Source organism: Rhipicephalus sanguineus, chromosome 5 (genome assembly GCF_013339695.2).
Source record: "Rhipicephalus sanguineus isolate Rsan-2018 chromosome 5, BIME_Rsan_1.4, whole genome shotgun sequence".
NCBI classification, from domain to species: Eukaryota; Metazoa; Arthropoda; class Arachnida; order Ixodida; family Ixodidae; genus Rhipicephalus; species Rhipicephalus sanguineus.
Window position 1 is genome coordinate 177028796 of NC_051180.1, and position 72089 is coordinate 177100884.

The 72089-nt window shown below is 46.5% G+C and overlaps 1 protein-coding gene across 1 annotated transcript; it reads right to left on the reverse strand.

The window, feature by feature from the left end:
* Window positions 1-19552: 19552 nt before the first annotated feature.
* LOC119395117 (uncharacterized) lies at window positions 19553-53020 on the reverse strand. Its single transcript, XM_049416093.1, has 9 exons — window positions 53005-53020; window positions 48561-48719; window positions 41548-41777; window positions 35396-35538; window positions 30371-30525; window positions 27343-27421; window positions 23309-23477; window positions 22062-22212; window positions 19553-20174 (listed from the first exon to the last, which is right to left on the reverse strand). The coding sequence occupies exons 1-9, from the start codon at window positions 53018-53020 to the stop codon at window positions 19996-19998; spliced, it is 1281 nt and encodes a 426-aa protein (XP_049272050.1). The 3' UTR covers window positions 19553-19995.
* Between the last annotated feature and the right edge of the window lie 19069 nt (window positions 53021-72089).

The following is a 72089-nucleotide window of genomic DNA, read 5'->3' on the forward strand; positions in this document are numbered from 1 at the left end:
AGATTCGTTCATTGCTTCTCCAGCGCGTACTTTCATCCTGCGCTCCGATAGAAAATCACGCACAAAATGTAGCAGACGACCTGAAATTCCCGCAGTCATAAGTGCACAAATAATCGCCCTATGTAGTACCGAGTCAAACGCTTGCTGTATGTCGAGGAATAGAACATACGCAGAGTGCCTGTTTGCTGGAGCAGATTCAAGCGATGATACAAGATCTGCGATGCTGTCGAGGGCTGAACGGTGACGACGAAATCCACTCATGACATCAGGGAAGAAAGCGAGCTCCTGTAATCTGCCGTCCAGACGAAACAGTACCATTCGTTCCATCGGCTTCATAACATTAGTTGTTAGCGATATTGGCCGGTATAACTTCAGATGTTGTGCAGGGCGCCCAGGCTTTAAAATTGGCTTCACTACAGATGATTTCCACTCAGTAGAAATCATACACGTTCTCCACACTTCGTTGTATTCGTCCAGAATACCCTGATGAAAGGCCTCATCGATGTTTCGCAAGGCTTGGTACGTAACACCATCTTCGCCTGGGGCAGTGCGACGATGTGAAAGGCTGAGCGCATGGCGCAGCTCGACGAGAGTAAAGTCTGATTCATCCATCTCACAGGGAGGACCATAGAAAATTGTTACCTAACTATCACTTGTCAACGAATTCATGTAGCCGTTTGCGTTGTCTCTTGACATAGGAGAGGCGAAAAGATCGGCAAATTCTTCCGGAAGAATTTGCGGATATCGTCCAGTCGTTATGCATGAAGCTACCGTTGGATTCTTGCAGACCTCAGGACTTCGGAGGGCCTTCAATATGCGCCATACACTTCCAAAACCGTTCGCCGTATGCAATGAGCTACACAATGCGGCCCAGCTCCTTCGACGAAGTTGTTTTGTGTGCCGCTTTATGGCTGCATTTAAGCGGTTATATAGCGTCCCCTCAGAGCTCCTTTTAGAACGCTGCGCCCGAACTTAATCATGCAGCCTGACTGATTTAGCGCTCTCATACAACAACACCGAGTATTCGCCTCATTCCAGTATTTTATTTTACTACGTCGATGCCATTTTCTCCACGCTCGGGAAACGACTACGGGAGCTTCTGCCTAAAGCACACGATGAAATTATCGCGACATCACTGTGAGCTTCTGTTCAACAAATAAAAAAAAAAGAACAGCAATGAGACTCCGATTTACATAGCCCGCGAACTGCTCTGGGAATTTGTGAACTGATATTATATTCACGAAGCATACGCGTTAAAGCAGATCGTGTTGATAGGTTCCTGGAAATTAGGTACATGTAATACAATACAATCGGGAGGGGTCATCCAGCAGTACATGTCCACCCCTCTTTACAATCCTTGATTGTGCAACTTCTGATGCAACCTACGTCGTGGGCATGCGCAGTGGGGCAGAACGTGGATTAGACCATGAATAAGTTACACTGCGCTAAATTGATTGTTCTGCCCCCGGTCCTGTAATCTTCCTTTGTTTTAAGGTCTGATTAGTCACCCTATCCCGCACTACGGCTTCACATATAGGTCGGCAACAGTTCTTTTGTAGCGCAATGCTCTCCTCGGGCAAAACGAGTGAGCCATCGGGGACTCCCCACTCGGCTTATCTACGATCACCGGAATACAGCTCTTACCGCGGCCTTGCACAGTTCCGCGGGCACGTTTCATCGGCCGCCTTTCATAGACCTACCTTCTTGGAAAGGGTCAGTGTACGTACGTCAGCCACGGAGTTATTAACGTTGCGAGCTCGCGCGCAACGACAAAGGAAAGTGGTGCGCCTGTACGCGATGCAAAGGATACGCGAGCCAACAGGTTCGTTCCCCTTGAACGGCGCTTCCGTGATCATTCGCAGCAATTCAGACGAACCGCTTGACCGAGAAACGCTGGAATTTATGCCGCGCTGGAAGAAGCCCGCAGCTGACCCAGTACTACAGGGAAAGCGAGTCAGTGTCCAGCTGTACGCTAGCCGTGTTTACAAACATACACGGGCTTCCACAATGATGCGTGTCGGGACTTCATGCGGAGGGGTACAGCACAAGGATTCCGAGAATCACTGCGCTCGTTGAAAAGAGGCGGATATGGTAGTCGGGCATGACCATCACGATCGATCTATAGAGTAGCAGCTGTGCTCACTTCATTAAGCTTCTCATAACAATACCTACAAGGAAAATATGCAAGGTACGCCTGAAAAGTTCAGTGAATGGCCCGACGTGCTAAGAACCACGCTGCTTAGGATGCGCCCTTGCATATGCATTTATGATGATGATGATGATGATGATGATGATGATGATGATGAATTGTGATCCTGCCCTTTGTAACGGGTAGGAAGCTGTCAAGTGCCTTAACCAAAAAAGAAAGAAAAGAAAAAGCGCCCCCTATCGTACAACTCATCGAAGTTTGAATCAGTGATGCATTCACGCTGTGACCCAACCCAGCTAACGGAATCAGTGTGCAAATTCGTGTCATTGCTAAACGGAACGGAAAATGCAGCAACACCATAAGATGAAGTTTTTGCTTCAAATTAGGCAAAGAGGTAACGGAGACTCTTGGCATGTTAGCGCAAGCTTACGGTTTTGAAGCAGTAAGTAAAAGTACGTGTTTGAGTGGTGTTTGAACGCTCTAGAGGCAGAAAGGAAGGTTTCAAATATCCAACAACGCGAGACCACGGTGCTTCGAGCAATTCCACGAGAAGCGTTTGCTGACAGTTTCCGGCAGCTTTATAATCGATGTCAAAAGAGTATTTTAGCTAACCCTGATTGCACTGAAGGGTGGTTGAGGTACTTTGCTTGTAACTCTTGTTCCCCTTATTTTCTAAGGCCGTTCACAGAACTTTGCACGAGAAGGGGAGAATGTTGCTGCATGAGTAACTAGTAAAAAATACCAAGAATGGGAGCAAGGGCAGAATGTAGTGGAAAGGTAGCGAATGCTGTTGTCCCTGCCTGGCTGATGCGTCGAGTTGGTGCGTCTAGTTGGCTATATAGAGTATGTGGCTGGAGAAACCAGACATAAACATAAAGCAGGACACATAAACGGCCCAGTTTTATACAACTTTTATGTATGATTTCAGTTAAATTACTATTGAAGATTGACGAATGTGCTTCGCGTGCCTTCTCTTAAGCGTTTTTCTTGAATACTACGTCTTCGCTGTGTCTTCTTCGTGCCCCCTGTGATCTGTCTTCGCGATGTTTCTTTCTTTCTCTTTGTCGAGATAAAAGTCTTGCCTTACAGAGTGTCGATACCGGAACCGTTGGGCCACTTTTATTTTGCAAATACTTTGAGTTGTCTTACAACGCCATCGAGCCGTATTTATTTGCACGTTACGCCATGACTAGGTGAACTCTGCTGAGAACACGTTTTCTTAACGCCTTGCTGCAGGCAACCGCGATCGTTGCACGTCACCGAAGGATAAGCAGAGGGAAGCGACAGTGGTAACTGGTAAGGACAATGTAAAGATAAAAGGCAACGTTAGCCATTTATAGACTCGGGAGCGAAAGTGCAGTATAACGAATATTCCAGCTGACCAGGGTTGCCACTGACTTTCGAGTAAATGTCGCCAAACGACGAGCAGAAAGTCGCCAAAAGTCGCCATTTTTTTTACAAATTTCGCCAAAAAAGTCGCCATTCTAGATATGTGCGGCATATCCTAGTAATAAGAACTTCCACTGATGTATAGCCCCGTAGAATACAATGCCATTCAAAGCCCTTAAAGTATATTGACATTTCTCAATGCCATGCGCATCGCCCCTTCACCATGGGAGTACTTGGTGCACCTGGTTCTCCGACTAGCCGCAAGATGTGCGCGGAGGCGCAAGTATGAAAGGATAAAACGCTCATGATATCCTTCCGTCCCTGTCCGCTCGTTTCAAAGGTAAAAGTGTGGTAAACCTTAGGCGAAAGCCGCGAAGGCGTTGTTTGTAGACAGCTTTACATCCCCTCATATGAAAAAAAAAAAGGATTAACAGGTTTATTGAAAGTAGTAAGACAGAATTCTTACAGGTATCGTTCATTAGTAAGTCTTATACCTTTCAGTGTGAACTAATATGATACCGGACGCCACTGTCCCTTTTATATATAATCACTTATATCCACCCGCGACTCCCGCGTCAATCCAGTGCGTTATAATTGAACAGGTAGACATTGTAAAATGTTATATAGCAATTGTTTTCAATGCACACGCTCACCGAGAACTGTAGAAAATGCCTCAATAAATAATTTTTTTATTGTACGAACACCCGCGTCTCCGCCCATCTTCGCTATACGAGCTTGATTAGGGGATACTGCAGCAGTGAATAGGTCGCCAAGCTATTCAGAATAGTTGGAGCTTTGGCGGAACAAATGGCCGGAACACACGACCAACCCGTCATCTAGCCCCTTCAGAAGCGAAACTTTAGCGAAGCTCTGTAGCATCTAGATGAATCTAGATGAATTGAGTTAGAAGCATCTAGATGAATTGAGGAGATACACACGAGTTACACGACGGACATACAGAACGGCGCGTAATGTGCACCTCAAAACCCAGAAAAATACAGAGAATAGTGCCGCTCATTCGTTGGGAAGGCACTGAGCTTAGGATGCATAACTCAGTGGAGACCTAAGCTGAAAATCGCCAAAAATTCGCCATGTCGCCATTCATAAATTTAGGTCGCCACGGGCCTCTCAAATTCGCCAATTTGGCGAAAAGTAGCCACTATTGGCAACCCTGCAGCTGACACTAAGATGACGAAGAGGAGGGCGAAGGTCATTCATTACTTAAAGGGGTACTGACACCTTTTTTCAAAGGCGAGTTTACTCTGCCATACAAATGTCCTCTATGCAGAGACGGCTCTGAGCAAATGTGAGGCTCAGCAAATGCTGATAAGATGTTTTATTTTGATATTAAAGTCAATTTTTCCATGGCGCACCTACTGACATCGACACTAGCTTGACGTCAGGCTACAGTACAAATCCTGGTGACTTCACGCAGCAGTCTGGCTAGTTGTGATGACGTTGCGTACCAAAACTTCCAAGATGGCCGCTTGTGCGTCACCAAAACTTCTAAAATGGCCGCTTGTGCGTCACCAACGGAGCCACGATGCGGAGTGGCCGTCGAAACGTCACTATACCCCCCCCCCCCCCCGCCACGGTGGTCTAGTGGTTATGGCGCTCGACTGCTGACCCGAAGGTCGCGGGATCGAATCCCGGCTGCGGCGGCTGCATTTTCATTGGAGACGAAAATGTTTGAGGCCCGTGTACTTAGATTTAGGTGCACGTTAAAGAACCCCAGGTGGTCGAAATTTCCAGAGCCCTCCACTACGGCGTCTCTCATAATCATATCGTGGTTTTGGGACGTTAAGCCCCAGATATTATTATTATTATTATTATTATTATTATTATTATTAAACGTCACTATATATATATTGTGTGAGCACATGACCAGAAGCTCATACCATGTTGTGACGTCAGGGTACAGTAGGAACCGAAACTAGCTTATAAAAACATACTGTAATTACTTTTTCAGGGCGTACTCGCGCTTACCACTACCTTTTCTAGGCTCTCGAGGGCTTGACCTTTCATTTGACGCAAAAAAACGACAACTGAAAATACTCGTGTCAGTACCCCTTTAAAGCACTGGCCGTCCGATTTATGGCCAATCCCCCGGGGTGGGTGGCGTCAAGTATCTGAAGCGAAACCAACCAACCATCGACTGTGTGGAAAATTCACGCGACTTGTTTGCCTTACGATATTTTCAGTAGTCAATGCACATAAGTAAATGCCGTGCACGGGAAGCGATAGTGAGTATTATTGTGATAGAAATTATATGGACACTCACGGTGGGTTTTTGCCATCGCCGTCACGCTCCGTAGAAAATCCACCGCGCATCGTATGTTCTACGCGCGAGCGCTGGGCGCATGCAAGCAATGGGGACGAACGCGGCTGGAGCAAAGATAAAACGAGCCGGCCATCTCCGTAGCACGAAGGGGGAATGCGATAACATCGCCCCGGGGTTGAGGCATGCAGTTGGTGGCTCCTCAAGCAGAGAGGAAACGCCCCGGCCGTCTTTCACAAGGCGAAGGAGCGTGGGGAGGGGGGGGGCGGCGTCGCTCGAGCAGCGACTGCGAACTTTGTTAATGAGAGCGTGGTCGCGAGCGCTGGCGCACGCGCTATCCCGACAAACATCAGGAGACGGCTTGTAAACTTGCTGTGCGCTCAAAACTTCGCGTTTAGATGGCTCAAAGCACGAAAACCGCTTTGTTCTCTTGTAGAAAAGAATGACAGCCTATGTTTCCTTTCTTCCTCTCTGTTGGCCGGCGGTCAGAAAAGAGACGATACAAATGTAGCGTGGCAAGCAGAAAATTTTTTTATTCTTTCAACTTAATTTTTCAACTTGCTAATAAGGCGGCAATGGGGGCTAGTTGGTACGTCTTCATGCTTGTGATGCGCTGCAGGCAGCCACGGACCAGAAAAACCGATCACCCTGTGTTGGTTCTCGTTTTTACAGCGAAAGCTGTTATGAGATCATTTCACCGGCCGTTTTTTGGCGCCGTAGTTGTCCGCCGCCGCCCGCCGCCGGTGTCCGTAACCAGTATCGCTTGAAATAAAAAAAAAAACGAAATAAGAAAAAAATTCCAGGATGGAACGAGGTTCGAATCTGGGCTCTCTGCGTGGGAGCCCAGTATTCAACCTCTGAGCCATGCCGGTGCTTGAAACTGCTTTGCAAAAAGGTCCTATACAGGCTTCATGTCGGGAAGGAACCACATTAGCATATGCAATATAGCGTGGTAGAAGAGTAAAATAAGCACCAAGCGTTGCACAACGCGAATTCCAATACCAGGCGTCACACAATGCGAATTGCGCAACGAGTAGGTTGTTGAATGCTTCCAACCCATTACAAAGGGCTCTGCCATAATTCGTCATCGTCGTCAGGCACAGCATCAACAAAGTGCGCATAATGGCTTACATGCGTTTAGCAGGTACCAACGCTCTCTGTAGAATGACGAAAAATGGCACAGTGCATGCTGCCCTACTTCTCAAAAATTACAATGATTTATAGCGTAGTGGGTTCCTCGCAAGTGCACTTGTATTGGTTGCCAAGGAAGCCCATAAGCGCATGATCCATTTCCTCGGGGTCTCAGTAAAATTACAATGATTTATAGCGTAGTGGGTTCCTCGCAAGTGCACTTGTATTGGTTGCCAAGGAAGCCCATAAGAACATGACCCACTTCCTCGGGGTCTCAGTAAAATTACAATGATTTGTAGCGTAGTGGGGTCCTCGCAAGTGCACTTGTATTGGTTGCTAAGGAAGCCCATAAGCGCATGATCCATTTCCTCGGGGTCTCAGTAAAATTACAATGATTTATAGCGTAGTGGGTTCCTCGCAAGTGCAATTGTATTGGTTGCCAAGGAAGCCCATAAGCGCATGATCCACTTCCTCGGGGTCTCAGTAAAGTTATTCGCCCCCCCCCCCCCCCACCCCGTCTCTCTCCCACGTCAACGTATGTTATACAGCATGACGGGAGAGGGAAATGGCGACCGGGCGTCACCCAATGCAAATTACATAACTGGTGGGCCGTTTAAAGATTCCAACCCATTACAAAGGGCTGAGCCATAATTCTTCATCGTCATCAGTCGTCGCGTCAACAAAGTCCACATAATGCCTTACAGACGTGTAGCTGGTGCCTCGCTTCTCCGTAGAATGACGAATATTGGCTTAGTAGGCGCTTCCCAACTTCACAAAAATTGTGATTTATGGCGTAGTGGGTACCTTTCTAGTGTACTTGTATTGTAGCCTCAAGAGAGCTTACAACGGGCTCTAGAAACGCCACTCTTCCAGCTTTCGCTGTGGCTGTGCTGCGGTTTCAGCGCAGGCCTGGCGTTTTTTCCGGTCCGTGTCTGCCTGCACCGCATCACAAGCATGAATCATAATATTCAACGTGATTTTTTCAACTTGATGACTATATAAAATACAACTAGCATTGCCAAATATCATAAAAGAGGAAGATATAAGAAAAGATAAGGCTGTTGGTTGCTTATTCTTTAGTTACCTTGGACTGAATAAAGGTTGCCATGTGCTTCTTTGTGCTGTCGAATGAGATTAACCAAAATCAATATAGAAGTGAAAAATTAGGCTGCTTTCAATACACAAATGTGGACAACTGGGTACGAAACTAAACTGTGGGCTCCCACTTTCAGAAACGATAAGCTGAGATACTTGCCGCATTGTGAAGGACTCCTGCTTCATTTTGAGCACCGGAAGCTCTTAAGTGTGCAACTACATCGAAATAAATGAACATTTCTGCATCAGACTGGCGTGCATTGCAGGCGGCCACCTCTCCTTGGAATCGCAATTGCCACCTGGCGCACAGAGACAAGAACGCTTTCTTGACACCGTGCCAGAGATCGCTGTAGACGGGTGCCTGCGCATCTGGTCTCAAGACGCGTAAAAAGACGCCAAAGTTCTATTAAGTGAACGTATCAGATGCCCCACAAAACGCGAAAATTGACCGTCGGCGTCCCGCGCCGTCGGCGTCAACACGAGCAATGAAAAAATCGGCATCACGTGGTGACCTCATAGATTGCCATATTCTGTGACGCCATGATGACGTCACTATGACGCCCATACCGTGACGTTAACTGCTGACGTCATCACATGACACCGTCGCTTGGTCAAAGATGGGCCGATCACGGAGGCAGTGCAAGACCAGATGAGGTGCAGAAAGCTTTCAATGCCTCCAATCCTGAGGCAGCGCAAAAACACGTTAGTTGCAGAGAGCTTTCTGAGGGGGGAGGAATAATACATCTACTGAGACGAAAAAGAAGCCTTCGAGTCGCCTTCTGCGAATGCATAAGGGCGCTGTGAGTGTTTCTATTCTCTAAACTTACGGTCGAAGACTACCGGTTTAGCTTTAATGTATGCGCTAAATTAGGACGAAGGCAAACTCGGAGGCACAACGTCGCTTGAGTTACTAATCACCGTACAATTGGCTCTGGAAAGAAACACGTGCGCAGTCCTAACACGTGCGGTCGTTTGCCCCCCCCCCCCCCCCCCACCCGGCATATCATGCCAGCCATCCTCCGAAGATATCTTCCGTGCTTGGCATAAATTATTAAAGCAAGAAGAGGAAGGAAGTTGTGGCCACTGCAACAGAAGCCAAGCTACGCACTGTCACATTACGAGCAACAGCGGTGTCCAGTAGCTCAGGGAGGGGTGCGGGGAAGCCAAGTGACGTAGGTCATCAACACTGCGTGTATAGTTAGTCGTATCACGTGCGCGCAATTTGCATGCAGCCATCTCGGCGCCCACATTGTCCACGCTCCGGAACGACGGCACGCGCCAAAGGCCACGCGTAGGGGCGGCTGACTCGCGTGGCGCTTCGAGCGCGACGCCTGTCTCGAGTCTCTCGAGTACGCGGTCGCACAATGAACGCACCGGACCTCGAAGACGCGTTGCTTACGTGGAGGCCCGTCGCCTTGTTTGGTGTGATGCATTAATACTATGGTGCACAGAGGGAGACACGACAAGCCCGTGTACTCGTGTGACGGTTTATGCGTACTTTCGCCTTTCAGTTCGAATGAAATGCAGGAACTAGACCAGCACCATGTCTGCTCGTATCTATTCACTTGAGTTTCTGTTCTATAGCTGCTTTAAAAGATATGGCGATTACCATGATTTAGCTTTTACGTGAAATTCATCAATAAGGCAGTATCTTTTTTTGTCGGGACAACTTAGCGAAGCACTTGCGTTGCCCAGTTCTTTCAAAAGAGAAATAAAAAAATTACACCATCTCCCGCTAAAGGGAACCATGTGTGGATGCGAAGCAGCGGGGAGATGGTTAGCTTGAGCCTCTCTGCAGTCCATGCCATTGGTGTCGTCGTGGTATTCTTCAGCGAGGGAAGGAGAGCATGAGCGCCCCGCGTCTAGAGCCACAGAAGCAGAGGCGGCCATCGGCCGCTCGTGCCAGGTCAAGACGCCGGAGGCGTCGCTGCTGCCTACTCGTCGCAGGAGAGAACGAGGCGCGCGAGAGGGGGAGTGAGAGGGGGAGTGGAGAGGAGGTGTGTGGAGAGGGTTTGCGCATGCGCAGTAAGGATGGTCACACCGAACACCACCACCACCACCACCACCGGATTGAACACCGCCATAAGATGCTTCTCATCTAAAAGAAAAATCGACCATTTTATGCTAAGGTGCACGGAGGTCTGTAGCTACGTGCACTGCCTTCGCTGCCTCGCGACAACTAAACGTCCATCGAAGATCGGGTTCCGGAAAGGCTATCACTGGGAAATCGCAATGAAAATAATTCAGTGGCTCAAGCACAATGTTTGCGCTTCACATGCTCATTGTCACTATAGCTAACATTGTCACGTCATCATCATCACCATTCCTTTATTAACGCGAACGGCTTTCTTTGGCTAGCAAACCCACGTTTTGTCCCTTGTCGAGCAGCTTTCACCACTTCTTATTGGACGCGCCCTGTCGCGTATCAGTCGCTACTTCATGATACCAGCCGCTCCAATCCTATCAACATTATCATATGGCGATGTGTTTCAAGATTGGTGGTAGCATGGTGACATCGAAACCAAGGTTACCCTACCGTGAAGCACAGAAAGCTAAGCTGTGACATACGAAGTTTTTGCGAATGATAATTTTCGAACTTTTGAGTTCAAACAGTTCGAAAATTTCTTAAAATGTAAACTTGCACTTCGCCTGTTCTGCTACTAAATTTTTAGCTTACAATACAATAGCCCGCTCTAAACTTGAATATGTTTCACAGACCTGGAGCCCTCAGCAGACATACCTCATAAATACACTTGTATCTCTTCAGAACAAAAATACCCGTTTGATAACAACTAATTACTAGCCGACATCCAGCATTACTCAAATAAGAATTTCACTGGAGTTGCGATTGCGCAGATTGCTGTCACTTCCATCCCTCTTTCACAATATGTATCATAACGGTACCCAGCTCTCTGCACTTATCAATCCTGCCCATTGAATATTTGCTCGTCTGGACCCCGAATTGAAATTGGAACTTTTCTTCGCCCGAACTTACGTGTCTTTATGCTCACCTTTAGTCCTTGATGTTAATCATTGGAATATACTACCAAAAGATAGTACCTGTATTACAAAGCACGACGAATTTACTCACAAATTATCGCTTCATCTTGTTGTCTGAGTGACTTCGTATATCTGTCTTAGATGCACATGTGCCTAGACTGATTTATTTAGCACACTGTGTTACATGCGCAAGTTCGTTCACTTGGCTACTCTTTCATAATGTAAACGTTCATCCTCGTTAGCCCTTTCTGTTATGCTCTCTTTTTAATTAGTGAAACTTGTCCTCATTGTAGGTTCCCCACGTTTTTAAAATTTTTTCACATCTATTTTTCTACTTGATTGTTGTATACTACTCCCCACCTATGTAATGCCCTCGGGCCTTTAGGGTACGTGAATAAAAGAGGTGACAATATATAAGTAGGTAAATGACACGAATTGTTCGAATTAAGACGAAATTTTTTTAACTAGCTACCAACTGAATGCTTCGAAAGGATAGACCTTTTATTTTAAGAAGATATGATGCCAAGGCGTTCAAGGTTAACGTTGTGACCTAATGTGCTCTGCGGGAATGGTCAATCCTTGTCACCAATTTTGGTGCCTTGACTGGTCCTCGTCCGTGGAGGTAGAATTGATAAGAACATGCCAGTAGCCATGATGAAAAGGTGAACTTCCGCATGATACTCATAGGGTAAAATTTGAATAGGCTTGGAAAATAATAATGCGAACGCAGGAAAAACGAATAACTAAGTGATCATGACATGTGTGGCAGATTATGGCGTGTTGAAACAAAGTTATTTGTATTTGTAAAGTGTAAGGTACTTTTTTTGTGCATAGAAACACGAAAGGAGGACTCTTTTTAAAAAAAAAAAGTGTTGTAGAAGGAGAAGCATGGTGACATTCAGAGAGGTTGGATGAGGTGAAAGCAAAGACTGAGGCAAGCAATGAAGATGTATTTATGAGTTTATGAAATATAGATATGCTGGCTTGAGAAAGGCGATGAGTGAGAGGGCAGTCATTGCAATGATAGTCAGCGTTGCTACAGACTGTTCCGCAATTACAAAAGTTAGTAGAAGTTATGTTAATGTGACGTAAATAGTGCAGGTATTTTCCATGACCTGATAACAGATGGGTCAAATGGTTATTAGTTGGCAACCATACTGAAATTATGAAGATGCTAGGAATTCAACCGTATAAACTGTGGTTCCATGCCCTTCTCTCTGCCAGTAGCTGAAAAAAACTCACAATGTCTCTTATCCAGTCTCCTAAGACGACTCGAAGGGGAAAGCCATCTTATTTTTCTTCTCAATCAACACGTTGATTCTGCCCCGCCCCTCTACAAAAGCCTTCTGCACCTAACTTTGTTTTGCACAGCCTCCAAGATGGGAGGCATTGCAAGTTTTCTGCACCTCACCTTGTTTTGCGCTGCCTCCATGATCGGCCGCATTTGATCAAGTGACCGTGTGGTGTCACGTTATGTGACGTCATGATGACGTCACAAATTTTGATGATCTGTGACGTCATGATGACGCCACATGGTGATGTCATCACGTGATGATGATTTTTTGCATCACGCGTGTTGATGCCACCGACGCGGGACGCCGTCGCCGCCGATGGTCAATTTTCGTGTTTGATGAGGCATCTAAGGCCCTCGCCTTAATAAAAATTCGTTTTGCACCACCATTTATTGAGAAACTAATGCGGGGCTCAATACAAATGCAGCTGGGTTTTTCAAAATTATGTAAACCTCGCATGGTTTTCCTTTATAATTTGTTGGTATTTAGACGGATTGATGACAAGTTTCGTTATCATGAAGCTTCATCTACACTGCATGCTTGTTCACAACATATTTACATATTCGTGGAGGAAAATGTCGACGCAATAGCCGGAGCCATGCAATACGTCCCATTTTTCAGCGTTGGACATTCTGAAGCTGCCGGAAAATACCTCGGAGGCACCAAAAGTGTGAAGAGCCCTGATGTATGTTCAGAAATGAGTTGAATAGCTGCGGGTTGAGAGAAAGTTGCCTGTGGGCATGGAAATAATAGCGACAGGACACACCCAGCGGCGTTTTATTTTAAACTTACCTCCAAGACCTTCGCGTTTCAAGCAGTCAATAAAAACGTCTATACCATGCGGAGCAGTCTGAGAAAAGAACGAAGAAGGCGTGTTTGCGAGAAGAGCTATCTGGCAGGCGCCGGACGCGTGTTCCTATAAACGAACTACTCCATCCACAGGTTGAGCCGGCGCTGTCCGAGGGTCGTCGCTTGACCTTTCCTGTTGACCCCGAACCTACCGCACTTCGCAGCGTGACCCGGTCATCCGTCCCGGCCGCCAAGTCTATTCGGGCAGCAGTCGTTATTTTCAGGGTGGTCGTGTCCGCGGGCGGCAACAACTGCAATAAGCGCGTGCCGGGGCCACTCGTTCGTAGGCGGAACCCATTAAGGCCCGTGAAGCTCAAGAAGGCAGAGGGGAGGGCGAAGTGTTCTGACCCACATCCACCGCCGAATCACCCGCTGCCACCTCGCAGGAAAGCACTTCTGTCACATCAGTTAGTCGTTCCCACCTTTCGCCGGCAGTCTATAGCCGCAGTATATCCCAGCTGGGCCAAAAGAAGCCTCGCCGTCAGCCTGACAGTGTTATACGTACCGGATGATACGGGCGGCGCGCGTGCCTCCTCGAGAAAACGTCACTCAACTGTTGTCAGTATGCACGCGACGCAAGTAGCCTCGAGTGCGTGCGTGCGCGGGCGTGTGTGCCTTCGGGTTCCGGCATTGCCTATGTCGTCCTTATAAGAGCGGTTACTAAATCGAGCGGGCGGAGGCAGCAGACGTGTCGGCGCGCTTGACGACGGAAGCCAGGTGCCGCGTCGCTCTCCTAGAGCGGCCCACTTCCCGAAGACGTGTGTCCTCTCCCACACCGATGGAGCAGGAAGGGGTTCGAGAGAACCTCCTCTCCCACCCGCTCGTTCTTTCAGAGTGTTGCGTCTCTCGTCATTTCCTTTCGCCATTCTCTTTCGCACCTTTTCTTTCTCACTCGACCATTTTCCTTTTCTTCGTTTCTGTCGTCTCGCGTGTCCTTCCACCGTTTTCTGGCGATCGTCGCACGTGATTGGGCTACGCCGCCGGCTGCGGCCACGTGTGATTTGGAACAACTACGGTCGGCTCTCCGCGTAGTCTCCGAACGTGCCGACTATAATTACAGCTTTTATTTCAGTTGCATTTCCTAAGAATGCATCGCGGCTCACTGGGTGAGAAGAAATGAATAAAGAAGGGAAGAAGAAAGAAAGGCAACCCTAATATAAGTGGCGGATCACGTTTGCGGGCCTGGAACATCTTTATTGAGTGCGCGTGCGCTGAAAGCCTAATGGGCTGATGTCTATCTACCTGCCGGTATTTAGCGAGTCGTTGCTGTAGTGGGAGAAATACCCGAGCGTCGTAAACGATAGGGAAAGCACGAGGAAATCATATCTTAGAGTGTGGATATGTTGTGACACTACGCACTTCGTCGCCCAGGCGAACGAAGTGCACAGGCTGTGACTCTGCACTTTTTTTTTATACAGCGGAGCATGTTTGCGCTACTATTGGCGCTAAAAACATTACGCTATACGTGTTTAACTGATCGCCTCGGGGCAACTGAATAAAAGTAATGCTTGGGACCTAAGTGTAGAAGTAGTGAGAAGAATGTTAGGGAGATTCGTTTTGGGAAAGAGAGCGAATGCGCTGATTATCTCGCGCTAAGTGAAAACTGCTGAACACTTGTTTACTGCTTCGTTAGCTGATTTTATACTGAGAGTGAACAGGCATACTCTTAAGGGCGATATGCACCGAATGCTTTAGAGTATAGACTAATTAGGAGACTTGCAGGTAATCGTTAGACATTATTTATCACTCTAGTTTCAGGCCTAAACTAAGCTCGTAAGATGTTTTCCAGAGTTTTTCTTCGCCGAACAACATATGTGCTACCAAGTTTGCTAGTTGTTGAAAGTAGAAGATATGTTACGGATTATGTGTGCTCGTTAATAAATGTATTAGCACTGAAACATGCAATACGGTGCTATAAGGCGTTATCTAGCTGTTTCGCATAATGTGAAAGTCTGTCGACGATTCAAGTGGGCACGAAATTTTAACTGCCAGCCTCAATGAGATTCGCGCCCTATTTGGCGTATGTGGGCAAAATTTGGAGATGTGTACTTCAATTACGGACGCCTTATAATTTTAATAGTCCTGCCCAAATGAAATAGTTTCGTTGGAAACAAAGCAGGGATACTGTAATTGAGCACAAATACCTAACGTTTCTTTTTTTTTCTGTTGTGATACACGTTTGCTGTTGTCACCGTTAGCACGTTGCAGCACACCTGTCAGCTGGAGGCGAGTAGGGAAACTGGTCGCAGCGAGATATCAATGACGAGGCGATGTTTTCACGTAGGAGCGTGCTGTAGGGGCAGTAGCGAAGCTAAAATAGTCGTTGCTTGCACATCACGCCACTCACAGCCGAGACAGCTTATTTGGAACATCCTCTCAACCATGACATTTGATGTTAAGTAGTTAGTCAGCTGCGTTTTTAGCCCCAGCTGGTAAACTTGATAGTGCATTCGAGTGATATTGTTTGGCACGCACCTACTCCTCTACTGATAAATACTTCGACTGGGTATGCTTCAAAGACGTCGTCTTTAGATATAGCCAGAATGCCTGTCGTCATTTGGTCGCGTGTCCTGTAAGTGAGCCCCATTGTCTCCAATTCGACGTTTACTGAAAGGGACATTAACGATCACTGTTAATGTCTCTTTGTAAATTATCTTCACCCAGCTAATCGCGATATCACAATATTTGCATAGCGCCTCCTCGAAACTGGGTAATAGGTTCTCGGCGATGAACATTGAAATTGAGTATAGATATGTTAAACACTACACCTAAGCAGGTTAGATATTGTGTTCACGGGAAACCAAAACCACAACGTGCGAGAATGCTTTGGTATCCGTGTCGGCAGCTACGGACGACGACTGATGATACGGCCTCCGCTGCAGGATTCAATGAGTGCCACGTGCGTTTTTTTCTTTGCTGCCACACCTGCGACGAACCAGCCCGTTATCACCGATAAAAAAAAAAAGGATGACCTTATTTTTAGGTCTGGTGGTCCCATGCCGCCCATTTCCCACACGAGTGGGTACCCTCTCAAGCGACTATGTACTTCGTTCTGCCGGGCACCAGTCCAGGAGTGCGCTTGTACCCATTTCACCGGTATGTATGCGGCGGCAGCAGTTCTCTGCCTCCCACAGCAGCGGCGGATGCTCGACTATTTCACCAAGGCTTTGGGATTAAGGTGGTCCCAGGGGCCTTTACAGAACCTTATGGCGCCACCTTTCGAGATGAGTACCCCAAAACAACCGATCGCTAGGTCAGTGTACTCTTCTACCCTTTAAGAAAGAACCGGTTGGTTTCTGGTTGGCACTGGGAATCGAACCCGATACCTACCGCATTGGAAGCGGATGCTCTACCATGTAGCCAAGCGCTGCTGCGGTACCACCAACGGCCAACGGACACCGCCTTACAAGCATTATTTGTCAGTGAGCAGGGCAGGAGCCGATCGCTGCACACGGGGCTAAAGGTCTTAACCCTTTTTGGGCATCTGTTCGCCTGACACGCCTGACACGCCTGGCATCGTGTAATCAGTTTGAGTCAGCTCGTTAACGGCAGATATTACGGTCACCAAGGAGGAATGAAAGAAGGCAGGGATTTTGAGGACTCGTTTCTTTGTTTTACACAACATTAATTAAAACCAGCAGATAATGAGGCCAAGGAAGGTATAGGCTAATTGTACTGTTTTAAGTGTAGAGTAATAATTTTGACATAGATGTGAAGAAAGTAAAGTGGACGAAAAGACAACTTTCCGCCGCCAGGAACCGAGCCTGCAACCTTCGAATCCGAAGGCGGCAAGTTGCCTTTTCGTCGATTTTACTTGCTTCGCATGCATGTCACAATTACTGCAATACACTTAAAACAGTACAATTAATCTATACCTTCCTTGGCTTGATTATGTGCTGGTTTTAATTAAGGTTTTGTCACCCAGGAGGACATTGTAAAGGTAGTCTTAAATATGAACGAAAAAAAAAGCAATTGGCACTGACAACATTCCTATTGTCTTTTTGCGGCAGTGCGCGGAATGAGTTTTGCAGTGATTAAGTGTTATATTCAACGCGTCGTTACTGCAATGTCTCGTACTAGTTGACTGGAGAAGTTCTTGAATTAGGCGTATGCCTAAGCCTAATGAATATTCAAACATTTGAAATTACCATCCTACTTCATTGAATTTAACCTTCTGGAAAAAGCTAAAAAATCGGGTCTACAAGAATCTAAAACAATACATATAGAGGGCAGATATTTGCTCTCTGAACTTTACATGGTTTTAGGCAAGGTCCGAAGATCGCCCCCCAGCTCATTACCACAACATCATGACTTCGCACTAGCGCTAAATCACAGGGAGTATAATGATGCAATGTGCTGAGGCTACGCCAAAGCCTTTGGTAAAATGCATCGCAATAAATTTCTGTCAAAGTGTCACCCAATTGGAGTAAATACTAAGCATGTAGAATTCATTAGAGCTCACATTTGAAACATTGTTCAGTATGTTGAAGTTAACAATTGTCTTTCTGAGGCGCTTCCTGTGACGTAAGGTACCCCACAGGGTCAGTCTTGGCGCCGATTTTGTTCTTGATCTATGTCGTTGATCAACACTTTTTGCGCAAAATTTTCTCAGACAACGGACGAAACAGACACGGACGGGCGCAAACTTCCAACTGATTTTATTATCAACAAGTGACATATATATGCTAACGCGAAATCGACAAGGACTAAGAAGGAGCACTGATGTACAGGACAGGCGCTACTCGCAACTAAGCTTTATTCAGAAAAGTCTTCCTACATATATAGACAGCCGAGTGGCGCGCGCAGGCGCAATGTACATCACAGTCGACAATGCTAATCAGGATCGGGATAGCAAAACATATTCGCATCACAACCAAGTTTCTAAGAATAGTCTTTCCTTACTGCGCAGAACAACAGAAGTGTCACTGATACATTCACGGTCTTTCTTTTTAATGTGATAAGCCTCCATTAGTTCTCTCTCCAGCGCATTCCCACTTCTGCCCAGAATTCGAATGCTAGACAGCACTGGCTCACAGGCGCAGGTCCTACAATGCATAGGCAGATGAAAAGTCAAACTATTTTTAATCGGTCGTTGCGTCAACGATCGAGCAAGGGAACACGAGCGATCTGTTAAAAATAATTCGACTTTTCATCTGCCTATGCATTGTAGGACCTGTGCCTGTGAGCCAGTGCTGTCTAGCATTCGAATTCTGGGCAGAAGTGGGAATGCGCTGGAGAGAGAACTAATGGAGGCTTATCACATTAAAAAGAAAGACCGTGAATGTATCAGTGACACTTCTGTTGTTCTGCGCAGTAAGGAAAGACTATTCTTAGAAACTTGGTTGTGATGCGAATATGTTTTGCTATCCCGATCCTGGTTAGCATTGTCGACTGTGATGTGCATTGCGCCTGCGCGCGCCACTCGGCTGTGTATATATGTAGGAAGACTTTTCTGAATAAAGCTTAGTTGCGAGTAGCGCCTGTTCTGTACATCAGTGTTCCTTCTTAGTCCTTGTCGATTTCGCGCTAGCCAATTTTGAAGAATGGGGAAGGACGCTTAACACAATAATAAGTGCTGCTTGATAAAAATAAGTAATCGTCAGATAGTCTTATACTTTCTCTATTCTAGCGAGTGTGCTGTGCTCAGTAATGTTTCTGTCTATAAATACGTAGCTGTAACGCTAACAGAACATATGAAGTGGGACGAGCACATTGAAAATATTACATGCGAAGCATTTCTTAGCGAACATCTGCCACTTTTTGTGCTACCGCTCTTTGTACATCATGGGGTCCTCGCTGTAAACTATGACAGGTGAAACTTGCAGCTTACACCGCATTAGTCAGAACACGTCTCGAATATGCTTCGGCTCTGTGGGATCCACATACAAAACAGATCATTGCAAAATTAGAATGAGCACAACGGGTGGCAGTTAGGTTATTCGGTAATCGCTAGAGGCGAACTGTTAGCGTGTTACATATGCTAACTTCTCCTAATTTCGCATCCTTTCAGTCGAGGCGGGAAGAACAGGCTAAGTTTATGTATTGAAAACACATCGATAAACTGAAGATAGATAAATTAGATATCTGTGTCTAGTGTCTTGCGCCAACACTCGCCAGAACTGCGAAAAAGAGATCGAGCATTTACGCGCATCGAACGCTACTACAAATATTCATTTTTCGCTCGGAGCATTAATCAAGGGAATTCATTGCCGAAAAGCATTGTTCACACTGCATATGGCGATATATTTACGAAAATGTTAGAGCTTGTTAACGAAAATATTGCCTATACAGGTTGATTCTGTTGATATATGCATCTTTGTGTCTGTTATTGCAGGCCTCACACGTGTATATATTTTTTTGTATGAACGCCCACGCTTGGACTCAAAGGTGTGTGCCGTATCTATAAAAAGAAATGCCACAGCATTACGGGCGTGAAATTCAAAACTATTATCGTGAAATTTATTTCCTCCCGACATTGGTCAAAACTTTCCTGGCATACAATACAGAATAAGTCTTGAAAAAGGCCTTGAAGACGCTAAACCTAATGCTGCACTCTAGCGTCCTTGGAGGCCCTACACAAAACACAGCGTATTTACACAATTTGCTAACTTCTTGCCTCACCAACACCGTTAGCCATTGATTCGCTTTCCGTTTTCAAGGTTTAATTTTTAAGGCCCCATACGATTAAAATTGCGAGCTTACTACATGGCAACTGCTCCCTATCACACGTTTATTGCTAACGGAAGCTTGAGATACGCCCGAGGGCTCTCGTTATCATTGTCGTCAATTTGTTCTTGGTTTGAATTAAGAGCTCAGTAGTCGGGAGGCTGGTTGTCGTCTTCGAGTGGATCGGCTTTCGTTGGCTTCTTTCCCTTGAGTTTAATGATTGTGCAGGCGGACAGTCCAAAACATAGGGACATCATCAAGAATATCAGAGCCACTCCGGCTGCAAAGCCCGTCGCCTTCAGGCAGACCAGGCTGCCACTGGGATCTGCAGAAACGTGAAAGGAAAAAAAAAGCACGCTTTCATTTCTAAATGAATGCCCCTCTAGCATTCATTTCCATGAATGTTACGCGCCCTTCACGCTTGACATAACATAATGCCTCATATTTAGTGCGGCTTAAAATGATATTTAAAGCGGCACGTGGACACACATTGCAGCTGTGTCGCCTAATAGATAGATAAATGGACAAATAAATAAATAAATAAATAAATAAATAAATAAATAAATAAATAAATAAATAAATAAATAAATAAATATTGTGATCACGTCAGGCACGAAAAAAAAAAGAAGAGCTGAAACGCAGACGTTTTCCGGTTGTTCGCAACGTCATTACGTAATAATGAGGAGCGTACAGTTGTGTTTATCTGCTAAGGACTATTTACTGACACCACACAAATTTGAAATGTGAAAAGTGGCAGCAATTTTTTTCGTGTATGGAGCTGATTTTTCATGCATTAAGTGTTTTAGGGAGGTGAGGTGCAGTGTTCGCAATGGTGGACGCAGCATAACCCGATGAAAATTGTTTGCTCTCGGTTGGCGCTGCATATATTTAATGACATTGCCGATGTTATACCCGTAAATTAAGTGTTTGTGCAGTTGTATGAAAACAATTGAGTCGTGGGGAATACAGTGGGATAAGGCAATGGTAAGCTCACGTCTGTGGTTATTGCACTGCCATAAGGAAATCTGATGATTCCGTCGCACACGCATGCGATACGATGGTGCGCCTCACCTGCCAATGCTAATGTCGTAAGTCGCTCTGCTTAAATTGTAACTTAGTGCTAGGCTAATCTCCCGGTACCGTGTGCAAGTTACTGAGTTGTCAACTTGGTACGAACGAACGTGTGCAAAAGCGTGGACTCATACAAAGTGGATTTTTTGCTCTGTCGCAGTGCACATATTCCAGCATAAGTATTTAGTGCTTAGTCAGCTGCATGCATCAACTTCATAATCTGAGGATGGGTGCTGCTGTTTCTATGATACTGGGGCAAGACGTGACAAATTATGAAAATGCGACGCAAAAAAAAAAATTAAATTCTGGGGTCTTACTTGCTATAACTATGATATTATTGGAAAGCACGCCATATGGGTGACTGCGTATAAAATTGTACCACCCGAGATCTTTGGTGCGAACCCCTGTATAGAAACGTGAGTGGTTTTCCATTGAACAGAAATGCGTAGGACGCAATACGGCTCGAAACTGCAACCTCTAGCTTAGTACTGCGGCACTAGTCCCGCTGGCTTTCGTGATCGCAGCCAAAGAAATGTCCAAGCATAGCGTCACGAGATCGACCGGGGAATACCTAACTGTGCATGATCCTGCCTCAATTCTTTCGGGCTTGTCTGCGGCTGTGCAGTGAATCTATCATAAATAATATTAAGCTACTATTCCTGCAAAAAGTTCTATTATTCTTTTAGGAACTTGCTGGTATCGCTTCTGGTGGGACTAGCAGTGTCAGAGTCGAGTTCGAACATAAACACGTTTTTGTCGAGCTTGCGAAGCGATCTTATCTCAGTGATTTACGCGCCAGTTTGCTAGGTCACTCGCAGCGGACACAATCTAGGGTGAGATAACTAACGATCTCTGTTCGTGTCAGTGAGCGTTTCTTGAGGCCGAGGGAAGATAGAAAGGGTAAACCGGAAGAGCGGCAGGCGTGACCACGAATGAATACCCACCCCACCCGACGCTGTCTTGAAGCAGTTGATGATGGGTGTGGTTTCATGCGTGGAAGAGGGTTAGGGGCGAACGGAACACAATGGTTCAGAGAGCTTTAAGTACAAAGCAATTATTTCGCCGCCTCATTTCTCTGCCTCTTAAACCATTCCGAATTGTAGGCAATGGTTCAGTCGCAGGAGAGGAGGTGGCAACTAACCGGAATAAGGAAGGCTTTGCTGGGCGTCGGCGTCAGTGTGGAGAACCTCCAGGGCCTGGAACAAGTTGAGCGTCTCGAATGGCGTCGCTGTGTCGTTGCCTTCGAGAGCTGCCGATCTCTTACGGCGCTGGCGCCACGAGCATTGCTGCGTCTGCAGCGAAGCAAATGCATGCGGGTCAAAGACGGTCGACGGGCAAGTATCTTAATACAACGTTTCAAGGAAGGTTAGGCTTGTAAGTGTATCAACATGATGGTTGAGAGGACACTATGTAAGTTACACCGAGTACGCTTACACTGGACACGATAATTTGCTGATTTGCGATAAATAATGTGTGTGTGTGCGTATCAGGGAGATAATATACAAATTTCTTAAGCTTACATCATGAGACAATGATTTGAAGGTCGAGGCAGAGCTGCGAAGGAGACACAGGGAAAAAAAAAATGCCTAGAAAACGGATAATATTGTACGCCGACGCGGATGTTGCGTGTTTTTTTATTTTTGACTCGCCTCTAAGCGCCGTATTGTGAATACAACGCTTCGTTCAATGAGCCATCTGGCTACAAGATCGTACAATTTGGGCGTCATTACTCCAGTAGATTTCATTGTTCCATCAATGCGCTCGAAGTTTGACGAAATTCCTAAAGACGAATACAAATAACAGGCTTTTTTCTGACCGCAACGTTCGGTCCGACGATGACTGACCACATATGGTATTCTAACAGTACTGTGTCATCATGGGAGCATAAAAATTGACTTCATAATGATTCTGATAAATTCTCGAGACATTCTGGAATAAAGACAACCTCGTGACACCGTTTTCTCGCATAAATATGACAAATTAGTTCAGCGGACACCGGCAAGGAGGAACACAAGTAGGTACCTCAAAAATGGATTATGGCAGTTGATGAAGAATTCGCCCTGGTTTGAGATCAAACACCGCAGCAACAAAACTGCGGGGTGGACGCGCTTTACAGCCTGAGCTAGCTTAGCGAGGCATAAATATTCGACAAATGAAAGCGCAGGAACATTGGATAAGGTAGACCATTCCTTCAACACCGGTTCTGCGGGCTTTCGTAGAACTTTCGTTTAAAACTTTGAAGGCTTTACTTGCAGCTTCGTGGTACAGTTGGGTGGGTGGCGTGACTTCGTTTTACGTTCCATCACGTGTAAGACTGCAATCGGGTCTACTTCGCTGGTTGAATAACACAAGCCCAAAAGTTCGTAAGGCAAGCATGTGCGCGCTTACCGGGCAGGAACTGTGGCACATGTGGACGTCGCACTCGATGTACAGAGCCCTGCTGCCGGTGAAGCGGAAGGCCTTGAGGAAGGCAAACAGCGCCACCTCTTGACCCCCTTCCGCACGAGTGGAATGCGAACCTCGGAAGGCACTCAGAAGACGCTCCTGCAGGGTGCACCTGTGGGGGCAAGGAGCCAGAAATAAAGTGTATATGTATAAGCGTACACGTACGTCCAGGGCTCTTCAAAAAGAGCTTACCTGGTCCAAATATTGATAAGTTTACACGCGCGCTGGGCACGTAACATGGATGTTCCGGCTAAATAATACATGTTAGGTAAAATAAGGAGCTCCTCACGAGGTATTTAGCGCTATTTATAACTTCGGGCCAGCTCTTACAATTCCCAAGTACGCTCTAAGAGAGAGAGAGAGAGAGAGAGAGAAAAGATGACTTATTGCTCTCAATGGGGAGTCCTGGCTTGCCACATATACCTGTAACTCTCTTTACAGATACACGGTAACTCTCTATTGGAGAATATTAGACTCCTTTTGGAGAGTCATTGGAGGCACGACCCTGCAACAGTTTTTCTCGTAGAGCATAATGAAGAACTTCGCGCACCGTTTCATGCTAACGCAGAGAGAATTGTGAGCTTTATTTGCTGAGTCTATCCTATTTACGAGGAACTCGAACAGTTTCGTGAACTGAATTGAACAATATGAAATGAAATGAACGACAACAAACTGAACAAAATGAAATTGAGCAGTTTCGTGAAATGAATGAATTCGCCTTTTTGGACGCGGCAGGTTTTCATGTGCGGTGATTGGGCCTTTTCCCGTGCACGGATCTACTTATACTGTTGCTTCTGACAATAAACATTCAGTTAGCGCTCGTCCCGTTGTGTCTTCCTCGTGCGTGTCTGCTAGTGCTATGGCACCTTTTGATGCATTTAACCAACTAGCCCCAAAAGCCACGTTGACATCGCGCACCAATATTTTTGCTAAAGTATGCCGGTACTTTTTTGTTCCAGTTCGACGCGAGCTGACGCGTCTTTCAATCACTTATTGGCTATTATAGTTATTGTGATCCGAAGTGAACAAACATAGCAGTTCTTATAGGTGGTAACTTGCCTTAAAAATAAAAAAAACTAAAGCGTGCTGCAGTTAACGTGGTTATGTCCTTAAGCACAATCAATGGAGTGACCTATTCTTAAGATTTGATAAAAGCTTTGCCCTTCAGCAATGCAGTAATTACAGTTAGCATCGAGTTTAAGTTGCAACTGCAGCCAATGAATATACAGCGTGATTACCTCAATTTCCCCAGTCAGTCGTGACTGAACAAGACCAACTAAGACACCTTATGTTATTTTGGCAGAAGCTGATTCGCAGGCACAAATGCATTCAGCTCTGATAAATTTGCTATTAGTTATTCATCATAATCAGCGTCATTTCTGTGTGAAACGCCTACGGTTCACATGTAATTACATTTATAAGAGATTATTCGGTACCAGCGATATATCTCTTGCACTTTATTCGTCTGCTAAATTATTATTATTATCATTATTATTATTATTATTATTATTATTATTATTATTATTATCATTATCATTATTATTATTATTCTTATTATCATCATCATCATCATCATCATCATCATCATCATCATCATTATTATTATTATTATTATTATTATTATTATTATTATTATTATTATTATTATTATTATTATTATTATTATTATTATTATTATTATTATTTTAAGGGTCGGTATTAGGCCCACTCCTATTTTTAATTTACGTTAATGATGTTTCTTTTGCCATTCGTAATTCTTCTTCCCTCTTGTATGCCGATGACATCAAGATATTTAAGGAAATTCATTCAGTTAACGACTGTCGCTTGCTGCAGTCAGATTTGTGTTCTTTTTCCGAATGGTGCAACGGCAGTAACCTTTCTCTAAATACCTCAAAGACAAAATTCATGTCTATCACTCGCAAAACATCTAGCGTGTCATTTCAATACTTTGTCAATTCTGTGCCGTTATGCAAGGTTTATGAAATCAGTGATCTTGGTGTTGTTGTTGACAGCGCGTTAAACTTTTCTTCTTACGTTAAGCGTGCTGCTATGCGGGGCCTTCGTTCTCTCGGATGTGTTTGTAGAATATCTCGAGAATTCAGGTCTCCCATGGCCCTACACAAATTGTACACGGCAATATGTCTTCCGCAACTTGAGTATGCGTCCGTGATATGGAATGGCATTGCTCAATCCAGCGGTAACACCATTGAACGAGTCCAGAAAAAATTCCTCAGCATATATAAACATCGCTTTGCTAAAAATGACTCTGGATCTCGTTCAAGTACTGCTGAATCATTATCACTGCCATCACTTCACTGCCGACGAAATCGTTCTGATCTCTTATTTCTCTACAAGCTAGTCCACGGTATCATGTCCTGCCCTGTACTTCTCAATTGTGTTAATTTTCGAATTCCGCGTAAGCTAACCAGAGAGAACAGACCATTTCATGTACCCGCCTGCTTCTTCCAACACTCTACCGTTCACAGAATACAAAGTCTTTATAATATTAATTTTCTTGATCTTGACGTTTTTCATAGTCCACAATCATTGTTTTTATCCGAGCTTTGCACTGTTTTGACATAGTATGGCACAATGTACAAAGTCTTCCCTTCTCCGTCTTTCCGCATAGTTGTATATGTTCAATCTAATTTTTTATTCCCCTTCAATATTTCTCATATTGTCTTATTTTACTCCTCCCCTTTTGTGTTCATTTCTCTTTGTCTACGTGTTTTTGCTCTTTTTATTTCTGAAGACTGTCTGTATTGTATTGTTTATTTTTATTGATTTTTTTTTGCGTGCGCCTGCACAAAGACCTCACGCTTGTTCCTGGGCACGTTAAATAAATGATTGATTGATTGATTGATTATTATTATTATTATTAAATACACCTAAAATAGCAAGACTTTGACAGTATAGGCATGATCAGTACATGCTTGTGCCAGGAAAATGAGGTTAAAGGCAGTATGTCGACGTACTAGACATTATTTTCGTGCATAAAAAAAAAGTAGTTAACAACAGTTCTGCAATATTTGAAGTCAATGAATAAGTAAACGAATTAGTTTGGGGATTTCGGTAATGAATATAATCACATAAATCAAACAAATATCACATAAACATAGATAATCACAATAATGAAGATAATCACATGAACGACACGAGTTATTCAGTTTAAACGAAAACAACACCGGGAACTGGGTTGCAAACTTACTCGTGGCATAAGGTGATGCATTAAGCAGAGTACACGGCAGCTCAATTATATCGCAACTGTACCACGTGCGTGGACGATAACGCAGCAGTGGTAGGGCTATGCGTGCTACAAATTCAGTGACCCTTTCTCAACTGGCATGGACGAAAGGCTCTAGTTAGTCGTAACGGCATATGCTTGTGTACGTTGCTTGCGTGTGCGTAAATACGTAATTTACCTCATCACTTCCGTCATCTTCAGTATCACACAATAGGCCTATGGCCCATAAAAAATATCTATATCACCCATTACAGAATGCGTCACACTGTACTATTTGATGAGTTACATTATGCGTTCATTTTGTGTTGCAACTGCATAGCAGTGGCATCATTTTCAAGTCAGTGGATTTTTATATGGTGAATCCTCTATAGGCCTTTTGAGATTAGATTATGCCGATTACGAAAGCAAAGTGCCGACCAAGTACTGCAAATGCACTTCATTCAAGCGACACCGATACGAGCGAGCTGACGGGATAGCGACACTGGCCGAAGCTCGCACAAAGAGCTGCAGTGAATCTAAGAATAGTCGCAATTTTGAGTTTTGCTTGCAAAGCCCTTTTTAACGAGGTGTGTATATCATAATGGTGAATGTCGCACTTTGATCTTTCGACTGCGAAAACGAAGATTTAATGGGGTTTGAAATGTTAACTTAAAAGAGCGCCTATGGGCACACCTTACTGCACCATTTCCAGTACTCGGTCGCATTATACAGTGCATTGCATTAAATCGCTCACCCGTGGACATCAACGAGTTGCAGCTTCTGGTCGGCTCCGTTGTGAGCCACGCAGTTGCTCACGAGGATGTCGACATCACCTGCAAGTGAGGTAGACGAAGTCGAGAATGCCATGACGCGCATCAAAAGTTTTTCACACGAAATCATAAAGCATTTCAAATCTAAGCGTGGCATAAAAAGAAAAAAAAAGACCTGTGTCAGTTTGTAATCCATTGACCACGCGACCTACTGAGTGCGAAGAAATACAAATAAAACACTGAGATAAATACAGATCTGCTAATATTTTGCTGCATCACGTAAGGGCTCGTGTAATATTCTGGAGACAAAAATACAGCTTGAGATAAGGCGTGCACGTTTGTTTGCCAACTTTCGCCTCTGCCCTATTTTTGCGCTGCTTCTTTAAAATTCCAGAATGAATCTACCGGTACAATCCAATACCGTGCTAAAGAAAAACTGAGCTAGGATACTAGAACTGACTTTAAAGAAGATTGCATAATTGGATCGGTAAGAGGCGCTTTTGCAATGTTATAAAAGCCGTTCTTACTGCAGCAATGGAGTTGGCAAATCATCACCACCACCAGCACGTTAGTGTAATTACACCAATTGTGTTCAACATACTTTCAAACGACAAAGAACGAGTCAGCAAACGTTGATTTATTACCGTAGGGATTAAAATATGCTGCAGAAAAAGAGAGAAAAACTCCGCACAACCTACCAATATTTCATATCACCGTCGTGCATCAACCTCTGACACGTCCTCTCAACCTTTTTATTTCTTGTTTAAATTGAAGTACTAATACGCGCTTACACGGTGGCTGCTGAAAATTTGAATTTAATGAAAGGTTGTTGCCTGTGAAGACCACTTAATTTATTTGAATAACATCACACGTCGTTTGTCATGCTTTTAAAACTCCTAACAAAGGAATTGAATAAAAGGAGCAGGCTTGGCAACCGAACGCGCTCAGCACGTGGTATACGTATATTGCGCTTTAACGCATACACGGAAGCCAAAGCCCGAACGCTGAAGTAAGTGATCGAAAATGGGCCGCAAGGTCATTTTGAGTGCGCCACGGCCATAGAACAGTCGCGAAAAGAAATCGTCGCCATACTTGCAGATGTACACATTGATGGCTAGCAGACGACACCAGGAGCAATCGACACTGAACGTGTTCCTGACGGCAACTCCGCTCGATTTCGCTGGGCATATTGCTTGAACATTCAGTGCAAATTGCTTTATGAACTTGCCCACTAATGTTTCCATAACCCGAGCAGGAGAGACCGGCCGGCAGCGTCGAGCAGCTTTCACATCGAGCGCGCGCGCGAAGAGCGGCACCCGAGTCCTCTCTCTGACGTCACACGCGAGAGGGTGCCACTCAAAGACCTCGAAGCGAATACCCGCAAACTACTTAATATCAACTGCCCACCAAACTTTCTGTCTCCCCCTCAAGTGTCTGCCTTCTCTTGGAAGCCAGTCAGTTGCTCCTAATGAGCAGCGGTTACCTTGCCTACGCGCTACATGCCCTGCCAATGCCCATCTCTTCTTCTTGATTTCGACTAAGATGTCCTTAACATCCGTTTGCTCCCTGACCCACCCTGCTCTCTTCTTTTCCCTTAAGAAAATCACGGAAGGCGCTGAAACAAAGGACATAGTCGAGGTTTCCAATCCAGCTTGACGTCACAGAATTTGCACAGGGCCTCCTCAGTACTTGTTTAGTGATCACCAAATATTACATTGCATTCCGCAAAAATAAATAAATAGACAGTTCAATAAGCTCTCACAGATTTCAATAATGAAAACTTCAGAAAGTAGGGTAGCTGCTTTGAAATTTGTGAAGTCATACCAACGGTGCACACTAATGCGCTAGAACGGTAGTTCGAGTGCAGAATTCAAGGCTGAAAACGTTGCTCTTCATTTCACCTTATTAATAACTGTGGTCATAGGACCCAATGCAAATATAAATGGAATGCGGAAAACTACCGTAGCATGTAGACAAAACACAGAGAGGTCCTCTATTGTTACCATAAAAATATTTGGCATGCCCTACAACTTTGTATCGCTCACTGTAATCATATTGCATGAAACCGTGCTATAAGGACACGAAAGCATTAACGGCGTCGAACAATTTTTTTTGGCCTATTTGCGACGGGAAAAGATTTTTTTTTGTTCTGTTGACTGTGGATATCAACTGTGGTTGGCATGTACAAACCTCTTTGTCTACTGTTTGTTGTTACTGTTCTTTGGTGCTTTGTGCGTAGTTCACTAAGGCTTTCTCAACTTCATGCTGCGACTTTCCCTGAGCAAGGGGTTACTCTCTCAACCCTCTCGCAGCAGCGATAAGCGAAAATGAGACACTGTGTGCGCATTGTCCATTGGAAAACACTGCGATGCGCACTGTTTGCATTTCCTAAAACCATCTAGTTTTACCGCGTTCTATTAAAAATTTCGTCTTTGAAACAAATAAACAGAGAATTATCGAGTTCCACAGAAATCTTCAGGTTGGTACATACATCCCATCTCTCTTGTCTTATATACTCGCTACATCGTACGGGGAATCTTCACTCCTGCTAACTTCTATCTTAACGTGGCTAGCTAAATTCGATAGTGATGACAGCGTGCGAGAAAAGGACACGGGCGTGTTTCAGTGTTGCGATTGTTTTCCTTGACTGGGTGTAAAGACGATGCTCACGATGCCTGCTATGGCATACACTCCTTGTACGGTCATCGCATGGATGTTGATTTATATGGATGGACTTTATTCTTGCATAGGGTAATTTACGGACTGCAAATTTATCTGCACTCTTACATTGCTGTCTATTATTTCTGCAGAGGGGGTGCAGAACCACCAAGAGATTTACATTCGGTTCGTTGCGTATAAACATAACCTACGTGCTAATGTTGGAAAAAAGTACGCTGCCGTTATCTAGTCGTCTTGCTGACTCACTGCCATTCAAGCATGGAAAATAACGAACTAGTAACCAAAAGAAGCCGCCATTTCGCTGCCATCGACAGCATACCACGTGACACTTACGCAGCACGCTGGTCATGGTGATGACGAGAGTGAGCGGATCGCCGACCGTGACTGGCCCCTGTGCCCGGGGTCCGGACAGGCCGTAGCCCAGGCGCACCTCCATGCTGCACTGTGGAGGTGGCAGAGTGAACACCACCGCTGTGCCAGTGTTAACCCTGCACGTAGGAGGAGGGAGGCAATTGCAGCACGTGCAACTGCTGACGCTCGAACTCTCCCCCGCACATATTCCTGCATAGTCTTTTGTTGACTCCGTGACTCGTGTGAGAACGACTGAATACGCAGAAGGACGTTCTCTTCTGCTAGCTGGCCAGTCAGAGTATTCCCTATCGTAGGAATGCAAATGAAAAATTCAAATAAATTCTTGCTGTAGCGTACATACAGAACTTGCCACGAGTGCGTGTAAAGTGGGCAACGCACGAATATCTTGTCACGTCCTCGGCTGTGCGCTTGTAATCTACGTCTCATAATTCACTTGATGCCACTCTTGCACACTAACGCCCAAGAAGCACTGATACGCTACTCTACATAGGTGAATCCTCTTCCTGAAATAGGATGCGAAAGCGGCACCTTAAAGACTAAGGCCACACAAAGCATGCATGCGATTGTCAAAAGTTACAAAGCTACTCATCGGATACTAACGTCCGCAATTCTGCCCGGCTGCAATGCTCAAAAAGCTTGGCCAATTCCACGAAGACGAAAAGCCTAGGATAACCATTATTCTTCTTTTCCGCAATATGCAAGCAGCTCATCAATAATGAAAAATATAGTTCTGAGTTCTCCAACGAACCTAGTGCCATTTCGATCTCTGAAGGTGGATGACCAGCGTAGCACGAATGACTGGCAACGACTTAGAAGCAACCTATGAACAACTGTCATCACCTAGCTAAGGCCTAGAAACAACCCAGAAGCAACCAGATTAGTCTTGAGAATCGTCCAGTTTCGCTGTTTCAAGGCTTGTGCGGCTTAGTGCAAGCTTCGGATTTTTTTTTTACTCAAGTCAATATGCATGCGTGGTTCCGTCACTATTCTATGCTTATTTCATCCGTATCGCTACAGCATCATTCGAAGCGCATTTACGTATTTCACGCCTCCTGCACAATCAAACGTATAAATGGTCAAGCTCAAGCTTTCAATCCATCAGCAACTTCACGTGCCATCGTTGTTTGGGAAGATCTTCCCGGCATTACTGCATCCACCCGTAACCGATCTCTTCAAGATGAGTAGCGGATGGGCGGAGTAACGTCGCGCGAAGATTTTGGTGAAATGACATAATGATATCATAAAGGTTTTTTTTTTCACGAACTTCTTTTTTGCCTATAGACAGATACGTAGCCTGTGCCTCCCATCATTCCGATTGTGTTTGAGGCACCGATAAAGTAGATTGCCCTCAAGCTTCTTTAGTATGAAACTCTGTGGTTTGGACCCAACGGGACTCCGAGATAAGTGGTGGCCTACGGCGCCGCCAAAGTTCTCAGTGGCAACGGGACTTGTGTGAAGTGCACTTAGAAAAATGCTGGCTTCGTCTGCTGCAACCCTTTTCGAAGGCCGTCAATAAGAAAATGAGACACGAAGTCTGGAACTTTGCCAGAATTTTATATAGCACAATTATAACCAATACATAGTCCGAAGCTCAGTTTTACTGCAGCTTACATATAATGAAAAGCTTACGTTTACGAGTGACACCAACGCCAATGTCGTCGACTTCGGACAAATTGGTGAAAAATCAAAAGCGCAGTAGAGGTGGCGTTGTAAAATGTCATTTCACAGTGGAAGTCTGCCATGAAACGTTCTTGACATAACAGCGGAAAAAAGGACAAAGATTACTGCTCGTTCACGTTTCGCTCCCACTGGCACGAAAAGTAGCTGAAGACGTGAAGCGGCTTTGGTTCATATTCAAGACGCGTGCGAACGCCTCGAGCAATGCCGAGCGTTCCTTATGAAAAGGCGATAGCGCGACAAATACGGCACTTTCCTTTTCCTCTGCGTTGCAGACAAATACAAAACTCTAGCGCAAGGAAGCGTGTGGCCGTTGACGTGTCATGTAATGATATCCGGAAGAGGACGACACGAGGAAGAGATCGTGGCGAGAAAGAAGAGAGATAAAAAAAGGGAAAAACTCTGTCCTACGATGCGAGTTTCCCGGAGTCGGCAGCGTGAAGGGCATTAAAGAAGACGGTACGGCAAAACTGCTGTTGCTAATGCTCGCCGCACGATTTGCGCAGGAAGCACGAATAGCGCACGTGCCCTCCGTGTTGCGTAAGGATGCGCAAGTGGGGACAGTCGTTGAGTAAGCGTTCCGTTAACCTCTGCTCGGGTGTTTGGGGGCGCTTTGCCCGACGGGGAAACCCCTTTAAAACGAGGACGCTGGCAAGGAAGCCATTCCTTCTATCATTCATGCGATCTTTGTTGCCAAAGTAAGCGCTCGAGTAGGAGTCGGCGCTGTTCCCGGATGTAAATAGATGTTGCGCAAGACTTACTGCGGGAGACACGTCCTGCCACCACGTGAAAGGCGGCGCTGGCGAAATGAGGTTCAGGTGATTCAGCTGGTGGAGAACGACATGCACGTGAAATGTATGATTAATTGAATGGTCGACATGAATGCCCCTGGAGAGAGAAAAAAAGAAAGAACAGGAAAGGAACCAGGCGAGCATCCGGTTTGCTACCCTGCCTAGGGGATAAGAAAATGGAGACTAGACAGAAAAAAAAGGAGAACGAAGGCGAATACTTCACGCGCAGAGATGTACGATCATACCGTTAGGCTGAAGTTTATCTGACACATGAATTTAGAGCTTGGGTATTCGATTATGGAATCGTGACCGTTAAGAGTGCAATGGGAGAGCCATGGTGATTACTGAAGCGCTGGAAACACTATTAAGAACCCCTAGCAGTTGCAAAGATGTTCGGGCTGCCGGATTATTCAGACACTGGTTTAAGAGGGACTCAATAGCGGAGTCCGCGGATTAGATATGGTTGGTGAGCAGTATGCACGCCAATAACGACGTAAGCGAGAGTTTTAGCATTTCTCCTCCATTGAAATGCAGTTTCTGCAATGCCTCTCGTCAGCCTCTCGTCGGCAGGAAATCTGTGGCAATTTATCACTACCTGCGAGAGAAACGGATGAGCATTACGTCGGGAGGTGGACTATCGGTTGAGTCGAACAACTTTAGGCTATACCAATGATCTTTAGGCTATACCAGTGGTAGTGCAGTCATTCGGCGCTGGATGGCGTATGCACATGATGAGATCAAAGACAGATTTTTAGCGTGGTCCTCAGATCCACTCAACGGACGATTTTTCTGAGCTGACTCTCCTAGTTTTAACGCAATGGAAATGTGGCAGCTGAATCAAAAGCCCTGAATAGAACCAGCGAGCTGATGGTACTCGGCGGCCGAAAAAAAATGTTTATCGCTAATCCCTGCTGATATGATTGGCCAGCTATGCTTCTGAGCACCATGGCAAACGGTATTACCAAATGAAGTGAGCGTCTTCGCGGCGTTGGTGCTACGCTCTCGGCTTCTTGGGCGAGGTATGCTAGGTCTCGCCTAGCTCGATGCGTGCCCTTGGCAACGTCAGAAAGCGGAGACTATCCAAAATATGCGTAGCATGATGCTTTCGTGGCTGTTGTCTGTTTTTTACACGTGTTGTGGGAATAGGGATGTTTGCACGTGGCAGATGAGTTCTGCGGAATCCCGCAAGGTGGTGGAAGGGTTATGAAAGGTGTGATTGCTCCAGGACTTACATATGGGAAATCAGTGAAGTCAGAGGTGCAATCAGGACTGGACGTGAATCAAAGGACTTTGGAACGCCTTGCGTAGGGTGCTCACAGGAAGATGAAAAATGGGGTTCTAAGGCGATATGGGATGGACAAGTTTTGAGCTAAGAGAACCTCGAAGCAAAATGAGGTTCGAAGAGAGGCTAACGAATATAAATGAGAGTAGATGGGCAGCGAAAGTATTCCGACAATTCGCGGTCAAGCGCAAAAAATTCGGGTGTGAATATTTCCTTTCTTTTGTAGAAAGATAACTTTACATCAGGTAGACGAGACATTAGGCAGAAATTAAGTAATAATAATAATAATAATAATAATAATAATAATAATAATAATAATAATAATAATAATAATAATAATAATAATAATAATAATAATAATAATACATTTCGATCTTGGTGGCGCGCAGGTCACCAGACCGTTTTAACGGGGTGGTGATAGCGTGCATCAGTTCATCTGGAAAATTAACGTCCATCATTTCGTGACACAAATGTTCAAGGAAGTCCATACGAATTTCTGAGAAAGCTTCCTTTTTACGAAAAATTCGTCATGATTCGGACATTAAGCGTGGGACCAACGCCTGTATGGGACGTTCGCTGTACCAGTTGAGTTAACCAGGAGGCAGAAAATTGGCTGCGCGAGGCAGAATTGATTCACATCTCAAAGTACCTGGATTAGTGAAGCGCCTTTGGAGGGCGAATTCATCGACGAATTTCGATCAGTTCGCCTTCGCGCTGCCGATTACTATAGCTTCCTTGCTAGCTCAGTTGGTAGAGCGACCACCCCGGAAATGCGTTGGTCCCGCGTTTGATCCCCGGACCAGGGCGAATTTGTCGGCAACTGAGAAGTTTTCTTTCTGAGAAATCCGTATAGATTTCCTTGTGGCTTCGTGTTACAAACGGGTGGTTGTCAGTTTCCATTTCTCATGTTCATGTTTCAACTGACAGCATAATACAAAAAGAACGGTCAGAGAGGTGGACAGCGCTGAACTTTCAACAATTTATTTTCTTTTCAGAAAGCCTCGCTGTGTCCTTCTCGGTCTACCTTATTGTTATTACGCTCTCAATTGAAACGTAAATCATGTTCTACCAACAGTTTACACAGTTTCACAGTTGCCTACAAGACTGCAGTTTGTCGTAAATACTGCACGGCTTAATAACTGCGCTGCTCTACGGTAAGTTTAACAGGGCCGGGTGGGCCACGGTAGCTTGTCCCTCTCAATCACTTTCCCAGTGAAGTTCAATGAGCGTACTTACTCGACGTTTAGTAGCGGGAAGGAGACCGTCTTCCAGTAGTCGAATGCGTACTCGCACGTCACGCGAAACCTTTCGTCGGCCGAGTCCTCGATCTGCCGGTCGTACTGCACCGTTAGTGAGTTCCACAGCTGGTGGCCACGGACCTGCACGCGAGAGTATCCTGAATAAGGGATGCGGTCGAGGCGACGTATCCGTTGCTTCAAAAAAAAAAAAGGAAAAAAGAAACCCAGATATTCGCGGGAAGGAAGGAAGGAAGGAAACAAAGAAGGAAGAAAGGAAGGAAACAGAAGGGGGGAATACAGGGAAGTTAATCAGAAAAACTTCCTGTTGGCTACCCTATAATGGAGGATTATGGAAGACGAATAGAAGGAAGAGAAAGGGAGATGAGAGAAGAGATGAAGGAAAAATAAAGGAGAGAGTCACGAACAGATGACGCATGGAACCGTCAAACTTCACCACCACGTAATAGAACAGGGCCACGATATTGACATTCAGTGGTTACCTGGACAGTGTGGTATCAGTGGCAATGATTTCGCAGATAACGCTGCTCGCGCATCACATCAGGAAGCAAACATCGTTCCAATTCCGCTTTCAAGGACAGACGCTGCCAGGCCGATTCAACAACTGGCCCGCAGTATCACAATGACGGAGTAGAATGCGCCAAATATAAGGCATACCCGACTGCATCAACTCAACCCTTCAGAGATTCGCCGAACTGGCTAAGAAAATAACGCGATAGCAGCACACGGGAACACTACGTGATACTAGCAGCTTTAGGCGCGATGTGCTTCCGCTTTGTGATCCTCAACTGCAGGATCTGGTCAACGAGCCTCCAGCTTTAAGCTGCAGCATGTCTCCCACACAGCTGCACGTTGTTTCCGCCTGCTGGCAGGCATGCCAGCGCGCCTTTTCTCCAGCGCGACTAGCCTTTCGCTGAATCTTTTCGGCCGGCGTTGCGACGACACATGATGCGCGCCCATTGCGTGCTGCTAACGCGAACGGTGCAAAGAAGACGTGGACGAAGCGGACGCGCTGCTCGCGCGCTCACCTGCTTCTTTATTTTTGCACTCACTCGACGCCTCACAGACTAACAGCACGAAGTACACGCTCTCGCGTGACCTTGCCTTAACTTGTAGATCAGATCCACACAACGAGCCGTTTTAGGGGCGAAGCTCCTTAAGGCGGCACCCGTTCGTCCCTCGTCGTGCTCGTAGTAGTGAGTAACAAGTCTTACCCTTTGACCTCCAAGGTGGTGCCGGTGGGAGATTTCTCCTGTGCGTTGTTGAACAATAAAAAATTCGCAGCGTGCGCGTTAACTAAAAGCCGAATTCTTCTGTCTCTGTAGAAGTGTAAGTGTTAGCTAAAAGCCGACTTCTTCTGTCTCTCATTCCCATTAGCAGCCATTGTTTACCTCCAAGGTAGTGCCTGGTGAGATTTCTCCTGTGCGTGATTAAACAATAAAAATTTTGTTCAAAACGCCGTTGATTGATGAAATAAACCAACGAAAGACGCCAGATGTTTTGTAAAAACAAAACGAAAGAACGCCAGATGGTTCTAAAGCAAAACGAAAAAGACGCCAGCTGCTTAACGAAAGACGCAAGGTGTTTTCTAAAGCAATGGTTTTCTAAACAATGAAAATTCACAGCGTACATGTAAAATTAAAGTGAGCTGCAAGTCGTCATAACTCATCGAACCTTTAGTATAAACGCGCCCGATCTCACGTCGGTGATGATGTACTGGGCAGAATTCACGGAAGATTCACGGTTTTTACGCATAGGGGCGGGGGGGGGGGGGTCCCCCCGCCCCTATCTTGCCTCGCGGCTCTGCGGCGCCGACGCAGGCAGCGTCGCGGCAGCGTCTTGACTGAAAAAACCGACCGCTCGCGCTGCACAACCGTTCACTGACCACCCCGCATAAATAGGCACTGGATTTTGACCTCCAAGGTAGTGCGTGTGTGCGATTGCTCCTGTGCGTGATTAAACAATGAAAATTCACAGCGTACATGTAAAATTAAAGTGAGCTGCAAATAGTCATAATTCTCATCGAACCTTTAGTATAAACGCGCCCGATCTCACGTCGGTGATGATGTACTGGGCAGAATTCACGGAAGATTCACGGTTTACCGATGAACCTCCGCAGCTTCGCCCACTCATCATAATTCACTCCGTGGATATGCTGTGATTTTTTTTTTGTTATGTACCTGGAGTTAGAGCTATTGCTCTAATAACCTCGAAAGCAGCCGCACGCCTTTATTTTGCAAGACTGCATCAGTTGTATTAGTACGAGTACAGTCCTTGAATATGCCCCATGTCCACTTGAAGTCGAGCACAAGGAAATCTGTTAGGACGGGTGCGTTGTTCGCTGTCATTGTCCTTTGAATCCGTTGCTAAAACAGCGAAAAAATAAAGCACGGACGAGTAGACACAGGACTATAGTGCTGTCTCACGGGAAGTGGGAAGGCGCACTATCCTGAGCGGCATGTCAGCGTTAGTCCTGTGTCCACTTGTCCGTGTTTCATTTTGCGCTGTTTTAGCTCCGGATACGTACCAACTGGCTCGCATTCAGACGCTATTAAGTCCTTTGGGTGTTGCTTGTTCAGATGAGCATTGGATGGCGAAATAAGGAGCGACATTCATGAGTTAGTCTTACGACTGACCGTTTCTTCACCGTACCTTCACTACAACATTACAGTGCAGTGCGGTAAGAAACATTGAACGAGTATCGAGAGGTGGCGTTCCGGCAAGAATATCTGGCAGTAGTTATGAAAACGAAATGAAAACACACACACACACACACACACACACACACACACACACACACACACACACACACACACACCTTCACCCAACCAATTTTGTTTCACGCACGGCAAAAGGCACTATATACGCTTCCAAATAGGCTGGCTTAGTATAAATCTCTAAAGCTTCCTACAGTATGAATTTCAATAAATTTCGTTGGCGCTTTTGGTAGCGTGTCGTATACCAGGATGAACATTTTTCCGAAGCGCGCGACTGGCGATTCGAGCCTACGACCCTTGCTCCGCAGCGGGACGCGTTAAACGACTCAGCCACGAATGCATGCATCCTCAAGCGTACTAACGGCGAGCTATTTATATACACCATTTACTCGTACGCAGATCCCCGAGGTGCTTCAGCTTGGCAAAGCTTGTTCACTATCACCCGCAAGATGGCGCAGAGCGTCTCAGTGCGCGCTTTAAATGGCCTCACTTCGCCTGTGTTTCGCCGTAGTTGGGCTGCGTGTCTTCGGTCCTGTACTTTGACATACAGGGCGTAGTCGCCTGTGCTCGGGCGCTTATTTCTTCAGGGGGTTCATTACATGACTCCTAGCTTCGTTTGTGTTGTGATTTGATTGCAAAGTTTGCGTTGTAGCCATAAAACACACCAAGGTCACTTCGCTCGCTGCAGCAGCCGTGTTTGATAAAGAAGTGAACTGCTAATCTTTCTTAGCATGACATTAAAATATGTTGCTATCGCATTCATTGTTTCGCCCTTGCGGCAAAACTGTGTCCTTTTTTTTTTTGTTCGGGCTTATACTGCTATGTTTCGAAACAACCCTAATTTCCAAGCATTCAAAGCATGGCAATAAATCGGAACATGCACAGCCGTCAGCACGCTTGATACGTACAAACGCTCAGCAGCTTGACCTGGACCGGCTTGGACTGACGCCAGCGTCGCGAAGTGTATCTAGGTATGTTTGCGGCAGCCGACGATAGCCGGTAGCGTTCACTATCGGTGGCTCCAGCTATCGGCGGCCGCCGCAAACATACCGACCAACACACCCCTGCGCTGGCGTCAGTACAAGCCCGTCCAGGCCAGGCTGCGGAGCGTTGGTGTTAAGCGTGCTGACGGCTATACGTTGTTGAACTTAATAAGAAATATTTTGTTCGAAATGTTTAGTTTTGTAAGGTCACACAGTCATTTCAAGCAAGAATATTCAAGAATCAAGAAGCAAGAATATTTCAAGCAAGAATAGTCAAATCTTGTGGAGAGCTATGATGTAGGCTAGTTGGTGTTAATTCTTCGAATATGCGCTTAGTTAATACAGCCACAGGACGAATGAAATACAGGACACAATACGACGAGCGCGAACTACCGACAGGTTTAATGTCTGCGAAAAAACGCGGCCCTGGGAAGGGGTATGTCAAACGAGCGTGCGCAGATGCTCATAAAAAAGATTGACGGAGCAGGCATTGATTGCACAGAGAGGGCGAGAAAGAAAGAAAAAAAAGAAGGTAGAAAATGAAAAGTAAAGAGAGACCGCCATCGCAGAAGCAATATCGGGTCAAAATTAGCGTGTTATTTTCGCAAAATCTACCTCAGCCGCCGTTAGAACGATAAATGGAGCACTAACACAAGCGTTCTCGCCTTCTCTAACACCCTAATTTTGACCTGATCTTGCTTCTGCGATGGCGGCCTCTCTTTACTTTCATTTTTTACCTTTTCCTTATTTCCTTTCTTTCTCGCTCCCTCTATGCAATCAACGCCTGCACCGTCAATCTTTATGAGCATCTGCGCATGCTCGTTTGACACACCCCTTCTCAGGGCCGCGTTTTTTCGCAGACAGTAAAGGGTCATTCCACGCCAAACGTCCCAGCCATTTCGGCAACTATCTCAAATGTACTGAAAAAAATCATGCCCATATATTACGTTGAAAACAGTGAATTGCTAGAATATTTAGGAGAGAAAAAATTTTTTGGTCTTGTGGGTGCCTTCCAAATTTACCAGAATGTCACCTGAGTGTTGTTTGTAAGAAAATTTATTCTGAGAGTATTGTTTCTTGTTTTAATACCAAGTTTGGTTTACATATTAAGCAAAGGTGTTTGTGTAAGCTGTTTAAAGCTCGATAATATTAGTACAATTTTTCTGCCATATACGCCTCCAGCAATTTCGCCAAAATGTTCTATGTTTGCATTTTTTCAATTGCAATATCGCGCCTTGTATGAATATACGAGTAATGAATACTTACTCTACAGAAGGTATATTTTGCGATAAAAATATTTTCAGACCCCTTAAGTTTCTAAACATTACGTGAAAAAATCACGAATTTCAGAAAATCGTCGTTTTGGTCCACATTGAGACGCGATTTACACCACGTGGTGCTCCAACTAAAAATCGGCTTTATACCTCAATCGAAAGCAACTAAAGTGTTCTTCTTATATGGCAAGTTTTATCATTACAATTTTGTTTTAAGGAAGAAAATAATTTTTGAAGTTCCCCATTGACGGCTATCTCCCAATTTGGTCACATGGCAGCTTCCTCATTGATATTCCCAATTGCCGTCAATGGGGAACATCAAAAATTATTTTCTTCCTTAAAACGAAAACTGTAATGATAAAACTTGCCATATAAGAACACTTTAGTTGCTTTCGATTGAGGTATAAAGCCGATTTTTAGTTGGAGCACCACGTGGTGTAAATCGCGTCTCAATGTGGACCAAAACGACGATTTTCTCAAATTCGTGATTTTTTCACGTAATGTTTAGAAACTTGAGGGGTCTGAAAATATTTTTATCGCAAAATATACCTTCTGTAGAGTAAGTATTCATTACTCGTATATTCATACAAGGCGCGATATTGCAATTGAAAAAATGCAAACATAGAACATTTTGGCGAAATTGCTGGAGGCGTATATGGCAGAAAAATTGTACTAATATTATCGAGCTTTAAACAGCTTACACAAACACCTTTGCTTAATATGTAAACCAAACTTGGTATTAAAACAAGAAACAATACTCTCAGAATAAATTTTCTGACAAACAACACCCAGATGACATTCTGGTAAATTTGGAAGGCATCCACAAGACCAAAAAATTTTTTCTCTCCTATATATTCTAGCACTTCACTGTTTTCAACGTAATCAATCGGCACACTTTTTTTTCAATACATTTGAGATAGTTGCCAAAATGGCTGGGACGTTTGACATGGAATGACCCTAAACCAGTTGGTAGTTCGCGCTCTTCGTATTTGTGTCCTGTATTTTATTCGTTCTGCGTCTGTATTAACTAAGCGCACCTTTGAAAATCAAACCTCGTATTAGCCATAGTGTCCACAATTCTGCGGTCAATAACGTCAAGGCTACCTCAAATCAACTTTGGTTGAAACTCTGCAGAATAACTTAATGAGAAATGCTCGCCTTCTCCCCTGCTGACGAAGGCGCCGCCGGCTGGACTAGCAGGTCGCTGCGGCCGAGGGTGCCGCAGCGGTTGGCCCGCACGTCGAGCGTGTAAGTGGCGCCCCCGGAGCCGTTCACGTACACGCAGTCCGGGTCGTGCGCGTAGCCCGTGCTGTACACGAGGCCCAGAAACGAGCCGTTGAAACGCAGCTCAATGCGCATGAGCCCCTCGTGGCACTCGGCCGATATCACTGGGAATATGAAAAATAGACATCATCACTAACAATTCGCTCCTTATCTTTTTGTTAGAGCAGCTTTCACAGCAGCTAGTTCATATTCTTTTCGTCGTCAAACTGTAGCAACGCGTCACCAAGCTTATTGCTAAGACTAAATTCCCAAAACTGTGCTTCTGGAAGTCTGTTCGTGGATTGACAAACTCTTCGTGTTTGTGGATTGACAAACTATTCTTTCGAACAACCATGGAATTCCTAGGCAGAGCCGCAAATAACGAGTGCTCGAATGTCTCTGTGGAACCTCAAGCAGCACGCACCGAACAATTCACTGGGCGTTGTGGTGATGCGCACTTAGCCTAAACGACTATATGGGTCAACGTCCACCCGAGAAAGGGCATACGGCGAAGGAAGCCGACACACGGACATAATAGGGCGCGCGCGGGTCTCTATGGAAAAATATTTTTTTGTTAACAGAATAAACAGGATCTGAAGGGTGGGTATCTTGTGGGATTTCTGTAGCGTAATTCTACCCTGAAATTTCGTCCCTTACACCGTTAATCAAAGGGTTCTGGCACGCAATCCTGCACTCATTGTATATTCACAATTAATCCGGAATATCTGCTATTATTTTTGTGAGCATTTTATGGAAATCCTTGTTCTCTCAAAAACCTTACTTCGCTTATAGAGCGCCAGAGCACTTAAGATAATTTGCAGGGGATACTTGCCTATATTGTACAGTTTTTGCGGGCACTTTGCCGGTGTCATCGTCGTTCGCCACCCATGGCGTTCGCTAAAACAGATCGCTTGACCAGGGGGAAATGAGGAGCCTCGTGAGAGGGCGAAAGGGAAGGAGGTCACGTGATAGACCACGGAGAGGAGGTGTAACTGAAGGCGAGGGAACAAACAAACAAGTAAAACAAAATAAGTTTTATTGGCGAGGTTGGGGCTTGAACTTTGACGCTCACGGTCCGAAGACAAGTGTCATAACCCATCGGCTTTACACCCACGCTTGCACGACACGAATTTATGGGAAGCATACGAGTGCGAGAGGCAAGTGACCACGTCGGCCACGTACCTCCGCCATATCGCAGCGAATCACGCGCGCGTCGGCAGGGGTCATCCTCGCTCCGACGTTGTCGTGCTCGTTGAGCGGCCGCGGTGCGCCCGTGACGCCGAGCGCTTGCGACGACACGACGGCGATGACGCTGGTGGTCGTTTCACAGCTTCCAGCACGATCTTACGAGTAGAGACGCCTATCACATGCCAGCTAGCCGATATATAAAATATTTAGCGAGAACTCTGCCGAAAGTTAGGAGGAAAATGTAGTGCCTGACAAAGGGGTGACAGCATCGCTGTACAACGGTTTTCACGGCGTGGAGCTGGATAGATTTTTTCAGCTCCTTAACATCGCTAAGGGAGACCGTTGTAGATGCAGACCCCTAACAGTCACATGAATTTATATGGTTGATTCACCATAAAGCAGCGCACACCCACGAAGACAAAAAAAAAAAAGAAACCGACGACACGAGCGCTGTGTCGTGGGTTTCTTTTCGTCTTCGTGTGCGTGTGCTGTTTTATGATGAACATCTACCAACTCGCTCACATCGCTACTTTGCTTGAATCACTGGCCATGAAAATAAAGCTACCATTTATGTTGAATACTTGCCTGTATAGTAAGATACTCGGGGTACATGTTTCTGAGAGCTTTCTAGCCCTCATCTGCATGCGGGACTTGTCCCTGAGTAAGCGAAAGTCTCGTGCGCGGACGGTTTGGAACGTGCCTGAGCTCACGCGCATGTGTTCGTTCGCGCGTTATGCCAGTTCTAAACATTGGACTGGGCTACACGAAGAGGCAGACATTCTTGCACAAAAATCAGATTGAGTAACGTGTGGCGAAGCACTTGGTGCTGCTTAACGGTTGCGCTCTCCAGCGGCTCCTAGTGGGTCGTCCTCTTCTAAACGCCGCTCGCGCTCTCGGAGCCCGTGCTTTTGCCTTGACTGTCGCCATAGTGCATTGTCGCCGAGTGCCGTCCAATAAACAGCTTAACAAATTGGTGGAGGTGCTGTGCTCCCATTCAATGCCCCTGGAGCTTCGTTCCCGTACTCTGCCATCTACCATGCCCCAAGACGCCGCTCAGCAAACGCCGCCTCCCACACCGACCACATGTCCCGGTGTCCCACGCATCCGCGATCCACCTATCTTCACTGGCGCCGATGGTACCGACGTGGAGGACTGGCTCGCAATTTACGAGCGCGTGAGCGTACCCAACAAATGGGACGAAGCAGGCAAGTTGAACAACTTAGTCTTCTACCTCGCGGGAGTAGCAAGTTTGTGGTACAACAACCACGCGTCCGATTTTGCTGCTTGGTCTGATTTCAAAACCGCCGTCATCAACGTTTTTGGCCGCCCTGCAGTTCGTAAGCTGCAAGCAGAACAGCGCTTACGCGAACGAGCTCAGCAGGCCGGTGAATCTTTCACCAGTTATATCGAAGACGTCCTGGACTTGTGTAAGAAAGCCAACGGCACCATGTCCGAGTCTGACAAGATCCGTAACATTATGAAGGGCATTGACGGCGATGCATTCACCATGTTGCTCGCTAAAAACCCTTCCACCGTGGCCGAGGTCATCACACTGTGCCAGAGCTACGAGGAGCTCCGCCGGCAACGTTCGATGACCCGTCGCTCTCCATCACGCGACGAAGACCTTGCTGGCCTGGCGGCCATACCTGACCAGGCCACGCTGCTGGCAGAAATGAAGGCATTCGTGCGCGAGGAAATCGCACGCCAGTTCTCTCTCCTGGCCTTCGCCCACCCGCCGCACGTTCAACAGTCGTCGACGACCCTTCTTCCTCCCATCCGCCGAGCGATTGAGCAGGAAATCGCGGAGGTGATGCCTGAGTACCACCAGCAACCTCCGGCTCCTGCGCCACAGAGTTACGCTCAGGTTGTCGCCAGGACGCACCCGGAAATCCCTGCGGCTGCGCCGTTGAGTTACGCCGAAGCCGCCGCTAGACCTCCGTTCTTCGAAGCGGGCGTGCCGGCTACGTATGCTGCCGTCATCCCTAGGCCCCGACTGCAACCCACCTTGCAGTCATTTCAGCAGCCGCCCCGTCAATCGCATCCTGCTCAGTGTCTCACACTGCTGTTTCTTCTATCGATGTTCACACCATCGCTACCGAGCAGCGCAAGGATAAATGGATCGCTTCGCTAATAGACTTGCTCACTGATCCGTCGACAACACCAACCACTCGCGCGTTGCGTCGTCAAGCCCACCATTTCGCCATTCGTGACGACCTACTGCACCGACGCAATTACAACGCCGACGGCCGCCAATAAATGCCAATATTGCGCTAAGCTCCTTCTAAACTAAATATAACAGGCCAGTTTGCTATCCACAACCACTTGAAACGAATACTATACGACAATGATGCCACCGTTTTCAATATACGCGCGTTCACACTTGCGGTAAAAGGCTAGAGAGGAAACGCATCTCGTCGCACACTTTGGAAATGATTAACTTAAACTGCTGGTGTAACCTGGACAATTCGTTCCGAGTTAGTACGGCTTGCGAACTCACCAGCTGCAATTGGTGCAATGACAAAAAATTTCGGAATTTCCGGCGGCAGTTTATTGACGTGATTTGAGGCACGCTTTAGTGGAGGACTACGGAAAGATTTTGACCTGCTGTGGTTCTTCAACGCGTATCTAAATAAAAAATACACGGTCGGTTTTTTCTTTATTTCGGCTTTGTCGAAATGCAGTCACTGAGGCCGGGAATCGATGCCGAGACCTCGAGCTCTGCAGCGCTAAACCCCAACCTGCTAAGCTACCACGGTGAGTTCAAGAAAATTCTGCGCTGACACAACCGAACCGACTCTGTTGCTGTGCGTGGTGTGCGTTTACGCTTCTTTATTAGTTTGCTAAATCTATTGAATTTTTCAACTTGTACGTATTCTATTTACCCATGAACGAAACAAGCAAACAATGATATGGCGACATGAAAATAATTAGGTATTTTGCGCATTCTCATGTTCCTGTTTAGAGAGCCCACATAGCAGAAATTGCGGTGTCGGTGTGGCATCGTAGGTAGTGAGCGAAAAGTTGAGATAGATGTAAGTAAATTAATTATTAAAATCAATCTTCGGTTCGAGTATGAATCGAACCCAGACCTTCTGAGTGGCAGTGCGGTGTTTGAACACAATTTCATGGCAGTGTTTGAAACAGCTACGGAAAAAAATCTTAAACAGGCGTCATGAAGTGCGAGGATACATATGTGAAAATTGGGAGACGACACACACACACACACACACACACACACACACACACACACACACACACACACACACACACACACACACACGCGCGCGCGCGCGCGCGCGCTATTGCCTTCGCTTTTCGGCGGTGACCTGAACTGTGCCGAAAGGAAAGCCAAAGAGCAAACGCCCTCCAGCTCCTATCTTTGCATCTACCTCAGAATTTCGCGCGCGGCCAACGCAGATTTTCCGCTCACAACCAAAGACGCCGCCGCCGCCGCCACCGACACCGGAATTTCTGCGAAACGAGCTCTTCGACGCTATTGCGTTAAAAGTACGTGACAAGAGGCTAGCATTCCACCAGGCGCCACACCATGTGAATTGAGCAACCAGTGGGTGGATTTAGGGCCTAGTTCTTACAGGGCACTCGGCTATAATCAATCACCATCAGAAGCGACCCAATCACCAATGTCTGCAGCTGCGCGTATTGCCTCACGGACGCGCAGTGGGTACTTCGTTGATTCACAATGTGATGAGTTATGGCGTAGTGGGCACGTCGCAAGAGCACTTGCTGTAGGCATGCCCTCTAGGAGAGTTTCAAATGGTCAATGTTACGAGGCGGTTCCTTTCCTGGCTCTGTGGTTGAGGTAGCTGCTGAGAAGTAAACCTGGCAAGCGAGTGAGAAGACGATGTGAACGGTGCCCGATCGCGTTATCCCGTTCTGCTCTTGAAGGCCAAGCTCAAGGGTACTCATTTTTTAAGATGCGTAGCAGCTTTTACTTGGGGCTGTGTCCGTCCTTCCATTGGCGACCGTCTACTCGGGAACAATGTTTGCTGGCTCGCGCGAGCGCGTTGGGGCCTGTGTAAAGGGCTGGGTAAGACGCGCTGTGGCCTCTCCCCCTGACACTCTCTCAGCAATCGTGTGATGGCGTCGGGGAACGAGATTCTGCAGATGCGCAATGAACCAACGCGTCGTATCCTAGTCAGAGCGTGCTGGCACGCGCTAGCGCGTTCGGGCCTGTGTAAGGGGCTGGGTAATACCCTTGTCACACGGGCAGTCTAACCGCAGTTAAGTACGACAGCCGTTACGTCTAACGGCTGTTGTACCTTGTCACACGACAACCCTAACCGCAGTTAATCCGCTAACGACCGTTTTCGTAAACGGAGGTAGGCAACCCCTGTTAGCGCCGTAAACTGACAACATGGCGGCCCCTATGTCGGACGCGAGCGGCTCGGCTCCCAGCGAAATACCGAGCCAAAAGCGTGTCAACTGGACCGTTGCGACGACAGAGGCGCTGAAACGCATTTGGGAAGATAAACTACCGTCTTTGAGGTGGAAGTTTGTCCGTGCTGCAAAAATCTCGTGTGCATTTCACGAGATTCATACACGGCTGCGTTCGTTCATTAAACAGTGCTTCACACTATTTGATAGACGCGCATCAAAACACGCTGCCGAAGCGTCGATAATCGAGCGTGAAGCCCTATACAAGGCGGTGTTATAGCGGTGTTGCACGAACGCAGCCATGTATCAACGAAAGAGCGCTTGGAAGCGCAGAAAACGTGTGACAGCGCCTCTGTCTGGTTTACGGTAACTGTGGTTAAATCCGCTAACTGCAGTTGGGTATAACAGCGGTTAAGCTTACCCGTGTGACAAGGGTATAAGACGCTGTGGCCTCTCCCTCTTACACTCTCTCAGCAATCACGGAACTTTAAGTCGACCCATGCGCTGCTTCGCATCCCCACATGGTTCCCTTTAGTGGGAGACGGTGTAGATTTTATGTTAGCGCAAATTTTGTTAGCGACGAGAGGTCGGCGATGGCTTGGTGGGCTAGTTGGGTTTGCATCTTTGAAAGGCTACTGCGCACACAGACGGCGTGTCTTGTTCCTTCCTCACTCTGTCCCCGTCTGTGCGCGCTGTAACTTTTCTGAGAAGTCAGCCTAGAGATACTGAATTTATGACCAATTACGGATCGCGACTCGCGGGAGAGGAGGGACGTAGGACTCCGCAAGGTTTTAAAGACCAGCCACCTGTCGAATAAAGCAGCTGGAGATATAATTCGTGCGGCTACGGCAATGGTCTATGCGGTGGACCTAACAGCACTGTTCACGTAAAAGGGAACCAAAGACGACTGGACTAAGAATTTTCGCAGCACGGTAATTGCTGTAGGCATAACGACGGGTATGCTGTCGAAAGCAGTATTCCTGAGGTTTCTCGCGTGTTCTAGATTACGCCTCCCAGTGTAAGAAAGAGGGTACTTAATATATTTTTTTTTCATTGCGACATAAACTTGCCCTTAAGGCATAATATTTTGTGTGATATGTGTATTAGATGTGCGCCGTTAGGCCGGCTTTCTGTATGAAGTGAGGGAGTTTCTTGTGGAATCTGTTGTCATGTATCCAGCGGCCATAACTGGTCGTGTCAATGGAGCGAAGGCCGGCTTGCAGGAGGTGACGGGAGCGTTTCCACTGTAACCCTTGGCATGTCGATATAAGATGGTATGCATCTGCTCGCATCACTGGAAATTTGGTCGAATGTACTTTACGCACCTTTGACGCGGACAGGCACATCTCCGGAATCTTTGACGAAGGCCGTGTATCCGGGGTCATCGATGCGCCCGTGACCGTGGTCGTAGAGTGGTTTTCTCCTCGCAGATCCTGCAGGTCGCTTGTTTACCCGCTTGATGGCAGGAAGCCGTTCCACTGTGCCTTAAATCACACAGAAAGACAGATTATACATTTCTTTCTGATGACTGCGGTATACTAAAGAATCCAGCTAGGAGTACGGTGGAATTTGGTACCTACGTGAACTCAAGGTATACTAAGCTGTCGCTATGCTGCTAAACTTGCAAGCAAGCATGCAAAGTGAAAATCGGCGACAATTACGATACATCGTAATGCGAAATATGAGCGAAGTTCGACGCGTGTTTTCCGCTGGCGATACACTGAGGCAAAGAATTTGAGAGTGACATGTACGAACGGACAGTTAACGAATGAATTTTATGTTTACCTTCTATAATTTTGATATCGATGGTAATCATTGTTTTTATTTTTCCTTGTTTCATTATTATTATTGTTGATTTTCTTTTTCTGTGCTTCGGCGGCGCTAGCTGTACAGTTACAGACAACTCTTTGCTCTAATTTTTGTTTTTGTAATTTTATGGATCCTTTCGTTTTTCTTTTATTTCTGCTTTTTAGGTGTTCATTTCCATTAGTGAATTTTTTTATGTTCTTGCGTTGAAGGCTACACAGCAATCGAGCAGGCTTTAGTAAAAGAAGAGCGCCGCGTGGCTGTGATATGCGCGAGCCAGGAAATCGTTCACTCGGTTACGGCGAGGAGCAACGAGGGGACGATGCTTGACCCAGCAACGGGCGTCTAAGGGCTGCGCTCTAAAACATTCTGGCAAAAACTCACCTACTATAAGGATCTTAGTGCGCGAATGGCCGAACCCACAATGTCTGTTCCGCAACATGACTTCTTTCCCGTGCTTCCCCCTGGGCAAGCAGATCCCTCTCTAATAGCGGCGCCGACACAAGGTTCGCACATACGCAATGTTGCACACTCAGTAAGCGCAGTTGCTCATGTTGTCTAATGCCAAGAGAACTATTCACCCTAATATTCTCAAATAAGTCGCGGACCTATGCGGGAAGGTAAGATCTCGAAGGTGACATACTAATCGTTATAGCTATAGGACACGTTAAAGTGGGCCGTAGATGATCAAACGCTCCTTAGAAGCAGCTGCCAGGAGAACGGTTCCTCTAGGAATACATAGTCCGGAACTGAACAATCGCCTAACTTGTTCGTGACGCCCGAGAAACTTTATTACGAAAATTTAATTAAACGTCACTGATTCGCTTGCTCGCTACCTTGGTGCGCCAGGGGAAATCTGTATGATAATACAAGGGGCAGAGCTTTGTGGAACGCGTTTGTGGAAGGCGTTCATCTTCGAGAAGCTCAGAATTTGAAAGCGGATGGGAGTATTGAATGGCCAGCGGTGAACATTTAAGCAACAGACGTTTAGAATATTGGTTGAAGAAAAAGGTAGGGATTGGATTGATTGATATTGCAGGCGTAGGTACTATTAAATTCAAAAAAGAGCAGCTTGTGTGAAGAGAAAGAAAATATATATAACTAGGATGCTAGACTATAATAGACGGGCCAACACACTACTGTAACAAACACGCTAAATGACTACTGCTCGCCACACAGCTTCAAATATGATGCTAATAAAAATAATCATCTTCGTCTTTAGCAACAACTCACATGGTCCCTTATGTACTCACCCAAGACGATTGGAAGGCGAAAGCCATCTTGTTTTTTCCCCCAGTCAACGTATTGATCTTGCCCCGCCACCCTCCGAAAGCTTTCTGCACCTAACCACTGCCTCCAGGATCGGAGGCACTTCACCTGGTTTTGCACTGCCTCAGTGATCGGCCCCCCTATGCCCATGCTACGATGTCATGTGATGACGTCATCATGTGACGTTATGTCACGTGATGTTACTTTGACGTCATGATAGCATCATAATGACGTCACAAATTTTGGCGATCTGTGACGTCATCACGTGAAGATTATTTTTTGCAACACTCGCGTTGACGCCGCCCACGCGGGACGCCGGTCAATTTTCGCGTTTGATGAGGCATCTAAGGCTTTTGCCTTAAAAGAACAACTTTAAGCGTAAACTGCACAAGCACAAACAACTAGGGGTGTGCGCATATTTCAGCTTTCGAATATTTTTCGAATAGCGTTTGCTATTCGATTCGATTCCTACCGGAATTTTGCTATTCGAAGCATTCGAACTTCTGAAAAATAAATATTAACGGTTTAAAACAACGGAAAATAATTATAACGACGATAAATCGGCGTGCTTCGTGTTGCCTTTTAGGGCGCCGACGTGTGAAACTGCTAGCCGCTTCCACCGGTGCTCTGAGCGGTCGCTGCGCGACGAGCTTTGTCGGGGGGTCCGCTGCCGATGCTGAAAATGCCCATCCGCGGTTCCGAGGATTGGTTGCTTTCGACAAAACACACTGCAGCTATGTCCGCAATGCCTGCTAGCGCGATGTTATTGCCCGCAAAGTTCGGATGCGTCTTGTACGGCGACGCTCACGGAGTTAGGCCTAGCCACCACTCCGAGCAGTCGGTCGCGGTGTACATAGGTAGCCGCGGTGCCAGATGTTTTGAAGTGCGTCATGCTCGATCGCGAGTACAAAAAGTTGTCCTGCGATGGTCTTCGTCTCGAGGTTCGAAGCGCTGATAAGCAGAACATCACCGCGGGCCCCACGAATCAGTCGGTCATGACGCGCGTCTGCGATGTTCGCGACGAGCGCGGCGCACCATCGTAATCTGATGATTGAGGTTTCGCTTGCAGCTGCCAAACTAAAGCCTAACTATACTTTAGGTGATCGTCGACGTCGTACCGTAGATAAAGAGCGAGTGCGAACGTGTCACTCAGTAGCGCGATTGCCAACAGCCGTGACCTCACGACGCGCAAGCAGACGCTCTCCCGGAGCGAGCATCGGGGTGAGGCCAGTGAGGCATGCTGGAGCAACATAGCAAACACAGTCAATCGAAGGCCTCGAAGCGAACTTTAAACATTTGTTTTTTGTACGCATGTTTGTCAATAGAAGGCCTAGCTGAAGCGGGAAATTTGAAGACAGACAAATTCTCTTCTTGAAGGGCCCAAAATGGCGCTGCCCGGTTGCGCCATTGCGGAGCTACAATGTTTTTAGACTGTAATTTAGAATATGCTTAGGAATCCTCTGGAACTTTTTTTTTTGTAATTTCGCTTCGAAGCACATGCGTGCGCAGGGTTCTCCATTAGGAGGGCATGGGGGCAAAGTATCACCGCAGCCTCCCACCCCCTTGTTGATTGGGTCCAATGGACAAGATGCTTCACAATGAAAAAAAAAAATGAAAATGAAGCGATGATGTGCTTCTGATAATGGCCTGCCTTTGGTCCTTGGCTTTTCTGAAGTAAAGACTGGAATCAAACGGTTTTTGGAATGCAACGTCAGGGGTCTTCGGCTGCCATTATCGTGAAAAGCCTGCGTGGCCATAGGTAAATATACGGGCAGGCTTTGCGCCCCCCCCTCCTAGGTGAATAGGGGGGGGGGGTGACTGCTCCCTTCGTGCGTACGCCAAACATTTGAAAATTATTCGATTTGATTCGCACTCAAACTTTATTATTCGAATTCGCTTCGCACCCAAAATTTTGCTATTCGCACAGCTCTACACAACCCCGAAAAGGGAACGGAGGCGGGCCATCAGTGTAGCCTAACTGATTGGTGATGCACTGTACGCGTTCGCTCATCATCTTCGGCTTGTCACCGCTTCATCTACTTTTATTTCTTCTTATCCCGCTAACGCCACATAACAAATTAACGTCACAATTAACAACATTCATTATTCTTCCTTGCCGCTTTCTTCGTATGGTTGTCAGTAACAAAAAGTTAAGCTCCCAGAAACCCGTTCTCGTTCACGTTTCGGTAAGTGGCGCTCTTTTGTTTGTTTGTCTGGTGTTGAATTTAGGTATCGATGGTACACAACAAATTTCCTCAGTAGAAGCGCAAATGAAGTGCCGGCTCACCTTCACCAGTCGGGCCTCTAGAGATAGAATCATCACGCTGCAAGAAGTCAACACTGACGCTTGTTTTGTTGCTGTTTTCTTGGCTTGCTCTGCTAGTCTTGAACAACGACGTAGCTTCCGCCGTAAGCTCGCCTTCTACTGAAGAGTTGGTCGGCGAGCTGGTCTCCTCTATGAATATTGACGAAAAATTCGCGAATGTCGAATTGGACGTTAATAAAAGCTGCGCTGTGTTGTTTGTCAAGGTAGAATTCGTGGGGTCCACGATAAATACTTGAGAAGATGCCTGCAAATAAGAATAAGTCAAGTTCAATTATGAGTAGTAGTGGTTTTACGTCGTCAGTAAGTTACATACTCTCTTCCACAGAAGCACGTTAGCCATTGCACACAATGTAGCCAAGCGTAATCACCTGACGACAGGTGCATGGCAGGGAAAACTCCAGTCTACTTTAACTCGATTTTTGCTTTGTCTCTCTTTCTTCTCCCACGCGGAAAAAAATACATACAGAAGATAACGCGTTTGCCCGGAAGGATAATGACGTGTACGCATGCCTCCGCAAACACATCTATATACCTCAGCATTTTTATGGCTGAGGGATAGACCATTTAGGTAGGTATGAAGTTGCTTGACCTTCAAATGGGCAAAGCAGTCGCCGGTAGGAATTGTGAACTGCAAGCCGCCGTTGTCGAGAAAAAGCCAGCTGCACATCTAAGAAAAATAATCTCTTTGGCCCCTTAATTCTTGCAAGCGCAAGCTCCTGCAGGCATCAATTGATAAGATACAGGTACTGTATATAACCAGCCAAATGCATAGAACCCAGTAATTGCGATGTTATTTGTAAAAATAATGTTATAGTGCATGCTGTTTACCTTGTGAAGTGTGGACTCTAGTGCTATAACCAACACCAGAAGGATCTTCGGAGAGTTCAATATGCACAGCCAGGAAGAACGGGTGTACTTGGTCATCTCTGCATAATGGGCATCAGTCATCTCTTGCAGCGATGCGAAGAACTGCGGGCAGGTTGTTGGCTACAGTCAGTAGGTTCTTCGTCAAAGTATCATTCAAAGTAAAAAAAAAATATTGTTCTTGCATCTGAGTCACACCAACGATGTCCTTGTGCGCATACTCGCACGTGACAATGTCACAAATGCTGTGTACCTGAAGCTAAAAAGAGGTGCAAAAAAGCGCTGAAAATCTAGCGGCAGCTAACAAAAGAGACAGCATTTATAAAGGAATATTACTACAGACGAAGAAAAAAGTTCAGGCTAGCGTTACGTAATTCTCCCGTGCCTCTTGTCAACACAGTAAAAAGCAAACGAAGCTTAGGTAAAAAATGGCGGCTCTTATTTGGTTCGTAGACACGCCTAGAGGCAAAAATCTCAAATGTAACTTCAGCTTCCTCTGCTTGTGAGGCAAATGTTACCGGAATGACTTTTTTTCGAAGAATCATATTTCATTCATTTGGATAATGTGGTATTATAAATGAGAATACTGAAGAACGTAGCGGAGGTCACTGACCACAGCGACATCGCGGCGGCGTATACGCGCGTTTATACGAAATAAAGCTGCTGGGAATGTTGGCTCTCTTCCTGTATTATTGTTTTCTTCTTTTCCTTAACCATAGCGCCGCTACCACCTACAGCCATGCACCTAATAGCCCAACCATCGACTTTGCCCTCTGCGTCCTCCATTGGAACAGAATGGCGCTCAAGTCTTCCGATGTGCTTTATATAACATGATAACATTCTCAACTAAGTCGGCAGTAATCTAGACTGTCTTTTTGAGATTGGCTTTTTTTTTACTGAGGAATGATTCTTAGACTATGGTGGCAGCACGCAGTGTAAGCGGAATAAAACGGTGGCGCCACATGTCCCCCCACTATGGCAAAACAGCAGAAGCAGCAGCAGATGGCGCTACCATTCCATTGATAATAAATCGGCTTCTATGGAGTGGGATTGGGGGATCCAGGTCGGGAACAACGTTTTTAGATTATTTTCAGTTTGCAAACTAGCTTTGCGAGGCGGCCAGGTTTTGTCGCTGTCGCGAGAGGTGGCGCTGGCGTAGCGTTGAGATCGGTTGAGATTGATGCAGTACGAAGGGCGACGCTTGCTTCAGCCGCGTGTTTTTGCTGCGGTTTTGATTGGTGCTCGCGCGTTAATCACTCATGTATTTTGAGGTTTCACGCGTTCCACCAAGGCATGAGCTCTTTGCAGTGATCGTGCATACGTATTTGAGTAGGTACCGCAGAGTGTCAGCGCGGATTCTCGACATCGTTATCGGGGCATCGTTATCGGGATGGCAAGTCGCGTACCGCGACATTTATTCATGGGAGCTTTCTGTATGCTTAGAGGCATTGAAACCAAGTTGTTTTCAGTTGAGCTGCAAAGGAACTGGGTCTGTTTCGACACTTCTTGAAGCCTTCTTGGTGCACTTCAGGACTGTGATGTGACAAGTGTCGGTTGTTCCGTACAATACAATAATATCTGGGGTATTCACGTGCCAAAAACCACGATCGATATGATTATGAAGCACGCCGTTGTATTGCCTCCGGAAATTTAGACCATCGGTTTTAACATGCACTGTCATCGCACCGTACACGGTCCTCCAGCACATCCATCGAAATGCGACTGCCGCAGCTAGGATCGAACCCGCAACCTTTGGGTCAGCAGTCGAGCACCATAACCATTGCACCACCGAGGCGGGCCACTACTGCTGCAGAGCTTCTTCACTCATACGTGTTGTTAAGAATGCATTTTGCTGCCAAAGACGCTTGCAAAAGCCTCAGATCTTCAGAAAAGGTCTTAAAGCTAACGAAAGAAATTAGAAAGAAAAGGTCTTAAAGCCAGAAAAAGAAATTAAAGCTAATGTGAAGGCTTCCCGTACAGTTCCGTCATCGTAACCAGCTTTAACCGACGTAGCCACCGCGGGGTGTGCGAAAATTCACGTTGAAAATTTAGGTTTCGCCCACACTCATATAGAGCTTTGCTGTAAAAGAAGGTCGATACGTATTAGAATGGGCGCATGCCATACGTACACAGCAGTTTTAGGCCTATGGTGGCAGGAAAGCACTGGAATGACGGTTATCGGGATGACAGTTACAGGGATGATAGTTACAGTACTTTTGAGCCAATTTTGGCCTTACGTCATTGCATTGACATTTTGAAATATTCGTAAAATATCCGGGCTTACAAATGATGGCAATTCGATTCGATGATAGAATCGAAGAAGGCACTGTTCCATATGAATATCGAAATTTTCGAATACTCGCACACAGCCCGTAAATACGTCACTGCAAATAACGTACCTGTTCCATTCTGTTTCACGAAATCGAATGAAAATGACAAGACGAGTTTTTCTGGCTTTCCTGCTGGTTTTTGATATGGTAAGCTTTTTTAGTAATATAATATCTGGGGTTTAACGTCCCAAAACCACAATATGATTATGAGAGACGCCGTAGTGGAGGGCTCCGGAAAATTTCGACCACCTGGGGTTCTTTAACGTGCACCTAAATCTAAGTACACGGGCCTCAAACATTTTCGCCTCCATCGGAAATGCAGCCGCCGCGGCCGGGATTCGATCCCGCGACCTTCGGGTCAGCAGTCGAGCGCCATAACCACTAGACCACCGTGGCGGGGCCAAGCTTTTTAGTAGCAGGCGTAATGCGTATTCAGGTGATTTTGGAATATGATTGAGCATTACGGGAGCCTAAGATGATTTTCGCATATACTGTCGAAAAATTAATGCCGGTTACAACGGGAAACAGAATGAAGGTAAGCGCACTGTGCAGTGTTTGCCTTATCTTTAACCTATTTTTTTTTCATGCCCTGTCTTACATGCTGCTTGTTTCTCGCTATAATGCTGATATACAACTGAACGCGCATTTCACTCAAGCGAAGCGAAATGAGAGCGACTACCACATCGAGTTAATTGTTGTGGTAGTCACTTGTCGGCCCCTTTCAATCAGTAGCGCAATAGCAGACGACGCGCCGAGACCAATCCTAACGCGACTGCAGCGCCCCCACCTGGTTGGCGATCGTAAGGTCCCTATATTTTTAAAGGCAGCGACAACTACACGCGCGCCGTCTCGAGGGGTCCAAGGAGCAGCGATAGCAGACAACGCGACCGAACTCGGTGCGCGCTTGAACCGTTAAATTATTGTGGCCTAAGGTGCTCATCAGTTATCAAAATACAGGGACAATAAATTTAACGAGCACGGAGCACGTTCAATATTTCCGAAGCAGGTGCCGAGCGGGTTCCCCACAGCAGCTGTCATGCAGGGCATTTTTTTTTGTTCCTTCGCATATTTTGACATTGCGCGTAACTTGAAGAACAGGTGGTGTTTGGGTGAGTTAAAAGTGCTTGTTTTCTTGTTCGAATAAAATTGGCAGGTAATCTGCTAATTTTCTGCCTTGGAAAATTAGCAAAGATGCTTGGTGCGGCACATATGGTTTCAGTTTTTTCATCCAAGTGTCTTGCAGTATTCATTCAAACTTCTGAAAAGCATTGTGATCCTCTAGGGAAAACATTACGCGGAATGCTTCAACGAAGAAGCCTGAACCGATCTCGCACACAGCAGTGCGGGAAAACACGGCAAGGTGTGGCAAAAATCTAATCCCAAATGCTCATTTCCCTGCGAGCTTGTAGCGTTGAAGCCACCCCAGTGAGAAAGACAAAGGCAGCTGTATTGGGTTCCGAGCAATTTAATGTTGGAGATACGGGGTGTGTTTCTGTATTGACTACTACGCACAAATCTACGGCATAAGGAATGCCGAAGCAATAATAGCGTTGCTGAGATAATGCTCATGCATATGCACGAACAAAAGCACGCGGGCTAGGCGAAAGGCTGATTGAAGTTATAACCATTACAAAATCACTTACTTCGCATAGCCGGGTGTTTTCTGTGGGCACAAATTTCTTGCGACTGATTTTGTTGGGCCTTCCTTCAGCATATATTTTTGTCACCGCGAGGAAGGAAAAAAAAAAAAGAAACGTTTTTTTCTGTCCTCCGCGCATAGAGACCCGACATACTAGCACGTCACGCTCCAAACATTAAATTGAAACAAGGAATTCCGGCGCCCACCCAGTTTCAGGTATAAACGCTTCTAGTTTGGAACAGCAGTGAGTCAGAGGCGCGTGAAGTACTCTTGCTAAAATCGCCCCACTCCACGCTTGAAAACACAGTGATCCGCACCTATCGCCGGCACAGCGTTGCCGCCGCTGGACCCTTTGGGCGGGGCGCGAAGGCGAAAAGGTCACTTGTCGCCAACCGGCCTATCGCAGGGCGCGGCGGCTGGATCAAGACCTTTCGCTACTTTTGAAAGATAGAGAGACTTTAGGCGATCGCGGCGAGCCGCGCCCCGCCACTGGAAGGCCGCGCTCTTTGCCAACTGAAGTAATCTAAAAACGTTGGGGTCGGGACCAAGGGGGCCGCAACTCTAGGAGACCAGTCCGTCCGCCAAATCCCACTAATATTTCACTTCAATAAAGTCTATCCCCCCCCCCAGCATCGTTAGAGGCGTACCGGCCGACTCAACCTTAGTGTCTGCGTGGAGGCTCTGATGGCTAAACTTCGTTTTATACATCACCAAGATGCCCGATACTACCGCTTGCGTCCTTCAGGAGCCATGACTCTACACATCTCCATAACATGGTAAACTAAAAGGGCACCCAGATTTTGAGAGTTCACGTTGCGCCATCTACCAGAAGCAGCGCGAGGCGAGCACCACCACTGAAACGCCTGGCGCTGCAGTCGACGTGATGTGAAAACAGGGATAACGTGGCTGCGTCGTCTGTTAAAAACTAGGGAAACAGTCTGATAACTGCAGTTTCAGCAACTACAGTTAAGCCTCAGCGGGGCCGTGTTTCGACACTTGCCTACAATATTTACCGACACATCGAAAAGAATACAGAAAAGAAACATAGAATCGTTGGGCACGGTTGTAGCGCGTCTCTGTGGGCGACGAAGTCTCTAGCTGCATGAAGAAGAACTACTTTCGAAAAGGTCAGAAAGCGTGTCCACAACAATATTCGCTATTGTAGTGTCTGATGCTCATATGGTGAGACCTGAAGTCCTGACCAGGGTGGATATACGTGCGTTATGTACAGGTGCGCCCCATTCGTGTGGAAAATAAAGACTGTGCTGCACATTGAACCAGGTAAAACGCTAAGTCATGTGCGCTCTTCAATATGTCGCTTTCCTAGCTTCTTGGGTGTGAAGCCAAGGAGCATTGGCAATTTTTCTACTTTAATGACTAATTTATGCATCACTACTAATAAAAGGTTCACCGCCATCCCACCCTGCGAACGTGAATGTCCAGCGAAGCTGTATGAACCACCTTACATGCTGATGGGCAGTATGTTTTAATATTACTTTAGAGTAATGGTAGCGATAATAGCTTTCTGGTCGCTGTGGTAGACAATGATTGATTCCGCGATCATTTTCGGCAAGACGAATTTGTTCCTTTCGTCGAGCATTGCATTCACGCTGTTCTTCTGGTGCCTTTAATTTATGTGGTCTACCCCAACGTTACTAGACTAGGTCTATCCATGGCCGGCAGTCTTAGAAATAGCTGTATCAGTTGATAGATGGGTCTCTCTTTTATATATGAAAGCGGGAAAGATGCGTAGGGAGAAGGAAGAGCCGTTTGACATCATTCGAAGCCCTCGTGTGAAATGCAAAGCACCTGCAACCTAATTATTACCGGGAACGCGTAGGAGGTTGTCCCCATTGTTCACAGGCGTCTTATCATCCATCGTGTGGTTCTGATGCTTGTTTTGTGGTTTTCTTTTCTATTGAAACAAATACTGAGCTCTGTGCCGTATGCCTGATTGCAAAGAAAGATATGCCGTCTGCTTTCAATTGTTAAAGGGCCCCTAAACCACCCAGACGTCGAAATGTAGTTGTGGTGTTGCAGTTGTGCAGGAGTCTACAGCGAACGCGTTCGTCGGCTCGTCTGTCCAGCTCTCCCATGCCCTTCCTCAGGTGAAAACTCAAGAGAGAGAGAGAGAGAAGGAATGTAGGAAAGGCAGGGAGGTTAACTAGACAATGAGTCCAGTTTGCTACCCTACACATGGGGAGGGGGAATAGGGGAGTAAAAGAGAGAGATAGAAGGATAGACACATGTCACATCACACACACAGTGCCGAGTTTCACAGGCGGTCGCTCAATAAGGTTCTTTTCAAGTACCGCAGTAGGGCTCGTGTGGCTTTCTGGGCTGATATGCTGCGCGACCAGGCTCCTAAGATCTTTGCTTCATTAAAGGGACGGTCATCCAGTCTATCCAAGGCACACTGGAGAGTCCGGCGATCTTCATCAAATTGGGCACAGTGGCACAAGAGATGTTCAGTAGTCTCTATACAATTGCAGCTTTCGCACATGGATGAATCGGCCATGCCAATGCGATGGCTGAATGAGTTAGTAAACGCTACACCGATCCACAACCGGCACAGCATTGTAGCGTCACGTCGAGAAATCTTGGATGGCAGTTGTAGCTGGAGTAATGATTCAAGGTTCTTAGGGCGAGGATTGGAGTTAAGCGGAGAATTCCAGTGCGCAAGCGTGGTATTATGCGCGATGCGACGAAGTTCTCTAGCTGCATCTACTCTTGACAAGGGTATGAACAGTGTGGGCGCTCCATCGTGGGCACATCGGGCAGCGTCGTCAGCGAGGTGGTTACCACTGATGCCACAGTGACCCGGCAGCCATTGTAAAACAATGTCGTGTCCTTGATTAGCGGCGCGATGACAAATTGCATTGATATCAGACACCAACTGGTGGTAGTTTCCACGTCGTAGACTTCGCACGCATTGAAGGGCTGCCTTGGAGTCGCAGAATATGGCCCATCTACTAGGGGATTCTTGCATAACAAACTCCATGGCGGCTCGAAGAGCGGCGAGCTCGGAGCCCGTAGATGTCGTGACGTGTGATGTCTTGAACTTGACGGTGATTGATCGAGATGGTATCACAAAGGCACCTGTCGAACTTCCCGAGACCGAACCGTCTGTGTAAATATGTATTCGGTTAGTATACGACAAATGCAAAAGGTCCAGTGAGATCTGCTTGAGGGCTGCAGATGACAGGCTTGCCTTTTTAGATATCCCCGGCACTTCAAGGTGCACAGTGGGCCGTTTCATGCACCACTCCGGAGATAGTGGTATTGTTGCGGGCGAGAATCTCCACGAGATGGAATGCTGGTTAGCCGCAACAACCTTGGAAAACGCTGCCTTTGGCCTTTCTAGTGGCAAGCTAGCGAGGTGGTGGTCAGGCACTCTGGATACGTAGCGGATATGTGCCCGGAGTGTGTCGACAGTTATATATGTCGTGATCGGGTGGTCTTTAGCAATAGCAATCGTTGCTACTGTGTTAGCACACCGAGGTAGCCCCAAGCATGTGCGCAGTACTTGGCCTTGAATGCTTTGCAGGACCCGGGTGTTAGTTTTTCCGGCGTTGGAAAGCACGGGCGTGCTATACCGCAAATATCCCAAGAAGAGCGCTCTGTACAGCTGAAGCATAGATGACACTGATGTGCCCCACGTTTTCCCAGCGAGAAATCTCATTACGTGTGTGATAGAGGTGAGCCTCTTCTTCAAGTGCGAGATGTGAGCACTCCACGAAAGATCTCTGTCGATAATGACGCCCAAGAATCGGTGACGTCTCGTATACGAAAGCCTCACGTTGTCGATGGAAACGGGATACCAGATCATGGGCTTGCGGGTAAAAGGGACTAAGGCGCACTTCTCGGTGGAAATTCTGAGGCCTCGAGCATGGAGGTACATCGACGTTATTCTCGCTGCTTTTTGGAGCCGTGCGCGTACCTGGGGTCGTGTCACTGCTGAAGCCCAGATACATATATCATCAGCATACACAGAGAGGTTGACTGATCGAGGTAGAATTTGGACAAGGCCAATGATCGTGAGGTTAAACAACGTAGGACTGAGAACCCCGCCTTGTGGAACGCCACGAGTGGTGTAATGGTCAACGGTGCGGCCTTCCGCAGTATGCACGAAGAAGGATCTCCTCAGTAGGTAGCTCCGAATCCATCGAAACATTTCTCCACCGATTCCAACGTTCGCCAAGGCATCGAGGATGGCATCGTGCGTTACGTTGTCGTATGCACCTTTCACATCGAGGAACATTGCAACCGAGATGCGCTTGAGGTATTTCTGTTGTTGCACAGAGGTTACAAGGTCGATGACATTATCAATAGAAGAGCGGCCTCTTCGAAAACCAGCCATAGCCTCTGGATATATATTGTAGCGCTCTAGGTACCACTCGAGACGTGTCAGAACCATTCTTTCCATTACTTTCCCCACGCAGCTGGACAGCGCAATGGGTCGATATGATGCCAGATCAAGCGGCGACTTTCCAGGTTTGAGGAGCGATACCAAACGGCTGGACTTCCACCTTTCGGGAACGACGCCATCGTTCCATGACTGGTTGTAGCATTTCAGCAGTTGGTCTCGGCCGCGCCTTCCAAGATGGCATAAAGCAGCGTATGTAATGCCGTCCGGCCCAGGTGACGATGAACGCCTGCAGGTGGCTAGAGCCGCATCTAGTTCCTCGAGTGAGAAAAGCACATTCAGTTCAGAGACGCGCGCTACAGGAACATCACCGAGAACTTCGTCACTCATGGCGACCACATTGCCCGCAATCTTCACGCAGAAATCTTCGGCAACGTCAACCTGCAGACGGCCTTGATGGAGAGCCAATGTGCTGAATGGATGTTGTTGTTGTGGAGTCGAGCCAAGGCCACGCACCGTCCTCCATATAAGCGACATAGGCTTGCGAGGATCGAGTGATTCACAAAATTTCTTCCACCGTTGGTCCTCCAGCTTGTCCATTCGACGTTGGATTTTCTTTTGTAGACGTCGAGCATCTCTGAGGTCATGAATCGAATTAGTGCGCCTGTATCTCCTCTCAGCCCGCCTACGAATCGTTCGTAATCGTTCAAGTTCCACATCGAAATCTGTACGTTTTGATACGTACGTAAAGGCGCACTTAACCGTTTCCATCACATTTATAATTACCTCCTCGAGGCCGCACGTGATATCATCACATGCCTCTTCCACCTTTGTCTTGTACATTGTCCAATTAACTATTCTGTAAGTTGATGAGGAGGAAGTTGTAAAACCTGTGACCTTCAAATACGTTGGAATATGGTCACTGCCGTGAGTCTCAATATCAGTGAACCATCGCACTTGTTGAGTGAATCGCCGTGACACCAATGCAAGGTCCAAGCAACTGCTATATTTCGAACCACGTAAATACGTTGGACTGCCGTCATTCATAACGTTAAGTTCGTGGCGTGAGGCGAATTCAGCAAGTTTCCGGCCTCTGGAATCAATTTTGGTGCTACCCCAAAGCAAGTGATGAGCATTGAAATCACCAGTAACAATCCAGGGTCCAGGTGTCGCCATCAAGATGTCATGCAGTCTCTCACCGTCGAACCGACCCGATGGTGAGATGTAGGCGCCGATAAGCGTGAAGGCTACCTTCTTCTGCGCAACGCGGAGGCACACGTACTGATTTCCGTTATGGGGTTGCACCAAATGTGGAATTTAGGTTAAGTCTGTACGGATATACACAATTACTTTGCTGGGCTCACCACAAGTCGATGAAGTGAAGGCTTCGTAGCCAGAGAGCTTTATCGCTTTTGACAAATTTGGTTCACATATTACTAATACAGGAAACCTGTTGCGGAAAACGTACTGGCGAAAACATGAGATCCGTGATTTAAGTCCTCTGGCATTCCACTGGAAAACTGTCGCACTGCGTACTTCATCTCGGAATGAAGGCAGTGAACGAGCCATTGTGTCTATGCAAAGTTGGCAAGCACTGGACTCGGGGCATCCAATACTTGCACTGCGCATCGTGCTGTAGGCGTGTTCGTATTGCCTACAAGCGTGCGAATAGCATTGATGAGAGACTTGATCATCATCAAAATTTCACGGTCACGCTCTGTCACCTCATCTAGGCGAGATGCGGAGCGTGGTGCTACCGGTGCGCGTTCCAGTTTTTCTGCAGGAGTTATCCTTGGGAGTAATGGCCATGTTTCTTCCACAGCGTCCTTTCCAGAAACAGCATTCTCAGTGCGCGTGTTCCTTCTGTTCGGCGGTGGTGATGAGGCCGATTCAACGAAAGGAGGCTTTACAGCAGGTTTGATACCTGCAGACTTTCTAGATGAGCGTCTGCGACGAGAACGATGTCGCCTGACGACAGCAACCGCTTCTCGGTGAGTCGAACGGTCCCTCACCATTTTCTTCAAAACCGAAATTTCCTGCTTTATTTTCGGACATTCTTTTGATGTGGCGTCGTGGGGCCCTTGGCAATTCGGACAACTATAGGAATTAGCCTTACAGTTGTCGGCAGAGTGTGGTGCACCACAACGAGAACATGTTGTAGAATTTCCACAGACGGCACTCACATGACCAAATTTCTGACATTTTCGGCACTGAAGCGGCTTAGGAACAAAGGGCCGCACAGCATGTCGGAAATGACCCACCTTAACATGTGACGGCAGGCGATCACTCTTAAAGTCAATCTTCACGCATCTCGACTTTCCTAGACGGCACACCTGGAGTATTTGGGGCCCATCATTAGCAGGCTTAATGAGAATCGGCAGATCTTCGTTCGAGATGGTCACGTCAATGTCATATATGACGCCTGTAGCTGCCTGTTTTCCTAGCGGAATGATAGTGCGAACATTCATGCCACCGAGGACGGCGACTTTGCTCAGTGAATCTAACGCTGACGCTTGAGCGACGTCCACTGCTACAATATTTTTCCGGGGATTCACTCTGATATCCTCAATACTGTTCGGCAACAGTAACTCGAGCTCTGAAGACACAGCTTGCCTGTTCAGTAGCCTCATGTTGATGGATGGTTGCGTAGGCAAGAAGAGGACGGTGTACTTCGGCGGGCTTTGCGGGGCCTTCACAGCAGATGCGTCCACCGATGCCCGGAGCATCCTCCGCTTTGCTTTCTGGCTCATGACGGTCACGTATTCGTCGTCGGAGCTGTCGGCGCTCTCGGCAGTGTCAATAAGGGTAGCCTCACTGTCACTGGAAACGCAGTTCCGCTTCCTTGAGGCTGCCGACGCGGACGCCGGCAAATCGGGTGGGCGTGCAGGTGAGTCCACTTCCATCTCCGCCGAAAAGGGAACTATGCTCCCCGTATAAATGCGAAATTAAGAGAAAACTATGAAGATGAACGGCAAACACTCAGCTACAGCAACACTTCGTCTTCGTCCCGAGGAACGCACGCATCTGCTGGCAGGTGAGCCCGCGAGCGCGAGCGCCTGTTGGTGGTTTAGGGGCCTGGCGTTTTGTGTTTACGCCACGAAATTTTCCGACCAGCGAGAGGTATACAGCCTCGCCGTAAAAAATAAAATAAAAAAAATTCGGCAGATCCCACGCACTCTGGGAATCGATGTAATGCGAAGCAGTCAGCAAAGAGCTGCACACATCGCCTTCTTTGTCTTTGAGCCAAATGAAATCATTCATGCCATGGCATCTAGTCCACCATATATCACATGTTTGCCATGCACGTGCGCATGCATGCACAATCTAGAGTATACCATGCCAATGAAACGCATATTCTGGTATATAAATGCATGACCTGTCGTTTATGTTCATCACGCACTCGTGCCATGCCATACCAATTTTGGTATATAACACGTTAACAAAACTGCCGGAAGCGCACCATGACAGTGGCATGTAAATCATACCGTACATGACATGCAAAACTTGATTTGCATGTTAAGACCTCTTATTTATGTTCGTCATGCAGTCACATCGCGCAATACCAATTTTGGTGTATATCAAGCTGTCGAAACGGCCGCGAATGCACCATGAGCGTGGCATGTAAGTCATGACATACATGGCATGCATGTCATAGTTTTCATGTTACCACCTGTTATTCATGTTCTTCATACAATCACATCGCGCAATACCAATTTTGGTGCATATCAACCTAGCGAAACGGCCACGAGTGCGCCATGAGCATGGCATGTAAATCATGTCGTACATTTCATGCATGTCATGATTATCATGTTACCACCTTTCATTTACGTTCGTCATACAGTGGCGTCGCGCAATACCAATTTTGGTGTATACCAAGCTAGCGAAACGGCCGGGAATGCACAACGAGCGCGGCATGTAAATCATGACATACATAACCTGCATGTCATAATTTCCTTGTTACCACCTCTCATTTACGTTCGTCATGCAGTCGCGTCGCGCAATACCAATTTTGGTGTATGTCAAGCAAGCGAAACGGGCGCGAATGCACCATGAGCGTGGCATGTAAGTCATGACATACATGGCATGCATGTCATAGTTTTCATGTTACCACCTGTTATTCATGTTCTTCATACAGTCACATCGCGCAATACCAATTTTGGTGCATATCAACCTAGCGAAACGGCCACGAGTGCGTCATGAGCATGACATGTAAATCATGTCGTGCATGTCATGCTTTTCATGATACCACGTCTCATTTACCTTCGTCATACAGTCGCTTCGCGCAATACCAATTTTGGTGTATATCAATCTACTGAAACTGCCGCTAGCGCATCATGAGCGTGGCATGTAAATCAGGTCGTACATGACTTGCATGTCATGATTTTCATGCTAACACGTCTCACTTACGGTCGTCATACTGTCGTGTCGCGTAACACCAATTTTGGTGTATGTCACGCAAGCGAAACGGACGCGAATGCACCATGAGCGTGGCATGTAAATCATGACATACATGTCATGGATGTCATGGTTTTCATGCTACCACCTGTTATTCATGTTCTTCATAAAGTCACATCACACAGTACCAATTTTGGTGTATATCAATCTAGCGAAACGGCCGCGAGTGCGCCATGAGCGTGGCATGTAAATCATGTCATACATGACATGCATGTCATGATTTTCATGTTACCACGTGTCAGTTATGTTCGTCATACAGAAATGTCTCGTCATACCAGTATTCGTATGTATCCCTTCATTTAAACTGCCGCGAGCGCCCCGAGACCATGTCATGTAAATCATGCTGCACATGATATGCGCGTCATGATTTGCATGTTAGGACCTGTCATTATGTTCCTCATGAACTCTTGTCACGTCGTACCAATTTTGGTATATATGAAATTAACGGAACGGCCGCAAGAGCCCAAAGGCCGTGGAATGTAAATCATGCTGTTCATGACATGCGTGTTATGGTTTTCATGATATGACCTGTCATTTATGTTCGTAATAAGGCCATGTTATGACACACCAATTTTGGTATACATCCGATTAACGAAACGGCCAGGAGAGCAGAAAGTCGTAGGCGGCTAGATAGATAGATAGATAGATAGATAGATAGATAGATAGATAGATAGATAGATAGATAGATAGATAGATAGATAGATAGATAGATAGATAGATAGATAGATAGATACGCTCAAAGTCGCCGAAGTTCGCTAAGAAATGCTTCGCATTTAAAAAAATTCGGCAGATCCCACGTACCGTGGGAGTCGATATTATGCGAAGCATGCGGCGGTAAGGTGACTGTGGCGTAATTTTTTTTACTGAGCGACACGTTACAAAATGAAGCTAAAGATATGTATAAATTTTATACGCACACATATATGTTGAAGAGCCGCATATGTGTTATATAACCAGTTTACGGTTGGGTAACGCTTCCAACGGCAACGTAGGTGTTACCAACACCAGAAGCGGTAAGCTGATATGTAGTGCTTATACTTGTTCCTTATGATGGAGAACGCACGCACGTTTCACGAACCCGTGTGCGTGTGTGGAAGAAGTTCTTGACAGTTCTTGAACAAGGTCATCATCACCGCGATCAGTGAGCACCAGCAGCTGGTCATGACTTGTTATAGGATGCGGTCGTGATCGTGGTGACGAGGGGTCCATGTGTAGTGAAGTATGTTGTATAGTAGAGCTCTTGGAATTTGTGAATGCCTCGGCCATTTCGTCGACAAGTTGTCTGTCGATATAGCCGGCGACATGTGGGAACCTGAAGCCACCCTTCGCATTGTTGAGGTATGGGCCTGGATAGTAGACCAACATCAGTAGATGGCGCTTGTCGTATTCCTAGACTACCTGGGCGTATGTGGCCTACGTTGCTTAGTCTACAAAGCGGCTGTCAGTCAATGAGGCATCATCCTCGGTCAGCATGAGGCCATCCCCTGCCTCGTAAGAAATGAAGAAAACACTGCGTCTTTCTGGCGGACGAAGTGCATTTTAAGGTGCGGTGACGTGGATATATGTAACTTTCGTTATTGCATTCCTCCGGGGTCGAGCAATGCTTCAATATAGCTTGCTGAATCATAGGAATACAAAATGTTTATTAGACTGCTATAAAAGCGTAGCCAACACTGGAACCACAAACGTTAATCTGATAGGACGCCTGTATCGTAGTAGTACACCTCGTAGGAGTGCCATGTAGTGTTTATTGCTTTCGTGTAAGATTAGATAGCGAGCACTACAACCACAATTGACGTTGCACCGATATTACGCCTGTGTAGGCTGCTTTTCCAAACCAGTTTATAAACCTGGCGTGGCTCAGTGGTAGAATACCTGACTGCCACGAAGAATGCTTGAGTTCGATTCCTGTTGGGATCCTAATTTTTATTCTTTCCATTCGTCAAGTCAACACTGCCGATGTTGGTTTTTCTTAACGCTCTCGCATTTAAGTTGCCAATGTCTGTTCTCGCCTTCCTGGGTAGATATAAACTGTCAGTCACCTGTGGCGCATACCCGTACACCGCGGCCCGTGGTAAACGGGTATGTGCCACACGTGCCTAGTGGAAAGGGTTTGACGACGTACACGACAGGATTTTCACGTTATTCATGTCATGACCCGACGATCAGATTCGTCAAATCCTCTTACCCTACCATGCCAATTTTGGTCTACACCAAGTTAAGGAGGCGATCATGAGAGCACCCAGACGTAAGCGGCTAGATAGATAGGTAGATAGATAGATAGATACGTAGATAGAAACGCTCAAAGTGCAAGAGGTTCGCTAAGAAATGCTTCGCATTTAAAAAAACATGGCTGATCCCTCTGTCATAGGAATCGGTATAACACGAAAGAGAAGCGTGTCTTCACAGACGCAGTTGATCGTTTGTTGTGCATTGTTTCGCCCCAAGGGCGAAGGAATGAATGCTATAGCAACAAATTGTAATGTCACGCTAAGAAGGGCAAGCTGCTCGAAACTTGCAACGCTCTGCTCAAGCAGAAAGGACGCACGGAACGAACATACACAGGATCAGCGCGAACTAACAACTGTCACAGCTCGACAGTTAAAGCGCGCTGCTCAAACACAAAGGAGGACGCACGAAACGAACGCACAAGTGTACACAGGATGAGCGCGAACTAACTGTCACAGTTGTAACTTATTTCTTTGGGAGCAGCGTGCTCCTTTCGCAAAAGCGGCCACCGCAGTGAGCTAAGTGGCCTTCGGGCTCCCTGTAACTTCAATGCAACCATGCGGTGAGAGCACAAGACGTACAAACCACTGCCATCACGAGATAAGCGCGCGCGCACGAGCGACCACACCCTGTAGAGGCGCGTGCTCATCGCAACGCATGCGGCGACGACCTTTAAAGCGCGACCTTCGAGACCTTCGCGCCATCTCGCTAGTGATAACGAAAACACGCTGATGTACCAACGATCTCTGAGTACCGCCACAGGCAAATGGTGTATATAAATAGCTCGCCGTAAGTATGGCAAACGACGTGTCGTCTGTGGCCGAATCGTTTCGTGCCGCGAGCTGCGGAGCCAATTTTGTGCGTAGTGAGGGGTCGTAAGTTAGACTCCCGGCGACGGAACTTTTTCTTCTAGTTTTTTATTTGCCTTCTGTTAGTCTTTATATTTTACAACGTCATATCCGTGACGGAAATACGTCAGTTGAGCCGCGGTGGACCCCGGCATAAAACACTGTCGTGTTAAAATAGTTTTGAAAGTCACATTACATTTGCAACCTACCGTGTCAAGATAAATAAATTTAGGAGGCGTACTTGTGCCGAAAATGGTAATGTCGTGGTGGATGTAACCGAAAATATTCACAAATTGGCATGTTCTTCACTTTCTTATACGCTGAAATTACGAAGTTGAGCTGTCGTGAGGTAACGCCTGAATAGCGGAACTCTTAAGACTTGTATCGATAGTTAAACCTGGCCAACCTGTTAACATATTTAACAGAGTTTGAAAGTCTGAAAGTTTACTAGCTGTAACAGTTTGGAAAGATAATACCAGTAACGCCAATATAATATTTAGCATACTTTGGGCACAGATGTCAGCCGCATCTTATTTTCACTTGTCGTCCAGTTGATAATGTTGAAATTTTAAATGTCAACATTATCAATAATGCAACACCAAGCTCAGCCCACCACTCAGCTAAGTTCACTCATCTGCACGGTATTTACACTCCAATGAATGAGACACGTGGAAAGGCTTAGTGCGAGAAGAAAAGGAAGCAATAAATAAATAAATAAAAAACAGAAAAGAAGTACTGATAACACTGAAGGATGCAGGAAAGAGGGAAACTTCGAAAGACTAGTATCAATATAACGCAAGAAGTACATGCATAATTTTGAGGTTTGACCTGTCGAAACCATAATTCGATAACGATGACCAAAGAAATCGCTTTTGCTACGTTGAGTTATTCAGCGTGAAATTAAATTTGAGTGTGCCAGAATCTGCACCCGCATCAAAATGCACAAGCCTCAGTCACGATCGCCAACTCAAGCTCAGCAGTTCAACGCCGTAGCCCCTAAGCTTCTGTGCAGCGAAGATCAACCACGTAACGAAAAGGTATGCAACCGCTGCACCGGCTATTCGATGCCAGATAAAGTAACTTTTTTCTCGGGTAATAACACCGACGGCATGCATATAAAAGGCTCTTCTCTCCTAATGATCCCAGCTGTATTCGATGGTTCCATTATCTCGCAAGTTGTCTGCTTTCGTTTAAACTAACTCTTGATGATAAATTTTTGGTGGCTGAGGGCAAGATGGCAAGCGAACATTTCTTAAAGGAGCACTGACACAAAATTTCGAAGGCGAGATAATGAGTGAAATAGATGTATGTGGAGCCGCACACAACGTCTACGAAATATCAAGGGCCAATATAGCCTAGAACATATTTAAAATCAATTTTAAAGTGCATGCCGCGCGACTGAGCGAGATGCGGGCGCTTCGCGACGCTGACATCAACGCGAGGTGTATGTAAACAAACCTACGTCACGAGTTTGTGTTGGCTGGTGGCTGGTTGTGCCGTGGTACCTGCCATTTCTTCCTCCGTACCTGCGGCTTTGCGTGTGCTAGTTGTGTTCTCTTCCGCTGTTCGCTCGTCGTGCCCGTTGGCAGATGTTATGGCCCGCTCACGCTAGCGGCAAGCCTGCCGCAACGGCGCGGTGCCGCAGAACGTCGGCCGTCGCCGCACGCGCGAGAGCTGTCCAACTTGCACGGCAAGCTTCGCCGGCGAGGCATTCGCGCCTCCGAAAAACATGGCAGCACTGCCAAAAGCGGTTGTCGTCCACTTCGAATCTATCAAGTGGCCGCCGTGCGCTCTGAAACGTGTAAGTTCCGAACTGATGCTTCCATTTGCTTTAGATTCATGTCCTTAAGCTTCGACAGCAATGTATTCGTCCCGATTCGGCGCCGTTTTTGAGAGCCATAGTCAAATAATCCATGCTGTAAGCTTAGCGAGTCGAGATGGGCGCTTCCGAATGCTCGGAGGACATAGATTACGCGTTTGTTAGTTGTTTCTAATCCTCCATAGCTGGCGCCACTTGACCTGGTTCGGCGCCCACCGTATCCACGCTCGCGCGCCGCCTACGTCACAATTTTGCGTGTTCACGTGGCCAGCTGTGTTTTCCCGGCCCCCGGAGGACGCTGCCTAGCTCGGTGCTCTTTGAAACCGAAACTGCGACTGGGCGCTCTAAAAACGTCTCTAAATAAATTACCGTCGCGCACTCGCGCAAACGAGGTTTGCAGCCGTGATAAGTGGATCATAAGCTATCTATTGCAACAAAAAAAACAAGGTGCAAAATTTTTGTGTCAGTGCTCCTTTAACGTCGTGACTGTGTTCTCACAACCAGTTATTAAGGCATCTACCGGCTTGTTCCTTCTCATCACTTCTATCACTTATCAAGAAGTTTCCAAGCATGAAGCGAATGCACATTCTGCTTGAAAAAACAAAAAAAAAAGGAAACGAAATTGCCGAGTGCTGGCGTGAAAAAGCGTACAGTTTTGATCCTGGTACACCAAGAGTTTTGTTGGAAATGAGCTGGGGCGCGTATGAAAATAGTTCCCAAGTCATAAATAGCGACTTACCATTGCGAAACAGAAGATAAAACGTATGTATTTTTGACATCGCAGGCCCATAGAACCTCATGCAGGAGTATAAAAAAGAAACTCGGGAAGCAACAATCACTTCACAATTTGTGAAGGAATTAAATATCGCAGGAGGTACGCTTATTTATATATTCACTTATTAA

Bases quoted from the DNA above. Each gene is read 5' to 3' on its own strand.
- LOC119395117 (XM_049416093.1), bottom strand. The intron at 41,778-48,560 runs GTGCGTAAAGTA...TCATATTCCCAG, and splicing joins TGTGCCTGTCCGCGTCAAAG to TGATATCGGCCGAGTGCCAC. The intron at 27,422-30,370 runs GTAAGTGTCACG...CCTCACTTGCAG, and splicing joins CACCATGACCAGCGTGCTGC to GTGATGTCGACATCCTCGTG.